Source organism: Cygnus atratus, chromosome 5, assembly GCF_013377495.2.
Source record: "Cygnus atratus isolate AKBS03 ecotype Queensland, Australia chromosome 5, CAtr_DNAZoo_HiC_assembly, whole genome shotgun sequence".
In the NCBI taxonomy this organism is placed as follows: domain Eukaryota; kingdom Metazoa; phylum Chordata; class Aves; order Anseriformes; family Anatidae; genus Cygnus; species Cygnus atratus.
In genome coordinates, this window is record NC_066366.1 from 10,060,376 (window position 1) to 10,131,736 (window position 71,361).

The 71,361-nt window shown below is 38.7% G+C and overlaps 1 protein-coding gene across 1 annotated transcript; it reads right to left on the reverse strand.

Annotated features, from left to right (window-relative positions):
* Nucleotides 1-25,023: 25,023 nt before the first annotated feature.
* Nucleotides 25,024-57,795, reverse strand: SLC17A6 (solute carrier family 17 member 6). The gene is made up of 12 exons (XM_050711146.1): nucleotides 57,433-57,795; nucleotides 54,258-54,510; nucleotides 53,441-53,559; nucleotides 37,513-37,627; nucleotides 35,561-35,648; nucleotides 35,372-35,458; nucleotides 34,321-34,463; nucleotides 32,511-32,660; nucleotides 29,853-29,985; nucleotides 29,062-29,172; nucleotides 27,522-27,649; nucleotides 25,024-27,157 (listed from the first exon to the last, which is right to left on the reverse strand). The coding sequence occupies exons 1-12, from the start codon at nucleotides 57,516-57,518 to the stop codon at nucleotides 26,825-26,827; spliced, it is 1,746 nt and encodes a 581-aa protein (XP_050567103.1). The 5' UTR covers nucleotides 57,519-57,795; the 3' UTR covers nucleotides 25,024-26,824.
* Nucleotides 57,796-71,361: the final 13,566 nt, after the last annotated feature.

Here is a 71,361-nt window from a genome sequence, read left to right on the forward strand (position 1 = left end):
GCAGTATTGAGATAACTACCTTTAATTCAACTGTCATCGTTTTAGCAGAAGTGTAACCACACTTAGAGGTTTTGTTCAAGAACTGGCCTCCAATTCAGCCATTTTCATGAGAACCACAAGCTTCCATTTTCTTGAAAAAGCCAATTTCTAGTCCTCCTACATATGGAAGAAAACCGGGCAGTGCAGTGTGATGACATTGTTATTATACAGAGAGCTAAAAGCAAAAAAACAAACAAACAAAAAACAAACAAACAAACAAACAAAAAAAAACCACACACAGCACCAGAGAACAGCTAAGGAACTAAATTTTAACTCATTAAAATTCCATTTGTTTTCCCCCTAAACCCTTATGTTTTACGGCCTGATTAAAGATCAGGTATTAAGTTCTGGATCCTCAGATTCCATATGCTCAGTTGATGGACTAAAATGTAGCGATCCCTTAATTTGGTGGGGAATGTGCTCCGATGTAGTAATTCCTCAGTTAGCAGAACTGCCTGGGGCACTGCCAGGAGGCCTCTCCACCTTTGGAGGCAGAGGTAGACTTGGTCCAAGTGAAAACTCTGCTGTATTGCACAGAATATGCTAATACCATGCATCCCAATACAGTAATGTTACAGCCAAAATTTTTTTACAATAACTTTCTTTCTGTTTTGAACACTTTAAGTCTTGTTAAATCCAACAGGAACACATGCAAGGGCATATTTTGGCCATGTATTATGCAGCGTACACATGGAATTGTACAATTTTGTGATGTAAAATAATACTGTAAGCTATTAGGGTACTGTTTTCTTTTTATAATCCACATCAGATTTCTGCTCTGCAGAAACATACTTAAAAGCCCCAGAAGCCCCTAAAGAATTGATTATTTGGAGGGTTTGTGCCCTTTAAATCCAGCCATGTTTTTTTAGCTAAACTTGGCTGCATGTAACTGTTAGTAATAATAAACTATTTACATACCCAATAGAAGCTTTTGACTTGTATTATAACTTAGCAGAGAATGCGTAGTACATAGCTGAACACAAGTAATTTTGCTACTAATGAAAACAATTCTGTATTGTATTAAAAAATAAAATTGGTAGGCTTACCAATGTTTTCTTCTTTACTGGAGAATGAAAATACAACTAAATATGGACATCAATAATATATTTGCTTGCTGAAGAAAGAATTGTCTTTTTAGCTTTTTAGACATTGCCATAAATCTTAAGATACGGTTTTCAGAGCTGCACAGGGTATTTGACTATTTACTTTTTATTTCAATGGGAAATAAACACATAAATCCCATAGGCCTGGATTTTCAAAGGACTTTAAAGGACTGCCGATTTTATTCAGGTTTCTTCTTCACATATTGGGAACCAAATATTTTAAATGAGTATGCTGGCAGTGGTGTCCACAAATACCACTGCTTTAAAAGTTTTTGTTTTTGTTTTTGTTTTTTCTTTCCATAAGAGAGACATCATAAAAGTAGATAGTGGTGACAAAAACGGGTCATATATAACTGAAATAGATGATCACTATATTGCCAGTTCCCAGAGCCCATAACTGTGATTAGGACCCCACTAGACTAATTGCTGTACGTACAGTATAAAATAATCCATATCCCCCCAAAAGCATAGAATCCACATAGAAGTGAGGCATGAATGAAAACATTGCCATAATAGCTTTATTTGTGGGAAACTGAATGAACTGATGAAGAGGCTCTAAAGATCCTGTCTGTCAACAATACCTTATTATGGCTTCATCCTTTGTTTCAGTATCTAGTTCTTTTAGCAATTTAATTGTCATTTAAAGAATTACTTACACCGAAATCTTCAGATATAATTAGCAGTTTTATTTTTATTTAACAGAAGTCTAATGACTTTCAAGATCACACTTCAGACTCTGTTGATCCGAAACCCATTTGGTTTTCAGTCAGACTTAAAGACTCCAGCAGCAAGGGGGCGGCTTTGCCACCACATGGAATCCTCTGGCAAAGTCCCTCAGGCCCGGCTCAACCTGTGAAGAGTCAGACTTAGCAATAATGTGCTGTGCAAAAATGAGAATATGGGCTGAGGAACCACAAAATGCCAACAGGAAACCACTGAGAAGGCCATAGCTTGTGCTCATTTCCTATCCTCATCTCCAGGAATTAAAAGGCATCTATGTTCTGATCAGAGTTACTTTTCTCAGTTTGATCCTGAAGTCTCCCTTGGAGTAAAGCAGTTCATTTTTTTGGTTTGTTTGTTTGTTTTTTTTTCCTGAGGCGAGGCCAATTTTCTTTCAAGAGGTAGCAGAAACTGGTACCCCACAAGTTATCCACTACCTCAGTAGTACAAGGACTGAGATAGCCTATGAGTTCAGCTCCCTATACTGTCTAACAAACGTTAACTTCTTTCTTCCCTCCTTTCTCTCTCCTTTCTCTTGCTCTTCCCTCTCTCCCTCATTCCCCTTTTATTCTCCCCTCTATCTTCTGTTTCTCCCTTCCTCCCTTCTTATTGGTTTTAGTCAGTGGAATAATGTGGTGTCTGTCCCTTCTGAAGCTGATCCACACTGAGTTGAGCAATTAAATATTTATGGAAGTCTGCAAGAGAGAATGCATGTTTGAAACACAGGGGAGAGCCTGCAGCCTAGTGCTAGCAATAAATTAGGAAGGGTGAGATATACTTCTGATTTCCTATCAATAAGTAATATAAAAAATTAATTATTTAGCTGAGTGGGTGTTGGGAATCTGTTCTCCATTTTCCATGTAACACTGATTGTGTTACTACTCCTGGTTCTCATTTCTGGACTAAATTATTTATATATAAACTATGTATTAGAATTTGGATGTATTTGTCTGTAAAGTTTTGTACATCAGAAAATTTGTCCTACCTTCATGTAATACATATCCTAAGTGATATGTTGGCTCTGAGATGACCATTAGCATTTAAGAATAAAACGTTGGAGTGATAATATAGAGAGCCATGCTGTGCTCAGTGCTTAGCAAAGGTCAGAAAGAAAATCAAACACTAGGAATGGCTAGAGTAGGAAAAGAGAAGGCAGTAAGCCATTGAACAAATCCATGGCTTGTTGACACCATAAATACTGTGGACAGTTTTGGTCTTCTGACCTCAGAATATACTAGAACTGGAGAAGTTTATGAGAGGGAATTCAAAAGAATGGAATGGCTTCCACACAGAGAATGACTGCATAGGCTAGCAATCTTCAACGTGGAAATGGAGACAACTCAATCAAGGCAGAAGTCTTTAAAGTCATGAGTAGCACCGTGAGGTTTCCCTTGTCATTTTCAACAACAACAAAAAATCAGGAACAAAAATCAGGAACATCACTTTAGGGAAGTGATGGCCAAGGAAAAGAAAAAAAATCAAGAAGGAAATTGTATTAGACCTGCTTTAGGACATTTTAGATGACAAAATACATTTTGTGAAGAGGAGATGAGATAACAATGTGGAAGAGAGATTCAAAGAGGATTACTAAGTGGACACATAGCAGTGGGCTTTGGAAATTTTCCAGCTGGAGGCTGAGAGAGTATTAACAGGGGAGATATCACATATGCCTGCCTTGTTTGTACTCCTCCATAGGTACACACTTTTGTTTAATGTGGGAGTCAAAGCAGTAGGCTATGGGGGCTGAACAAGTACGGCTGTTCTCGGCTTCTTTAATCCTTCCTTGCAATATGGAAGTGATTCAGCAGCAAAGATAGGTCAAAAGATTGTTGCCAACCCAAACCATTATTCCTTGATTACTGGACAACTGTTCAGAGAGAACTGGAAACAAATCCCCTTGTACAAGGGAGAGAACATAGATTTTCTGCATCCTGTTTGAATGACCTTAGGAGCATGCACCAGACCACACAGGAAACCTACATCCTACACGGAGCTGAATCTAAATCTTCCAAAGCTCAGGCTAATTCTTTAGTCATCACCTGACAAATTTTGTTAGTGAAGGATCTGTGGAATCAATGACATAAATTTGATACAGGAGTGTAGCCTGAAATTTAATAGCAATAAGGGTAAAACATTTTGGCATCCACCCACATGCTCACTGAAATATGCATGTGTCAAGTGATTCATCTTGATCCTCACAGACTTTCTGATATTCTTGAAAGTTAGAGGACTTTTTTGGTTATTCAGAGAATAATTTATTTATTTATTTATTTATTTTTCACAACCAGAAAACATATCAAAAAAGAAGAGAACAGATAATGTTGTACCTATCAGTCTGAAGCAGCAGTTATGGAAAACTGAGTGGTACAGCCACACGTGGGAGGTGTAAACCTAAAAGCCAAATAGAGACATACATGTTAGCTCCAAAGTAATAGTAGGTACAGTTAATAGTGTTATAATAACCACTTAGTCAGTAACATGGGGAGCAACATTTATGCAGCCCAATGATTAGTTCATAGCAATTCTGCCTCAGGAATTCACTGTAAAACAAAACCAAAGAATCCAGCTCACTTAAAAAAAAATAATAATAATAAAGTCACATCATGTTTTCTGAAGACTAGACATTTATTAATTTGCCACGAGTGGATGTGATGTTTAGATGCCTGCCTTAGTAATATTTTACATGGCTACTTTTTGGTCCTTTAAAAATAATCCTATATGTTGCAGGGACTAGAGATAAATTTGTGAGTCCTCATATGTAACCACATCAGATACACCTTCTATAAAATGATCGAGTTTCATCTTAAAAGTGCTTAGTGTTCTTGTCCACAACATCCTTGCAGAAAGCTCTTCCAGGATCTCATTGGTCAGATGGTTAGATGATTGATATCTGATTTCTATAATCTATAAATGGGCTTGTACTTTGGTCCTTACCTTACATTGTTCCACGTTTCACCACTCCCCCTATTCCTGTTCCAGCTGAGGGATACTGAGATAGCTCAGATTTACAGATTTCTACGACTATACAATATATTCATAAACACCAGTAAGTGATGGACTCTTGTTTTTAACAGAAGTCTTTCATCACTTTCTCCCCGCAGTTATTAGTATGTTCACTTAGGTTATGTTGTGTATGAGTATGTTCTTCATGTTCCCTGTGGAACATTTTAAGGTCTTAGTAAAATAGTTATTATCTAAGGTGTCTTTGGAGTCTCGATGGGGATTTTCAGATATCTGTGTAGGGGTCTGGTTGATAGGTGATTTTTCCATTCTTCTAAGAATGAGTTTCACTTATAGGTATATATATATAGGTATATATAGGTATAAATATATATGCTGTCGACATAAAGAATCAACAGGAAACTTAAAAAATATTGTAAATATTCTGACATACCTTCTGGTTTTTTTGTGTTGTTTATTTTTTATCACTTGCTCACTAGCTCCTAGTTTAATCTCAATCTTCATTCTTGTTCTTGTAAATTGTGCATGTCTTTATCTGTCCAAGAGCTAGAACAAAGATCATTGTGCTGATTATATCAGACTGACAAACCAGTGCCATTTCCTCTTTCTTCGTGGTTCCCAGTGTTGGATTTCCCAGTACAGGACCTCAAAACCTTCTTTTCTAGATTCTGCTGAGGTTTTGGATCCATTGTATGTTCTATTAATGCTCAAAATGATTCTTGAATGTCACATTACAGTAATAAATAGTTTATTCTTTCTTCATCTGCGTCATTATACTCTTTTGTTTCTTTCAGAGTCTGCTTCATGGTAAAGAAAGAAAAGAGGCAAACTCCCAGTGGTTCATTTTTGGTGTTTTTAAAGAGTAAAGCTGTTTTTCCACCTTGTCAACCACCACTGACATTATGCAGTGCTTTAGGACGTGTTCTTTTTATGGACAATACCCTGGTGACAAAAACCAGAGCAGCAATGGCAGCAGCAGAACAGCTGAGGTGGTAGCAGGTTTTTTAGTGAATGAAACAGAACTTGCAGAACCTGTGAGAATGTGACCCACAGGAGAACTTGTTGCCAACTTTCTCTCCCTTTTATAACTTTTCCTCTTTCTTTTTCATTATATTTGACATTTTCCTGAGACTAAGTTTTGTTAACTGTAAGTAGCTTATGGCAATGAACAGGGGAAATGGGTTCTGCTCTGATATGGCAAATAGACAAAGAAAACATGGGGGTAAAAAAACAAGCTTTCTAAAGTTGGAAAAATCATTTCTAAGTGCTTATAACCCCTCCTTCTCTTTGCATGCTGGTACAAGATGAACTACTCAATTTCTTCCAGAGTTCCTTATATGCAGAATCGAAGGTTACTAATTTCTGTCCCTGATTAGAGCTATGTTTCATTTTTCCTCTCTCTACCTTCACTTGAGAAAGAAAGCCAGGCTTGGCTTTCAAGGTAAAATTACCCTTTCTCAGCTGAACTTCAGCACTCCCTCTACAATGCATTTTGCATGTACTTTTTTTTTTTTCCTTAAAAATCACTAGAAAATGGAGAAAACTGAAAAAAGTGTCACTTTTTTGAAAACTCAGCAATGTTTTCACATTAAATCTGTTACACCTGTGCTCATCATGCACACTGGCTTAAATCCAGACACTAGTTTTCATTTACGTGGCCACGAACAGTCAAAAGCAGGGTGTCTAATAGACCACTTACGTAATACAGGTTCCACTTGGAGCAAAAAAATAAAGTTTTTGTAAGCTTTTATGGTGATAGAATGTCATCACTATTGCTCTACACTAGGTGGTGTGGGATAAGTACAGCCAATAGCACTAGATCCACTTAGGATGCACGAATGCAGTGTATGGCATGTAACTGACTGCAGAAGTGTAGTATCTGTTTTAATATTGTAATGATTTTACCTTTTAAAATACATTCAAAATTTCTGGTAGACCTAAAGAGGTCTAAGATGGAGATTTCAGAGATGGATTGAAACATCCGATATAGAGACATGAGGTATATTTAGTTAATTTGGCTGAGGAGACAGTGTTTTGGGGATTAAAAGGCAGCCACTGGATCACCAGGAGAAGTCCACCAGATTAATTTGATTTTTAGTACTTTCAAATTTGTGACAAATCCTGATGGCAGACAGGCAATATCACCTCCCTTTTTTGTGCTGAATTGTTTCCATTTTGTTGGTAAGGGAAAAGAGGCCAGGTGTTTGTAGCAACAAGTCTTTCTACTCTTTTTAGTGTGCCTGGCCCAATGTGCAGAAAGATTCTGTGAAAAATCAGTGTGGCAGTTTGTAAGCGATGTTTGTAAGTGATGTGAAATTGGAAAAGAAAAATTCTTGTTTGCCTTATTGTGCAGAGAAGAGCAGCAAGGCTGCCTTATGGGCTTTGTGTTGCGAGCCACATAAAAACTTGGTGGTTGCATCAGAGAAACAGGAAAAGTGATGGGACAGGTACACTACCTCCTCTTTTTTCTAACCCACATATGTAAGCAAACATCCTTTACTGAAGTGTTTTTATATTTCTTCCATTCTTTCATGTCCTTCCCTAGTCACATACTAGCCATTGCTTTAGATCAACCTAAATGAGAACGTTAGTGAAGAGTTTTCTGCTGAGATTGCTTTGCAGTTAAAGACAAGCTGCTTCAAAACCAAAAGAAAAGAAAAGAAAAAAAAAAAAAAAAAAAAAAGCTCTGTTTGTTCTCAGATTCTCAGATGCAGAAGCTAAGCCAAGGTCATACTCGTAAGCTTGAAATGCTTTTTTTCTGTTTGAGCAAACTGGGATACTCTCTTCAGGCATTGTGTTTAGGTTGTGACCAAAAGGGACTAAAACCCATGCCTTGCCAATGAAAGTTGTTATTTCCATTTTTGAAAAAGCCCCAGAATTTCAAAATCAGAATAATTCTGTTGTTTACATGTGACTGTATGAGTTTACTTAATGCAGACAGACACCTTCTTAGCCTATCTAACAAGTGCTTCCAGGGCCCTGTTACAGAGGAAACAATCAGTTATTGTTGTTACAGCTAGTTGCAAAGTATATGTGGTAGTGTTTGCACCGTACAAGAAATTAATACAACTTCTGTCTCAGAGCTTTAAAATCTGATCAATCATTTGTGCCCACTGAGCTAGTTACAAGCAAATGTGTTTTCACTGTTACAGTTGCCCAGCTGGGGAGATCTAGACATGGTCTTTTCTGCACTAATGTTGTCAAACCTGATCTAATTTAAAATGTACTCAACAAGGAAGTTTGTCTAAAACATATCAGCTGTAATCTCTCTGCATTTGCACATGCTTCCTTAAGAAGATGCTCTATATCTCTCCAGCAGCCTAAGATTACCATGTGATGAGGGAATTACCATGGTAACTACCTGTGTGCATCTTTCTGAGCAGCACAACAAGAGGGTAAGAAAAGCTGCACAAGGTGTTTGCAAGGCAAGTTGCAGCTCCCCTTGATTTGCGTAGCTCCATCACTCACTGTTATAAAAGCATGGTCAGTGCCTTAGATAGAATGCTTATATGGTAGACATTAGATCCAAAGGAGGCATATTTTATTAACTAATTGGCTGCACTTCTTACATATTTGTGATTTATGGCACGGAGAAATATACTTGCTGACACTTAGGAATGAGAAAGAAGAGAGATCTTCTGCTCATTTATCTCAATGATAAACTATTAGGCATTCTGTATTCATCTGTAAAATTTGTGCAGAAACGGGACGTATTTCTCAAGGAAAGGAATTCACAGAATGATATTCCTTGAAAAAAATTATAAACAGCGTTTAAGCTTCTTCAGAAATATGAATGAATAAGATGCAGTAAAATGTCATTTCCTCTCATAGGATTACCGTGCTTGCTCATGCATTTTTCTTTGTGGTGTTACATATCAAGCGGTGTAGAGCCTGAAACGCACATGTTGTTTATTAGCAGATCATAGTTGTATTTAGAATTGTTTATGCCCCAGTAATATTCCTCCAACGTTTACAATATTTCCAATATCTTTCCCTAGAGCTCGTATGTGTGAGTGGAGTTCAGGCCAGCAGCAGCAGGATGTGGCATGTAATCTCATTCACTGGCAATTGCTCTGATTCTTCAAGGAGCACTTTTTACTCATTCACTGCATGTCAGTAAAGCCAAGCAGCTCAAACGGGTTTATTGGAGTGCCCAGTAATATTTTGTTTCTAGTAATTCATCACTTAAAGGAGAACAATATAATTTTTATAAGAAAAACACGCCTGTGCCCTTGAAGGCAGCCTCCAAAAGGAGACAGAGCAATATTTTTCCCCATCAAATTATTTAGATCTTGGTGTGATGGCTTAGTTCTCAGTTCTGTGGGATGCTGAATGTCTTCAGTGCCCACAGCCTGATGTTACCAAGTCCTGTTTATGCAAATGAAAGAAGAATCATTAGGTGACATTCCCAGCCATTCAGCCACAGTGTTCAGACTCTGATGAGTCAGTGCTCTGCTGGGATCAAGAATGATATTGTGCTTAATTAATCCAAGTCTAATCCAATTAATCCAGTTATGCATATAGTTTTTTCTCTTTCACCAGAAAGGTAGCTGACTTCAATGGTACATTAGAGCTGGAAACTCGGTGCTGTCCCTAGCTCTGCCAGTAGCCTACTGGCCAGGTGTGTCCTGGTTCTTTCAGTTTGCTGTACTTGGATTTTCCTACCTGTAAGAGAGCATAATGCCTTCGTTTCTCTGTGAAGATCTCTTTGAGATCACTCAGGGAGCATTTAAACAATCAGGAGCTTTGTTACCCTCTTCACAAACCAAAATATCAGTTTGGTCGTAGAGTGTCCACACCTTTCTCCTTTGCTGGCTGCTCCTTTCCCACGATGCTGGGCCCAGATGAGTGAGTTGGCCACAGAAGTGAAACAGCACGATGAAATGCTGGACCAACACCTCTGCTGGACCGTCAGCCCGGCATACTCTGAGCCACGTCTCCATAGGGTGTGCCAAGCGGTGGCCAGTTCACATACTGGCACGACCTGCATAATGGGAAAGATCCCCAAGGAACAGTGATTTGTGCTTCTGTTAGTGTTTTCTATCGGGATAATCATGATGCAACTTGAACGAGATAAATGATAATAGGAAAAATTAAATGGCCCAGGCTCCAGTCCGTTAAGTTGCCACACTTTAACCTACAAAGTTGCCTCAGTGTAAATTCCAACTTGACGGAGGGCAAAGAAAAGGTAAAGGAATAAATATTAAATCTCTCCCTACTTTGAACGGGGAGTTCCGACTTAAAATTAAAATAGCTCTTGCTTCTAGTCTTTCTCCTTGTCAACATCACAGTCTGCCAGCTGCCAGATTTAAAACCCCCACAAGGCTACATTAGTTCCCAGCACAGAGACATGGGCTGGCGTCACTCCTTATATAAGATCACAATTAACTGAGTTTTTTCTTGAGTTAGTTCCAGTGATTAAATTAGTTACATCGACAGTGCCTGCTGTACACTCTAACCGGCTCCACTCACGTGTCTCTATTAGTTACCATCATATATTTCTTTTTTCAAACTTGAATTGCATTTTACTTAGAGAAAAAGATATTACTATTAATCTACTAATAGTTACCTTCTCCTCCTGCTCACGTGGCTTTTCGTGTAACTTTTGGAAGCTGCCAAGTATGACACTGGACTGGCAGGGGTCATGGCACGATGGGAAGTTTTTGAGCATCAAGTTACATATGGTATGTGCTTTAAGGAGAAAAAGGGACTTAAGTGTGTTTGATGTTTTCTGCTGATCATTTATTGACCATCCTCGGGTTCATGCTTCTCTGGATGGAAAAGCTTTTATTGAATATCAATATAAAATATTGCAAAAATGTATGCAAAAGCACATTACAAAATACTTTTTAAGTTGCAAATAATTTAGGACTTCAAATATTTGAAAGATGAAAGTTTAAAATAGCTTTAGAGCTCTTCCTGAAATTCTCCATCTGCACATTGTGTGTGCAGAGTAAGTGCAATATTTATCACGTGCTCCTTGAAGAATGGTATCATGCATGTACACAAAGATAGATAAATGGACATTTCAGAAGCAGCTATAACTATAGTGTGTCCTAGATGTCAGTGCTTAGTTAAGATATTCTTTTAAGAATATAAGCATTTTGTATATATTTACTCAGTATCAACTAACTTGAACAGGAAAAAGTGAAGCCGACTTCTATCATGAAAGGTTTTATCAGACCTCTCATCCTATGAGACTGGGGTGTGAGCCCTTAGGCAGGATGTAGGTGCCACTAAAAATTCCACGGTAGCCCATGTTGTCTGTCGCCATCCTGAAAGGCACTCAGCCTCACCAAAGCAGTGCTCAGCTCTCTTCTTCTCTTAGCAAAGGAGCTGAGGGTGTTCTGCTAGGCCAGGTGAAACTTGGGCTGCGCTGCAGGTGTGCTGCATCAGAGGCTGACACAATAGAAATGTTTCTTACTGATCTCATAGCATATCCTGTTTCCCAGTCTTTTTAGCTACTGCCAGCAGTTTCCACATGTTCTTTGTACAATTGCTGATGCTGCTGGGACTACAGAGTGTATCCATTCCTTGGCTGTCCATGTAGAGAAATGAGTTGGCTGATTATTACTGTTAGCAGGCAGTATTTGTTCCTGAATAGCAAGCTTTACAACAAAAATGGGAGGATTTGGTAACGGTGCATGCTTTGGGTAAATGTGAGGATAATTTACCTACAAAAGAAAAAAAAATGATCGAAGGGTATGTATGCATGTAATTAACACACTGCCCAATTAAAATACAGAATATTCATAAAGTTTTCTAGATTCCTCAGTGCTGTTTTGGATCTATTATGTGTATAATGGCTATGTAATCTATATTTTTACATATGTTCTGTTTTAAAGATCATGCATTCAAAACTAACAAGATGATGTAAATGCAGCAGCATAGCTACATGGCAAGGCTCTGAAGGATATGTTTTGGAGACACATGTCTCAGGCTAACAGCCCTCTACCTCTCCCCATCTCATCTGCATGCTGCCCCCTGTTCTGCCTCCACTGGGGCGAGGTTCATATTCCACACCACAGAGCAGCTGTCAGAAAGGTCCCATTATCATCATTTTACTCTTAAAAAGGCCACTTGCCATGAAACACACCAAGTAGTTTGGAATTCTCACGTGGAGAGAGTGATGAGTAACAGACACATGGATTTAAGGCACATTCCTTTGTGAGGAATCCTTTGCTCTCCCTTGCTGCTCCAGTGACTAACCCCTTCCCGTCCACCTGCCGAATTTGTCAGCAGAGCATATGACCGGGGAGGGGGAGGATGCCACATATGCGCATTTATTTTTGGTGATGCATAGCAAAAATCAAGTTGCCATGGATTTGCTTGATCCTTTATGCCAGAGTTCTGACAGTAGCATTTTGAAACAGAGAAAAGGCAAAAAGGTTTGGTTTAATAAGCTTTTTTTGGATATAGGGAAAAGTGTGCTGCTGAGAGAATGCAAGTAAAATTCAAGACATTTGCCATATCTGGTGTTCAACTGTGTAAAAGTTTTAGTTGAAGCATTATTTCTCTTCACAACTATCAGTCTATCTGAAAGTGTTGCTGAAAGGAACTCAGTTGTCACGTCAAACTCCTGTCTGTATTGTATATGATGCTGGATCTAATTGACTCAAAGAGGGAGTGGCCCAGTAGTGCCCAGGGATCAGAGCTGAATGGTACAAGACCCAGATCCCTATCTCAGCTCTAGGACTTGCTAAAGTAGGAGTAGCTAGAAATACAAAACAATGCTTAGAGTTTGACCTCTGACACATCAAATTGCCAGCTCTTTTGTGCTATGTTATGTAATATAATAGCCACACTGCTTTTTTATCTACTCAAAACGTGTAGCTAATGGCAGGTTTTTCTCTTTCAAAATAGCAGTTTAGAAAAACAGATAATAGTAACTAAAACACGGTGAGACAACTAAAAAATACCAGATACGGATAGATGACATAATTCCTGCCGCCAGCATTTCATTCTTTATGTAAAAAAAAAAGGACAACATCCTCAAAATGTATATTTTACCACTAGATTGGCAGCTTTGAGATAGACAAATGTTTTCATATTGCCAGTTACTGTTTATTTTATATTCAGTATTTTGCTCAGTATTTGGATGCCAAAATATTCTTTGTCAGCTGTACAGTATGTACAATTTCTCCCCTTTGCTGAGAACCATTCATAATTCATTGCCTGGATTTGACTAACTATATTTCTCATGAATTTACAAATAAGTGAAATTTCTTATACTCTAGTGGCTCCTTGTGGAGTTGCCTTTTTTAGACTGAATGCCTGCACATGTTTCACTGGTTGCTGAATGTTTTTTTTTCTACATATGGTTTTTGCAAATCTGCATACAGTTTTTGATTCTCAAGTAAATAGCTATGAAAAATAACCCAGATATCTGAAGACAGGATTCCTTTGTAGCGGAGTTCAGAATTTTGTTATATTCATTTTCAATTTCGAACTGATTTGTTTCTTGGAATTTTGCCTGACTTTTTTCAGTGTGCGTTAACTCATACAAAAATGCACATACTGAATTCCTCCAAAATTTAAATGGCAGATGGATGGGACACATCCTTATCCTTCTCAAACTGGCCTGAGTCATCTGAAGACAGGAGAGCTCTGCTACCAAAATTGAATGACTGTCTCTTTGCAAGCATATCACTTTGTTACTATACATAGCCAATCCACTTCTGTCCATTTCTGCAATACACGTGAAAAAAAATAAATAAATAAGAAGAAGTTTCACACAGCAAGAAGCAAACCTTCCAGAAACTGGTAATTACTTAGAAAATTAAAGTAAAAGCACTGCTTTCAGCTCTAGAGTGACATTTACGGTTATCATGTTTGTCCACTGAAATTTAGCAAAAGATGCACCACCTCATTGCACTCAAGTGCACAAATGTTTATCAGCTTGCACTGAGACGGACTCATCCAGCTCCAGCCAGTCGAGAAGTCCCCATGAAAAAGGTTCTTTGGGTGATGCAGTCTGTTATGGCTACTCTTACAGCTGTGTGAAAGGTTTGAATATGGATAGATGAGATCTTTGCTATGCAAATGAAACTGCCTTTGCTCCCATCCCACTAAGCTATCTTAAATACATAGATGCAGCCAATATCTGGGTAGTAAACTGTGAATCCCAGAAATACTACTGAAGGAGTGAGCTATTTTCTGTGGTGACCATGAAAATACCACTAATTTAAGGGAGAACTAAAAAAAAAGAAGCAGAGACAACAGCAATATGTCATGGATTTAAATTACTTGTCTATTTGAATTTTCTGACTCCAGCATTTTGGTTACTTTCCTTCTTTTCCCTGTGACTGGTGAAGAGGCTTGTACAATAGCCACTCATGCCAAGTTTCTCTTCAGTATTACAAGGGGTATTCAGGATCAGTAACTAGTGCCTATTTTAGAACCAGAAGGTCTGTCTCTTCTCTTTGCTTTCTCACCAAGATTGATTCATCCCGGGCATGAGAGAGCTGGTTTGGCAAAGAATATTGGGAAGCAAGGCAGAATGGGAGTTGGAGCCAGGAGAGATCTGGAGGCCGGGCTGGGGAAGGACAGCAGATGAGGAGGACAAACCTGGGGGCTGGAGAGGGGACAAGAAATCGAGATTATAGAAAGGGGCTGGGAACTGCAGTTTGCAGATTTGGACCAATGGAGAATGAGGCAAGGAACAGAGGCAGGGGATTGCACATAATAACCATCATCTCATATGATCAGCTAACTCATTGCACAGAAAACAGTTTCCATAGATGAAGAAAAGCAACTTGCTTAAGTTGAAAAATGCGTGGTGACTGAGTCAGAGGACTGAGAGCAAAAGTGGATGATGTTTTATTCAAGACTGCTGAATGCCATCCCAATAAACTGATTTCTTTTTTTTTTATTATTATTCCAAAAGTCCTAGATTGTTGCTAAACAGGTTATTAAACAAAACAAACAAAACTTCTCCTAGATATTCAATAATTGTATTTCTTATTTTGGGGGGGAGAGTGCATGATGATGCAGACTGATCTGCTGACATTAGAGCACTTTAAGTGCAGCTGATATAGGAGACTATGTTATAAACCTAGATAGTTTTATTTATTGCCAATTGTTCTGCAAAATTGAAATGAAAATGTCTCAAATCAGTACCCTAAAATAGTTATTTTCATTTTTTGACGGTTCTTTACCTAAGTATGCAGTCAATGCCCTCTTATTACATGTGTGCTGAAGAAATGTAAATCAACGTCTGAAGCACTAGGACATTGTAGTGATGAGTATTATTGGAGAGTAAATAAGGAAATTAATCATTCTGTCTTCACATCAGGATTTAAATGGAGCGATAGCATTGAACAAGGAAGATAAAACAATGCACCCGATAGCTACTCATTAGTGTGCTATTCATTTGTGTGCTGAGTGACACAGGGGTCTTGTAGAAAAATGCATTAGTTATCATGCATTGCTTCAGAATAGATGTGGAAAAGGAGGAGATTTGGGTTGTACATGCAAATTTAATTCTAATGCCTCCTAACAGTGAACGCTTGTCTTTGCAATCTTAAATCTTTATACACACACATAGATAAATATAGGCACATATACATGCAGTGTAGCAACCAGAATTTGTAGTGAGTGTCTGTTGCCCGTGCTGGGGGTGATGTCTGAGTATCATTCAGAAGGAACAGAAGATGGGAGGAAATGCAAGGACTGTATCTTCTTCTGTCTGTGGCCTTAAACCTGCTATTAAGCCTCAAGAGAAAACAGAGAGATGATTTTCTGATTTTCTGTTCTTTAAGGTATAATAAATCTAATAATACCTATTAGTGAGGCAATTGTAAACTGCTAATGCAAAAGTCATAACATGAATTTAATTAACATTAATAGAGTTTTAAAAGTAACGAAGATGAATGAATTAGAATTGTTATTTCATGCAGACTTTTTCATTTCTCCCAATCAACACATAAATTACATCACTTTTTTGTGCCATGTCAGAGTGTAGGATCAGCTAAAAACATTGACTTGAAAGGCAATACAGAAATCAGCGTGCTTTTGCCAACCTGGAGGTGTGGCACCACTATGGGCTACTCAAAACCTGAGATCAAATCCTAATGATCAAGCGTGATGTGAAATTTGTGCTGGCAGCAGGGGTGAACAGCTACTTGAAGGTGTATCATCCCCAAGTTGTTGTTTGAAGCTGCTGCCTCCGAAGCCGGAAAAGGGAGCCCCACGGCAGCAGTGCCCCGAGCCCAGCCCCGGCGCAGGGGCAGCTTCCCATGGAGTTTCACGTTTGTCTGAGCTCAGAGAAGGGAGGGAGAAGGAAGGAAAAGGAGACAGGCATTGTCAGTATGTAACCCCGTAATAAATGACCACTTTATAAAGTGTTATAAAGTGTTATAAAGTGTTTAATTTTTGCTCTATTTTCTTTGGGAAGAATTTTATCTGCTGCAAATCGTGTATTAGCATGTAGCAAAATTTACCACAAGTCCTGCTTTCTGTCGGAGTTAGTACAGACAATCTCTGTTGTTTCTACATGTATATGTGGAGAACAGTGTCCACAAACTGAATGTGCATTTGCAAATGGCTTGTTAGGCATATCACGTTGATTTGTTTTCATACATTCAATTAATCACAAGAACAACAGAGGACAAATTAAATTTGTTTTTATTTTTATTGCATACAAGATAAAGAGTGCTGCAGAGATGAACTGTAAACTTGTTCTAATTAGTGCCCCAGAGCAGATCAATAATTCATCTATATATATCTTCCTGTACTTTGCTAGTAATCACAAATTAAATTAATGGCCACACACAACAAATGAAAAGACTGACTCCAGCATTTTTCCCTGGGAGATCAACACCATTTCGCTACAGATGACAGAGTCTCAGTGGGTGCTACACTGTTTATTCAGGCAACAGAAACAAAATCACACTTAATGTGATGTCAGGTTTCAAGCAAATCCATAAACACTTTTTGTCCATATAAGCTCTGACATTTGCACATCAAAAAAGTTTTTAAAAGAAACTTTAACTCCTAATAAAAATTACCTAGACTTTTTTTATTTTGGAAGTGATTGAGATTTCCCAGCAGTGTTTGAATACATAACATTTCTATACCCTGTTGTTAAGAGACAATTTTGCAAATTGATTTTATTGACGTTTGGTTTGCATGTTTTGATGGTAACCTTTACATCCCCATCATTCAGTTGGAGGATCCTTTTCTGTCTCATTGTTTCTCACACTTTCATTTTCCTTTTTTTCTTTGCCTTTTTGATTATTTTTATGGGATTCTTCCAGGAGGAATCTCATGAATTTGTGATTTCATTGCAGAAAGAGAAAGCCAATATTACTTGAATCGAAAGACACAAGAAAAGAGATAGTAATCCCACAGAGAATGATTAAGTCGCACTACCAAGATGTTGGCATTAATCAACTTACATATGATTCATTACTTCATTTTTATAACACAATTGAAAGTGATAGATTGATGAGATTAAAGGAATCAATAACAAAACAAAACAAAACAAAAATAAGCATTTCCAAGCGGTGCCTCCAGGTTCACCTATTAATCAGATGTTTTTTCTGATGAGTTAATGTCTTTAGGTCATGTTTCATTTATTATTTTATGGGATTGTCTTTCATGTGTGACACCGTTATCACTGGCGACAGAAATTGAGGTGTGTTTTGAGATGTATTGCCTACCTGATACTAGAAGCAGAATGTCAGGAACATCCATTGTACAGACGCACTGCCTTGCAGCTACAGGTACACTGCGATTGGGGCCCTTCCCTTTCCAAGTTCTGCTCTGTGTCATAAAGATGTCATTTCTCTGTGCTTCAGATACTCTACCCAACTCACGCTAAGCAAACAGCAGAGATCAGGAGACTGCATAGGATCAATTCAGTGAGTGAAGGATTTGAACATTTGCCTAGGATACAAGAGGCTTACATTTGACACTGGTTCAACAGCAGCCATTGCCAAGAACTGCTCTAGAGCTGCTCTGCTTTTCTTGTGAAGTCCTGTGAAGATAAAGCTTTCATTCTGACAGAGGACTAAGAGATGCCAGAAACATGGATTCTGAGGGAAATACACATAGAGTTTTCTCTGTGTTTCAGTTCTTCCACTCTGTTAAACGGGGATATATGCTGAAATCTAGTGCAAGCAAGCACTGGAGATAACCTCCTGTCTGGAGATGGCGCTTCCAGAACAGAACGTCAGTGCTCAGTGGGTAGCAGAGTGGACATCTTAGGAAACCTGGTTTCTCTTCCTTGTGCCAAAGTCAGTGTCTTCAAATCCCATTGCCTCTGTAGGGAACCCAACTGGCTATTTTGACAGACAGTAGATCCAAGTTCCCTGAAGTTTCACGTTCTGTGCATCAAGGCGTCAGTTAGGGAATAGATCTTAAATAAGTGCTGATTGTTAAATGTTAATGGGATTTGGTGAATATCACTGGTATTCCAACTTCACAGCAATTATTTTAGATTGTATGTTTTCTGCTAAGCACTTTTTGTGTCCTCTCACATCAAATGAATGCACAAGAACAAATAAACCACTCATGGCCCAGAGGATTTTATTCTAAATAAAACATGGAGTAATTACATTTAGCAATGTAAACAGCTAATGACGGTTGCAATAAAGCTGTCATTATATGAATAAGTTTCTAGACTAATAAAGATATTCTAAGACATTAAAATACATGAATTAGAAAATGGTGTGTTTTTTTTTTTTCCAAGACATTCCCTTTGTTTTTGTGCTTTATTGATCCTATGGTCAGACATAACTGTATGGGAAAACACAGCAGAGGAAGAAGGTGAGGTTTGTTTGACCTTGTCAGTATTTGATACAATTTTAATTCCACAAAACATCTACAAAAAAGAAAATAGCATTGTCACTTTCCAGGTGAAAACTGAAAGCTCTTCTGTTGTTTGTTCCAATGCTTACGTTGAAGAAAATTGTCATGCCCTCCTCATAAATTTATTTAGTTCATGGCCATCTACAGCAATTATACAGCGTTGACACATTAAATTGATTATACAAGACAAACTGTAATTAAATGGCAGCCTTCCAGTTTTAACAATGCTATCCTTTATTGTTGGAATGCTTTCTTATGTGGTTCATCTCCTCCTTGCAAACATCATTTTTGCTTTTATTTCCATCTGTTTTTGGCACTATAGTGACCTTTCTCTTTAATTTGCTGGCCACCCCAGATGCTACAGAAGGGTGGAGAGAAATAAATAAGTAGGGCCATCGTGCATGTATCTGGATTCTTCTAGATGTGCCTTCTTGTATCACAAAGAAGTAGTTTTCAAGATATGAGGACTTTTTGTGTTCCTCTTGATCCTTGGATATCCAACTACCCACTTGGATTTTCTGAACATCAATTTAAACCAGACACAGTTTGTGTGGACCTTACCACACTTTTACAGTGCATATGCTATTTATCCTCATATCATGGAAATGCTGAGTCAAACACTGGAACAGGCTTCCTAGAGAGGTAGCTGATGCCCGAGTCCTGTCAGGGTTCAGGAGGCATTTGGATAACGCCCTCAGTAATATGCTTGAACTTCTGTTTAGCCCTGAAGTGCTCAGGCAGTTGGAATGGTGATCTTTGTAGGGCCCTTCCAGCTGAACTCTATTCTGTTCTGTTCTGTTCTGTTCTGTTCTGTTCTATTCTATTCTATTCTATTCTATTCTAATGTTCAGGAAGCTTGAAAACCCTGGCAGGATGGTTGCAACCATTTGGATAAGTAAAAGAAATTCCATTTTTCAGGGAAAGCTCTTCTTAACATTTCTGTTTCAACAAAGAACAATTATATAACCTCTGAAAAAGTATGTTAGTTCAAGGACGTCCCTGAAATTAGGGAATAGTTTTAGGCTATTCATACCTCTATAAATGTTATGAGCCTTAATTATATCAACTTAAGAAAATACCAAGGACCATGTTCCTGTTATGGCTTAAATAAATAACTGTTTCTTCTGCATTTGTGACCTGGAAAATGTAGCAGTGGAGGGTTCAAGGTTCAAGGAGGTTCAAGATAAGCAATACAACACAAACTGGTTCCTGTTAATGCCCCCATCCAGTTATACAGACCCTCAACAGTTAGATTGTTGTTCTGAATTTCCCACAAGCTAACAGACTTGAAAGTCTTCTCAGAGAGAACAAATACAACTAAGCTTCTCATGTATGACTCAATTTCTTGCCACTTGTTGCTGATGTCCTCATTCATGGCAAATTATAGGGGGGCTGAGTGGAGCCTTACTCAGTGCTGTTTGAATTTGCTGACGATATATTAGGATTTTGATCAAGTCAAAAGAGAACTAAAATCTTTGTGTGTACTTATATATATATATATACATATGTACACATATGTACATGCATGTGTATATAATGCTTCTGAGCCTAGAAGAATATTCTAAGGTGGTTCACATTACATTTTAGTTGAAGTTTTACAATCACAATTTATTTTATTTTATTGATTGCTGCTATCTTTCTCTTATAAAATATTTACTGTTTGAAGTAAATTTATTTCTGTTGCTGATTAGGATTGTAAATGAGATAGGTAATCTGTATTTTCTGAAAGAAAAGTGGTATAGGAAATAAATTTGCATGTATATGAATTATATATTGAGAGTTCACAGTGTCAGAGTCAGAGCAGATGTGAGTGAATTCATACTGCTTACTATGAAGTGGGATCTTGCTAAGCCAAATATATCTGTACTGCTTGCCCATGTCAAATACTCATCTCATTCGCTATTCCTTGTGCACAGAACCTGCCATTTGATCTTCAGGGTACAAACAACACCTCGTCATCAACTCCTTGTCAGTAGTACAAGGTAGCAGTTACTCTTTGTAATGCCTCAATTGCCAGTTTTGCAAACCACCAGTTTTAGTAGTGCAAAGATCAAGAGAATTATTTGCTTCCATAGATTTGTGAACAGACCCTATGCCCTTGTGCAATGATGCCCAGACAGAAGTAGTGTAAAGGCATACCAGTTTTGAAAAGCTAGTTTGGTACAAGTAAATGCTGATCCTCTCTAGCAGAAGGATTGAGGATAGTAATAGCAGCTTCCTGTACGCAGCTAAGGAAGCCTGCAGTGGGTTCGAGGATGATAACTTGATTCAGTCCCCTAAAGACTCACTGCCAAATGAAACACAGCTCCTCCTGGAAAAGGAATCTAATACCACGAGTATATCCATGATGGGAAAGTACATCTGTGAGAGAGATTTTAAGTAGGAATGCCAAACCCTCTACTTCTGAGGCAGTATGCTGTGGTATCTAACAAGTTACATCTCTTGCCTGACACATCAGTACATTTGGCGTATTTTAGGAAAATAATGGGATCGTTATCCACAATTCTACCTCTTCAGGGACTGGCAAAGGTGCTTAATTAGTGAACTGACCACACGCACTCTCCTAAGGTGAGGCTTAGCAGGTCTCCTCGGCTTAGGGCTGGCACGGCGTGGAAGGAGTCCAACAGGGAGCCCAGGGAGCAGGAAGGGAGCTTAGCAGGGCAGTGAGCCAGGTGCTGGCTGTGCCCTCACTGACTAGGGTGCAGTCCCACGGGACCTGAGCAGGGTGGCAGTAACAAGCTCCACTGACAGTCCCAGAGGCAGCAAGGAATGAATGAGTCAGGCCCAGGGTCCCTCTACAGGGCCCTCTCAACAGCAGCAGGAGGGGGGACCAGAGGCAGGACTGGAGACAGAAGCACAGCAGAGATCCAGCTCCCATGGAGGAGACAGACTAGCGACAGGGAAGTCCAGGCCTGAGCTCCTGGGTGCAGGTGGGGGTCCCAGAGGTGTTCGCTGAAGGCAATAAAGGCCTGTAAGTGCCCTCAAGGTCCTGCCATGTGTTAGAAACAATATTAGGACAAAGTAAGGTGCAGCCAGGACATGGTAATCAGCTTCTGAGCCAAATTTTGATCATATTTGTGATGAAGGTTAGTGTGGACTTACCTAGATATTTAGGACTTCAGGTTTTTCTTCTTATTATTGTCATAAGCAAAAGCTAGGAATTCTGGAAGCTCTTCTATAAGCCTTCCTTTAAGTTCCTAGAACACTTTATTTCCTTTAATTTTTAACTTATCTTTAAATTTCATGTCTGATATCACATTTGCCTTTCTTAATGTTTCTCTCATTGAAAAATAGAGACATGGTGTCTCTTTCGTACTTGCCTTCTATTTACTTATAGACAAAAGCCTGCCAGAGGTTGGACTGTTGCTTGAAATCTTATTTTTTGTTGTTCTCTAATGTCTCACTCACAGCAATTGAGAGAATGCAGCTTCATCTAAAGCAAAAATTGTGGAATTATGTGTTTCTAATGTTAAAAGCCTTACCAAAGATGCATTTCTCAACAACCATTTTGTAACATCAGTTCTCAAACACGGAAGATCCTGTCGAAGGGCTAGACCTCAATACAACTGATTGCATAGGCTTCAGTAGTTGTACATATGCACCCATATAACACATTTCATTCTTTGTCATGCTTTGGGTTACAGCGTGAAAAAGTGTTAAGCAAAGCTAGAATAGCAAAATCAGACACTTTAATGAGAACAGTGGAGATATACGTAGATATCCAACTAAAATTAAAATGTCTCATTTTAGTTCTAGGTCCTTTGATTATCTACTCTTAAATATCCCAGTGCAATGAAAATTATTCAGTCAAAAAATGTAGACAAAATCAAAATAAGAACAAAAGCATCTGCTGTTAAGTAGTTAAGACTTAGACTAGCCTTCAAACTCTTTCACAGCTTATCCTAAAAGGAACAAAACATTTTATCTTTCAGAGACAGCAACTAAGACTGTGATGTTATCTTTCGAACAGTACAGCTTTGAACTGTGACATTTATTCTGACTTCCACATTCATTCCTATTCCTAGCTTCATGCTGAAAGAGGACTTCATTCAAATTTGCAGATATTCTTTTGTCGCTGTTATTCAGCCTTTACCTTGAGGCTTTCTTTTTCCCCATAGAAAAGTGTTTTTATGAAATTGGGTCCATTGAATTTCATGATCATTTCTGAAAGCAAAGAGCACTTTATGATAGCTTTATCTCTGCGAGAGAGAGTATATGTTAACAGAAGGCATCTGACCAATGTGGATTCAGATATTTAAAATATTGTCACTAGTTAAGTGATAATATCTACTTGAAATGTTTTGAGGACATAAAGGTGAACATTTGAGGTGATATTCTAACCCATCTAAACTCAGATTTTTGAATGATTTTAATGGAGCCAGGATTCTGCCCTTCCTTTAAGTTACGGTTCTTCACTTAGAGAAGATAACTGACTGATAAATAAAAACGTGAGTAAAGATTACTTTGCCTTTTTTTTTTTTTTTCAACATAATGAGTACAGGGTACCAGAGAGCAGAACAGAACAGAAACAGATGACAGGATGAGACAAAAAAGTCATTGTGAACCCTGATCCTACACCCTGATTGATAAACATGGGTGATTTGACCTAGAAAGAGTTCCAAAAGAGGAACACTGCCTCATACAAGTGCAGTGCATCTGTAGAGCTAGTCTTTGAACCTGAGTGCAGAAGAGAAGCATCTGGGGGCACAGATCAGAAGAGGCTTAAGAGTTATTTTTTAGCAATGCTACTCTATAAATAGGAAGTAGTAAAGGAGACGCATAGGTGTATTTACTGAGAAGAAATACAGGAGTTAGATGAAGGATCATGTCTACTCAATTCTCCTTTTCCCTAACCCAGCTCCAACTGTTGGTCCTTGTCTTCATGTAATCATCCTTTGTGAGAAATAAAATAGTTTCTCCATTTCCCTCTTTCTTTCTCAGTTGTGTTCCTGATGATTGATTCCTGTATTTTTCTGTGAGTGGAAATCTGTGAAGTAAAAACCTTAAAATCTGGCATGCTCCTCATCCTTTCTTCCCTTTATAGAGGAAGTAAAGGAGTCAGAGCAGAAGCAGAGAGCTAGAAAGAAAGTGGAGAATCTTAGAAGTGGTGTAGCATTTAAAATAAAGGGAAGAAGAAAACAAACCATGAGAGAGGATGCATTTTCAGAAGACAGAAGAGCCAAGTAGCTACACTTCAAGTAGCATCACAAATATTTTTCATGAAAACTCGCTAAAAAAGATTACAAAACACTTTCTGTCATTAATATAAAAAAATTCTGAGCATTTCAGTCAATATTTGTCCTCACCCTCTTGGTTCTATTGTAAATTGTTTGATTGTATTGTTCTTGGTAAAGCAGTTGTTGAGTTCCCACAGAAGTGTGCATGGCAGAACTGTGCAGGGTGTAGTGCCTGACTAAAGTCTTTCCTTGGCTTGAGGTAATTAAAAGGTTTCAAGCTAATAAGAAGAAAAATTGCCTGTCCTTAATGAAAAGAAACTGTTGAGACAGTTCCAAAAGATAGCGAACCTGTAACATTAGACCAAAAATTAAGACAAATTTATTTTAATTTTGTTAATTAGTTTTCATTTTCTGAGCTGTCTGCTTGGTGCGATAAGCACAAGAGTACTTCTGCAGCCCCTATTTATCCTACTTTGGACTCTTTCGGGATGTTGCCACGACAATGTCACAGCAGTCCATCCAAACAATTAGCAATAACGTTGGGATTACCTGGTCTGTGTCTCATGACAACTAGCCTACTGGTGCAGAGCACTGGGCCCACCTCTGCTCTAGCTGGTGTTTGCAGGCTTCTGTGCAGATTGATGCTTCTACATTCTTCTGCTGGGTGCGGGAGAATTGCTGAACAGTGAAAATGTTGTTAGAAGAAGTTTTATTTTTAATGTGGCATTTGTTGAATTTCACCGAGTTCTGTGAGGTGGACAGAAAGCAACGTTACGTTTCAGTTAAGGAGCCTTGTTGCAGGAGCAGGAGAGGAAGCAAACTCCAAATCAGCAGTCCGTGTTAGCCCCCCATTTGCTTCAGAGAGTGCTGATCCACGGCAGCCTTCCAGCTAACATGGAGCTGTCTGTTTTTCCCAGTTGTGTGGCATTGGCTGGCTCCCTGATCCTCCTGCTCCTTTCTCCTTCACACCTGCTGCAGCCATCCTTAGGGGAGGAGGAACGGGAGCCAGCAGCAGGTGCCTCTCCCACCATGTATCTGTGCGCAGGTGGAGGAAAGAGCAGGCAGTGCAGGACGCTGGGTATCCAGCATCATGCCTAGCTGAGGTGTAAGGTAGTGTCTCCGTGTTGATAACAGAATTTGTTCTGTAGGGAGTATAGTTTTAGTCATTGGTGTTAGAGAACCTCTAAAAAAATCACAAGGAACTACAATGGTCCTTTTTATATAAAAGGATAAATAGAGCATTTTATTAACACTTTTTGCAGCAACAAAAGTGACACAGTCCACATCTTTTTCATTAAACACAGCAAAAGCTATGATCACATTTTACATCACTTTGAGGCACAAAGCAAAATATTTTTTTCTTAAGGTCAAGGTATGATTTGCATTTAAAAAAAAAAAAAAAAGAAGAAGGAGAAGAAACAATCCTCAAGTTGTATATTGCGGTAGCAGGGTTTCCAATCACTAGCACGATACAATGAACAGACCAAGAATCCAGAATGGATTATTACATACAATAATAATCATTTGATTGAATTAAGAAATGGATCATCGTTGTCATTTTAGAGTATTAAGAAGTGGTCTGGTGTTGCTAACTTCAGTTTGGTTCGGTTTGGTTTAATCCCAACAACCCCAAATATATACAACAAGCTAAATGAAGGTTAATATATAGACTAGAAGATTATGCACTTCATAATGCATTGCACTTATTGCTTGGTACACTAATGTTGCAGTCACCGTTGAGTTATGCTAAAAAGACAAGCGTGATGCTTGTTGGCTTCTTTCAACCCAACACTAGTTATTTGCCACTTTGGTTTGTGAGTTTATATTCAGTGTCCATTATTATTAGGTTTAATTGAAAGACAAATACATTTTTTTATTTATTTCAGGGATTTCTAAAATAGCAACATTTTCTATAATTACAGTATCTTCAATAAACTTATATCTATGTATATAACTGTGGCACGATGTGTAAAAATATGAATGCTATTAGGGGAAGAATAAGGGTTAAATTATTCTCTGTTTCTTCTATTGGCTTCAAAATATTCTGCAAAACAAATACATCCTTTTTCATAGGGCTACTTGCTCATAGTACATTTCTCTTTGGAATTTTCTATAAGACTATATCTTTTTCTAGTTTATATTGTGTTATTTTTTCTCTCCCTAAAGACACCAGTACAAAGTTGGAATATACTGCAAAGAAAAGAATAATAAAGCTTATTTTTGATAAAGGGATTTGACAGTCTGCATGAAAATTCAGACTTAACGTTGTTTTTTTTTTATTAGTTGATAAATGCAGGGAAGAACATGACAAGGCCTATAATTTCATAAGAATCTGTGCAGAATAGAAATAAGAACTTGTGCCCGAACATTCAGTATAAAACTCCTAAATAATTCCATTATTCATCACAGAGTAGCCTGCAGCATGTAATCACAATAAACATACAATATGCCCTATTTGTTCTGTTAGGCTTGATACAATTACACTTAAAGGAACTGGATCAAGCCTCTGTAAACGACTAGGACTCAGCCTTTCTCCTTTAAGAAAGCTCTTGTCTTAGACTAAACACACAATTCCTACATTGCACTTAGTAAACGTGTATTTAACACAATCTCTTTCAATACAGTGTAACAAATATATAAGTGCATTTTTAACGATCAAGTAATTTTGGCTTTCTAAAAAGAGCATTAGATGTGCCAACTTGGTTGCTTAGTTGTGCTTTAATCCTTAGTTATGAGTTTTAGCTCTTGTATACTGTAAGTATCTAATTGCCCCTATAGTTTTGACCAGTAAACCCTTAAAACTCTAATGTTTATCGAACAAATATAACCTAATGAAAGTGATGACATGTCACAACTCATACAGATTGCACTTTAATGGATTTTTTTTTTTACAGTAAGACCTTCCTGTTTGATATGTGTTTACATGTTTATACCACATTTTATTTCTGTGTGCAAACAATCACAATGAATTTAATCACAAACACTATAAAATATACCCAATATTTAGGGTTGTTATGAATAATCTCCTTCCTTGTAGTTGTATGAGTCTTGTACTTCCTGTTGTACAAATTCTTCTTTTTTCTCCCAACCATTAGGCCAGCCACCGTTGACCTGGGTTGTAGCACCATAGGACTTGGTGGTACCATAATTTACATAATTCTGAGTAATGTCCCCTGTCTCTTCAGCTAGTTCATCTTCATGAATAAAGCCACATTTCTCTTCACTTGTCTGTTCGGGGTCTGCCCAGGGTTGTTTCTCTCCTGAAGCAAATATGCCATAGAATATAACACCTCCATAATGAACTAAAGCAGCAATGAGGAAGACATACTGCCACTCTTCACGTGTCTGTAAAGAAGAAAGTTGCTAAATCAGACCACTGCCTATGCTTACCCAACTCTTCTGAGCTGAGAGACTTAAATTAGGCATTGAGGTTGTGATTGTCAGCAAAACTAAAACATATAAGTGTCCAATTTCCAATTACTTACATCCGTCTCCCTCTGAAAATCACTACTCATCAGCCTACAAAAGCACTGACCTTGTGAGCATATAGTGAGTGCAGCATGTTTCAAATTTGCAAGTTCCAGGATGTTATCCCCTAGAGGTCCCAGACTGCAATTCACTTATTCTGGCAAGTTGTATTGTGGAAAGGTCTTTTTATTGAAGCTAACAGTATTGAACTGGAAGATTTGAAAACCGTATTGCCACTTACCTTGTTCTTTGTCATTGCTCCAACAATTATAGGGCATACCATTCCAGACAAGGTCCCGACTCCATTAGAAATCCCCATTAATATGCTGGCATACCTTGGGGCAATGTCTAAATGGTTGACATTGAATCCTGCAAAGCAAAAGTCAGCAAACATTCGTACCATAACCAGAGCTATACTTTGGTTCTGAAAAGTAATGCTCTCACACGAAAATTTTAATATGACATATTTGAGCTCTTTAATTGCATTTATTTTTTTTCTAAAAGCTTTACAATGCTTAAACATCTATTTTTTTTTCTTTGAAAATAATATATTACAGAAGGATACTAAATGTATTTTGTTCCCCAAACTGGAGTTTTTAAAAATATCCTAGTAGTGATTGTTTAGAGAACCCAGAATATATTTAGACAAGGGTAAGGTTCGTATTGTCACAGTGTCATTCATGACCTTTTCATGGTGTAAATAACACGTTATTTCTTCTTCTAGCTTGTGCCACTTTCATTTCCTGTTGCCCAAATTTTTCTTTCACAGACTAGCAGAAGGGAGTTAGTTCCCTTCTGTTCTTGAGTGGTAAGATGAGAGGAGAAAAAAAGGGCTTATCTATAAATGATTTATTAATTATTCTCATAATATTTTTTTCCTTGCATTTCCAACAGCTTAATCCCCTTCGGATTTATGCAGTAATGATTTAAATTATCTTAGGAAAAATATCTGGTTCTATATGAAGTGTCCGAACTGATTATCTCCCAAATAAGCACTTAAGTAAGCGAAAGCAAAAGCCAGATCTCTGGATATCAGAACATAATTAAAAGAGAAAAGGCAAGTGCTTAGACATGGATAGCTGTTAGAAAATACCACACTTGTAAAGTTCTATGAAAAAGTCATGATACCTTGCAGATCTGGTATGTGGTATTAGGGACAGATTTGGAAGGAGAGTTTAGATGTTTGGCACAAAAGAAAAGAGAGTCTGCTTTAGACATAAGGAACCAGCATGGGAGAGGATACTAAGATCACAGCAGGAAAACACAGGAAGGCCAGCTCACTTGCATTTGGGAAAGGCAAAGGCAAAAGGGTGAGATAGCAGCAAGAAATGGGAGTAACTGATTTTAACATCAGAAAAAAAATTTTGAATAATTAGTCCCCAAAGTAGTAAAAAAAATACAGTACTAACAAAGCATTAAATAATACACAGTGAAAAAATGGTAAAGGTCTATATCTAAACAAAGACATATATTTAGGTATTGGCATACAATATCAATCCATTTGTGGTACACATTTAATTTTAAGAAAAACCTGTGGTGTACATTAGCACCTCACTGAAAAGGAAGTTTAATTTGCTGCATTGAATATGAAAAAGATTGAGTATTTGAACAAAGATAACCAATCTAAAAGATGTGATATTGATCCTACTTTTCTTTGTAATGTTCCTAAGTAACATCTGGAATTCTGAGGTTTGTTTTAAATTATTGTCAGTGAATAAAAAACAAATGAGGTGTTTTATATCTTAAAATAATCTAATTCATTAGTAGCAGTAGTATCTTACCAGATATGGCAAATCCACTAAAGCCTACGGCAAGTACTAAGAATGAAATAGCCACTCCTTTACTGTGAGAATATCCCACCACAAGAAGAAGAGTTGCTTCCATGCCAAAACCTTGAGAAATTGTAAAGAAAAACAGGCATCAGTTTTAATTCCCCCTCAGATACTGCAGACTTTAGGATATCATAACATTTCAGAGGAAGACAGAGGCAAAACGTTGCCCTAGAGTGCAATATAATCAGGCATTTCTTTCCTCCCTAAAAGACACGTGTTCTTGCTATGTCAGGTAATCCATATTTTATTATTTGTTTGCTTATCATTGCTTCCTGCCAGTTTTAAGCTCAAATCAAATACCATAATTGGGCTGGCACTAATGGGAGTATACACTCAACCTGCTTATGAACGTTTAAGTTCTCATCAGAGGCACAATTCATCTCCTGTAAGGTTAACCTCTGAGAAGTCAGATGGGTGATCCCAGCTCATTGTCAGAGGGTGTCCAGATGAGGAGTTAAGACACTGTAAGAAGCTGCTTGTAAGCAAATTACCCCAAAAGAGCTCATCTGCTCCTTTAAGAGTCAGAACGCTTTTTTAAGTATCAAACATCTCTTTTGAAATTAGACAGAGGAACAAATGTGTTTGTTTTTATTTAGTAACCCTGTCTATAACACACAAAAACTGTACAAAGGATTATGTCGTATGTGTATAAAACCATGCAGTTTGTTTACTGTATACAGCATTCTGTATGGATATTACATCTGTACAATAAACTTTTCTAATAAATTAGGAAAGCTTACCTCCGCAGTTCATTATCTTTCTCACAGTAGTGGTTGAAAGAATCTGTTTGCTTCTTAAGAAGTCTGCAATTTGTCCCCCAATGGGAACAATAATTGTCATCACTAAATGCGGCACAGCAGATAAGATACCCACCTAAAATAATAATTGGAAACAGCAGAGTAAAAGCTGCAAGAAAATACCGATTTTTCATTTTCGGAAACACTCAGCAATTAGCTAATTGTTTCTCTTCAATTTCACACAATGTATTCAAACTAAGAATCTTGGCTTGGTTTATGAAGTGAATAAAACTGTTGATCTTACGTTGCCTCTGTATTTTCTGAAGGGCAGTCGGACTTTTTAAGAATCTCCGGTGCCATGACACTTCACATTTATAGATTGTTTTCATAGTTCAGATTTAAACTAATAGCTTTATTTATTTTTTCCCCTAACTTATAGCTCATCTGCCCTCCCTTTTCAGGAAATTTATGATCAAATGTGTCTCGCTGAATTGCTACATTTCAGTTGGTGATGGGTTTGGCACAGCAATTGCCCAGCAAATCTAACACGTCCAGACATGTGAGGTCTGCAAAAGATTCCCTGTGGATCACCCTCACACATGCAGTGCCCATTTGCCTTTGATTTCTGAGCAGCCCACAAGCTGCAAATTTCACACAAGCACAGGACATGTCTGAGAAACTCTGAATATAGCAAACGATAATACACTAAATATCCATTGGCAATATACAAAATGCTATGCTTATTAGCAAATTAAGACACAGTAATTCTGCGATGACTGTCCCAAGCTGTAAGAATATATTTGAAGACCATTCCTTCCAAGTAGTGCCTAGCTCAAGCTGCCACCTGCTATCTCCTGCCAACAGAACTGCCTTGCAGATGGTTTGCTTCTGGGAGGCGTGACATTTTGTTCTACTGGTGAATTCTGATTACTGTCTATATCTGGAAATGTGCTTACACCCAGTGCTTTTGCGTATTTCCTTTCTGAACAGTGTGTCAGTCAGGCCCGATGGCTGACTTGAGTTACGTCAGTGTGCAGAGCAGACAGACTTCACAAGAACACGGAGAGTACAATTGGTCTTTGCTTTCCCACTGAAGTGGTGAAATAGCGTATTTCGGTGCAGTTTACATACGTGGCGACTGTGTGGTGGTAGCTAGCTTCATGTTAATAGGTGTTTCCCCCAATAAGCCAAATAATAACTACAAGGCAACTATGGTATTGTAATTACTGCAGTGGGGTGTTCCTTAAATTATAATTGTTCATTTATCAGCATCCATGTCCACAGCAGATGGAAAGATGAAAATTGGCTTTCCTGCTGTTGTTTACAAAGCTCCACATTTCTTTGAATACACTCTAAGAAAAATCTTCTGGAACAAAATGACCAGATTAATTAAGCATGTGACCATTCTTACTGCATGCATAACAGATAAAGTTATGTTTATCATTCAACATAAGAACATAACAATTTTAGACTGAAAATCCAAATACTTTATTGCCCATCATAATGGAATTATCATGAAGCATTTACACTCTCTTTTTGATGTTCAGGTGCCATGCTATATATAGAAAATGGTCTTAAAGCAGCACACCTGTTCAGTCCAGTTCTGGTTTTTGAAGATGGGGTATTACCAAATCTGAGCCTCATTTTAAAGGGTTGGGTTTTTTGTTTGATTTTTGTTTTTGTTTTTGTTTGTGTGTTTTAATATACTAGAATGGGCTCATACACTTAGCTCTGAGAGCTGGATTTCCAAAAATTAATTTTGTATCTGTAGCCCATCTTTAAATGCAGGATGGCATTACATAATTTTGACAATGCCCCGTATTACTGCAATATTTTGGTTGCTACTAGAATGCTCTAAATGCTCTAAAATCACTCATATCACAATTTAGAGTGGCTCAATACCTCCTAGAACAGTATGAAAAGAATATGGATGTCTCAAAAGCACAAGCTGCCATCACTTTCAGAAGAGGGAAATCAGCATTTGCAGAAAGCTTACTGGATCCTCTGAGGCTTGCTTGCATGTGTCCATATTCATGGTAAGGGGCTGATTGAAAATTCATATGAATTATGGGGAACGTTGCACCATATTTAGGTCTCATATTTGGCATCATCTATTTCTCTTCTTAATTAGAAAAAAAAAAAAACACAGGTGTGGCTCTCACCACATTAAAGGGGGGCATTGAACAGTGATAGAGTGCATTGTTCTTCCTAAAACTAAGTGGCCCTGCTTTGCAAAGTGCACTTGGAAAAATGTAAACACTTGGGCAGATTTCTGTACAGCCTTCCTGCAAACCCTGGGGTGTCAGAGACAGAAGTGCACTGGGTCTTACTATACGTTCGAACACCTTGCATGATCTGGCTGCAAGAACCCAACTGAAGGGCTTATTACAAGGATAAGGACCCCAAGGAGGGGCTATCACTAAATAACACCATCCTGCCTTCACCTGCTGCTATCCAGTCCTTTGCCATTGCTGTTACTTCACTCATAGGTGCTGGTAAGGGGAACAGTAACTTGGAGTGATCATTTTTGAGGCCTATAAACGTGTGGTAAAGATGCAGAACACTTATTTTTCCATCTTCCAAAAAATAGCACAAATATTGCTCAGATACTTGCTTAGCTAAGATAAAACATTATTATTTTTTTACATTATTCTTACATACCTTGCTTATTTCAAATCCAAACACTTCCTCAAAGTAGGCAGGCTGACTAATAAGCAGCAAGTAAAAAGTCCAGCTCCTACAGAAGTTTGCAACAATTATTGCATAGACTGGCATAGATGTAAAAAATTTTCTCCAAGGCGTTTTGTATTTCTGAAACATAAAAAGGGGATCCAGTCAGCATTTGGATCATTACCAAATATCTATCTTCCCTTTTCCTCTTTGTTATTTTTCCCTATACTCCAACAAGTTAATATATGCATGACTTCATGTACTCATTGAATTCCAGTGACTTTGTCTTAAAGTACATGCATCCACATTATTAATATAAAAACATAAACAAGGAAAAATTACTGTGAAATACACAAGTGGAGAAACTCAGTGATACTTAGCTCTATCATAAAATGAATGTACAAATGCTGTTAGATTAGTCATGTAATATAAAGATATAAAGATATGAAGTCCAAAATTGTCTCTAAAAGAGAATGTTGCTGAATATAAGTCAACAGTCAGTTTTACACTGTCGGTACACAATTTCATCCACATTTATTTTAAGCATGCATTTTAGCATCTAGATCTTAACCCCAAAATTCTGATTTTTTTGATTATGTTTTTTTTGGCAGGTCTCAGCTGAAGCTGTTTCGTCAATATATTTTTGCTATGTTTTATTATATGTTTAAATGAATTGGGTAATGAAAAAAGATGACAGATGGGCAGAACTACAATCCTGCTGAGTCCCAGCACTTCTCTGTGAGCCCGTGGTTCTGTCCATCTGTGTTGATACAAATGCAGAATCCAGACACTGATGAGTGTCTGAAAACTGCTTGAATACTGCTTTTTATTCAAAGAAATCTGACCTGGTAGATAGATATGTCACACTTTGTATGCCTATCAAATTGCACTCAAGTGAAAGCTGGGGAAGAATTTCAGTTTATGTATTTTAGAAGCAACTATTGACACAAACTAATCACTTCCAGAAATATTTAATTAAAAGCAAGAATAAAAAATAAACAGAAATATCCAAGCCCTGCTAAAATTACACCAACATTCATTGAAATACCTTGTTTCACATAAGATTTTCAAAAGCATTTATGGGTGTACGAAACCATGAACACTGTTGAATCCAGCTATCAAGAAAAAGAAAAGACTGTAATATTTCCAGTTCCCTATTCAGTCTGGATCAAAGGTTTTGACTAAGAAGATGGAGGTATATTCCTGCAGCTTGACAGCATGCTTCCAGCACTGTAATGGGGGGTGTATTTATGGCTCTACTAGCATGCTGTAATGCAACTTGCAGTCTTTCTTGCAAATGAAACGTACGGTAGAAAGGGTTTGCTTTTTCTGGTGTTCTGAAGACCTCGGTAGACACCAAGTACTGCTATTCCTCTAGTTTACTTTTAGGAAGATGAAAACGCTTTAGAAGGGATAAATAGGAAGGAAATGAACCATTTGAACTCAGGGTAGTGTAAAAGTCTAATAAACCTGCAATTCCAGATGTAGTTCTAGCTTTAGCTCTAGCTCTTTTTTATATTTTGGAGTAGAAAAAGACCAGGCATAAATTCTATGAGCAATCCTCTGAAACCTGTATTCTCTTCACAAGGAAGCAATATCCACCCAGAAATCCATCAGCATATTTTAGATCTCCCCTTCTCCCCGCCCCAAAAAAGTTCAATTGTTCAACATGTGCTGTTCTGTCTAAAAGAAGTAGCACATTGAATTTTTTTTTGTTTTTGTTTCTTTTTGGCTTTTTGTTTGATTTTTATTTTCATTGTTCCTAACTCATAGGAAATAAGTGTATGAGTAATATTCTTACTTCCATTGCACCTAGGAGGTTGGCACTCTCTCCAATGCTTTCTTCTATGTATCTTCTTTCTTCGTCTGTGATCGTAGGATGCTTTGCAGGGCTCTCATATGAAACCAAAAGCCAGAACATATACCAGACTATACCAAAGCTCCCTTTGGAACGGAAAGAAAAACTTTAAAAAGAAATGCACAGTAAAGGAGCAAACAAGAAAAAAATACGTGGATAATTGTAATCAATTTAAATGGCAAATGTTGTTACTGACAGCCTGATCCTGCAAACAATATTTGTGCAGAATACACGAAGAGCTGTACCACCGTGAAGTCTTGGTTTCACTTACAGAGTGCCTTCACTCTAAGTGAATGGTCACTGATATTCAACATCGATTTGTACAATGCAGTGCAATGAAATAGCTCCCATTTTGTTCTACCAGGTTGTAAACGATGTTCCATTCTGCTTTAAGCCATCGTTGTTTGATTACTGCACTAAATTTTTTACCTGCAAAACACAAGATTGTGGCGCTGTTTTCAACATAACAACAGAATTCTTGAGTAGTTTATTAAGTTTCTGAAAGGGTTCCCCTTCATTCACATCAATTTTACACTGCAGAATGTGTAAAATTTGCCTTTGGGTCTTTGGGCCATTTTTCTTCCAGCAGTGTATTCACACAACTAGTGTGAATAGAGTTATGTAGCTCTTCAGATAAAAATCAAGACGTCTTATTCAGGAGAGGTACTCTTGACTTACAGTTGTATAAATGAAAGAGCGATGTTACCTCTGAGAATCTGAGATTCTATGGATTTGCATAGCAGGTTGCACTGCTTATACTAAAAGTGATGAAGGTTTTGCCATTATTGTTTAATAATGTTGCTTTCCATTAAATTCTATTCTTTTATTTTATTTTCTATTTCTCAAGACCGTATGTTTGGCTTTATGGAAACATTATTTTTTTTTGGGGGGGGGAGGCGGGGGGGGAGGCAGGCTCTTAAGCATAGTTTTTACATCTTTAGATGGGGTAGATTAAGGTGATACGATATTGGAGTGAGATGAGAGAAGCGCGTACCGTACACATAGAACACCGAAGACCACCCTGTATATTGCACTAGGATCCCAGCTAAAGGCATTGCAATAACTGCTCCTGCATAGGAACCTGCAAAACAAGACGTGTGTAGATGAAAAAAGGAGAAAAATTCAGTCTCAGAATGCTTTTACATTACAAATGAAAGAAAGACCAAAATGGAAATTTACTTACCACAAAAGGAAGTGGTTGCTAACCTACTTCTCTCTAATGGGGGGGCCCACTTGCTCCAGATGCCGTGGCAGGCAGGGTAGGTGACTCCCTGGGGAACGAGTGTGCCACAGGTCAGCTAATGCTGAGCAGTTGGTCAGGTCATTGTGCATGAATTTCTGTTTTAACACTGCTACAAACAGGAAGCTGAGAACACTTTACATTTCTATAGCAAAGTCTGAGCACAGCTGTAGAAAAACTTCTATTTCTGGTAAATCAGTCTGGTAAAAGTTTGGGTTTTGTTCATCACTACCAATCTTTTCAGAGGACTTACAGAGCAGATACAAAACATGATTATTCCTTTTTGCTCTGCCTCCCTCCTTCCAGGAGAGAACAGTGAAGAATTAAAAAGAAAGAATCTTAATGCACGAGTATCGGAGTCAAAGGAGGGATGAAAACATGGATCCTTCGGGGTCTTTCTAATGCTGGGCTCATTTCTGCAACCCACAGTTTTGGTGGCCTTCTAACATTTTTTATGACCTTCTAGCATTTCAAATATAATTTAGCAAATACAGTTTCCTTTTCCATTGCTCTAAAACTATAAAACAAGATCAATAAGAGCTTAAAAATATAATCTTATATAATCTATAAATAAATAAATAAATAAATAAATAAATAAAATATTATCTTATATCTTAGTCTTTAATGAACCTTTTTGAGCACTTAAGCAAAGAATTGGATGATCTTAGTTGGTTTGATTTTAAACCAGTTACATTTTAGGTTGAGTCTCTCTTCAAAACCAGCCTTAACTCATGATAGAAATACCACAAATAAATCACAACGTCTTGTAGTGTTGAAATTTTAGAAAAAGTAATATGAAATGTACTGTACTTTTTCACAAAATTAAAGTGTAAGAATTGCTATGATGTATGTGTAGTTATATATAGCCACTTTTCCCTTAATTTGATGTTATATTTCCTCTGCAAAAATTAGAAGAATTAATAGCTTCTTGCAAATGTTGTGATTATCCCTTTGAATACGCAAAAAGCTTGTAAAATACATTGTTTTGTATTCAAAGGGATTTTATAACCAATTTAATGTTCATTTTAGTCTTTTTTGTTAACTTTATTAACTTCCCCCCCCAAATAATCTGATGCAATCTTAAGATTGCCATGATTTATTGTAAACCTTCTTCAAACAGTAATGCTTGAGATATTTTGTATTTGCCATCCCTTAAAACAGTATCACAGAAATGAGTGATGAAAGAGCTATTTTAGTTTGTAATTAACCACTTGCTTCTGTTCCTCTCCTCTTTGTGGTCATGCACACCTGTGTCCATGCAAAGCACTCTTCAGGAGTGGATCTATGTTTACACATGTATACTTCAAGTACTTAATTGCCAGTTACCTAACTTTCTACATCTTCTTTTTGAGCCTTTGTAAATAATAAAGTGCATGAAATAAATTCAGCTCACACAACAGAAGTGCACAACGCTTGGGAAGAAGGAGCAGTGATCACATGTCTAAAATCTGAAACAAACAATTTTAGAAGGCAGGCTCAGTATTTTTCTCTCTTCAGTCACTGTAAACCTCTCATTCATTCACATGGCTGGGGAAGCTGTGAGAGAAGCTTAATTCATTAAGAGAAGCTTAATTCATTATTGTAGATTTAGTCTGTGATACTGGACAGTAAATAACTGTTGAGAATTGCACCAATATAAGCCCTGTGCTGGACAGGATTTCAGTAAAACTGCACTGTTAAATGTTTATATTACTGGCTTCTCAGCAAGGGAAAACTTCACTACATAATTTCATAGGTGAAAGAAAATCCATAATTCTTACAGTGTAACCCATTACACTAAAAATCAGGAGTAAATTAAAAGCAATTTTTATTTTTTATCAAAAAAGTGGCAGTTGCTGCTTAAAAGCTAATAAACATGCATCAATTTTACTGGTTATGTTATGATTTTTCCATACCTCCACAAGGCCCTGCAAGATCCTAACAAAGATGACACACCCGTAATGCACCCTGGCTGCAGATGGTATTAGCATGTTGAGGGAGGATGTCAGCAGGATAGCAGCACCAAACACTCTGCAAGGGTGGAAAAAACAAGTAAAGGAAGCAACTTCAGTATTGTTCCAGTGGACATATTCCACATATGTTCACGTACCCATATCAATAAATTTCAGTGTATGATATTTATGTAGGGGATTTACTAACTGCTGGACTGGGTTAGTGTCTGCTTTTATCTAGTGTAATAACCTGTGTGATAAGACCCACATGGACATATACATCTATTTAGCATTGTTTCCTAAGGAAATACATCTTGTGCAATCACGTCTATATCTTACTGTCTTTATATATCCCCGCTCTTTCCTTTCCTTAATTTTTGCCTTTATTTCAACCAACTCTGAATCTATTCTCCAACATCTAGTGAAGTTAGAAATTAAATCTCCAAATATTTTGCTAAACTGGGTGGCTGGGCAAAAAAGAAATTTGTATTAATGCTTTCATCGTAAAAAAGTGGCAACGTACATTCACTACTTTTAAAGCAGAAGAGAATCCACATTTATAAATGCCAAAGCAGAAGGAAGAATTTCAAACAGAGACAGCATTTTCTTAGCTACAAAAGCAAGTCAATGTGTGTCAAGTCAAGCACACGCCCAAAGCAAAGAGAGCATTCTTTCTGCTGTTTTTTTTTCAGGGGCTGCTCATTGAATATTGATAATTTTGCCTCCAACAACATCCTAGCAATTGCTTTAAATCAAGTACATTACAAGGTCTAAATACATGTGTGAAATAATAATTCATATTCAAAATTACACTGTTTCGACTAAATTTTAATTTAATTTAATGAATGTGAACCCCTTGTGGTAGCAAGCCTTTTCGCCGGTATTATTATTTTTTTTTCTGTTCATTCAGCTATGCAAAGTGATGTACCCAGTGGCATTGATTGGCCTCTTTCTTTATACAAAATTATGTAATGCTAAAATAAATCCTGGAGATATCTTAACATATGACATCATGGTATCTGATGTGGAACTGATTTGACAGAAACCTTTAACCTTAGCATGTGTTCTTTAGAAATTGGTACAGTGCCATAAGTTAGTGAGAAACAGACCTTAGGCTAAGGAAGGAAGAAGCTGTGATAAATTTCAAGAGGAAATTTCTTCCTGAATACATCTATTTTTCAGATCATCTATTTAGAGTTACATCCTGATAAAAATACTTAAATAGCAAATTAAACATATTCCACTGCTAAAGTTTGACAAATATTAAGTGGCAGCTGTACAGAAAAAAAAATAAATAAATAGCTCTAACCCTGGTCTCTTCACTGTACTCCTGGTGTCCCCATCTTGTGTCAGAGAACATCTGGCTCGCTGTGCAGCACGATTCTGCCGTTGCTTGGCAGCATGTTCAGTACATTCACCGGGACTGACTGGTGCGTGTGTTTGTGTCTCATTGAGTGAACTGTCTTGGCCTGAATTCTGTCTTTACTCCTAATTTCTATATGTGTAAGTTTCTTTTTCATATCTTTGTGAATCACATCAAAAGTGAGTGCAGTTCATTTCCTTACATTTTAATATCCCTGATATGTTCACATAAAATATTATGGTGTCTTGGTTTTCATTTGATTTTTTTCTATATTTATTAATGAGAATAGTGTGGGACTCAGGGGAGCTTTGCTTGTGATTTTTATGAATTCTTTTCAAAAGTAAGATGCTCCTGTTACCAATTTCTGAAGAAAAATGGACTGTAACTGTTTTAAAGATTCATTGAGAATATCGTTTTTTTTTTTGTGAGCAAGAAGAAAGCACTTCTTGGTTTGTAGCTTTTTCTATTTCTTTTCTGAATAGATATTTAACTAGGTTTCTAATGCAGCAATATATTTTTAAGTTTGTGGATCAGTGCATAGACTTGCTGGAGCAGATTCTTAGCTAGTGTGAATCAGCACAACACTTTCTAAATTACAGTTCCTGTTCAAGTCCTGCAGAGATATTAGGAATTTGCCATCTCTTTATAGGGATGAGATCTACAAAATAGTTGTGGTATATAGCTATTTCATCAAGGAAATTTAGTCTGATTTTTCAATTCTGCATCTGAAATCAGCTTCTGTTTGCCAAAATTGAAGGCTGTGTTTCCCAGAATTGCCTTGTTCTCATGTTCACTAAAGAGAAGCTGTTTTTTTTGAATTTGTTCTTTCTAGAAAAGAAAGTAAAATGTGTTTTAGAGAATGATCCAAGACATGCATCTTTGAAATGAAAATCTTGCCTGTATTCAGACACACAACTGCTAGTGAATGTTCAGTTATGTTGAGGACCGTGTGATGAAACAATTCCACAATGTCACTTGTAAGTCAGAGTTCTCAGGGCTATGCTTTATCAAAGCAGCTTTCTCAAAAACAAACTCATTTTTTTCCAAATATCTATGGATTTAAGAGCAGAATACATTAGAGTTAAATTATGATTCATGACAGAAATGTCCTTTCTGTTCTTTTTTTTTTTTTTTTTTTTCTGGAATCCAAATTAAATGCAGTGCCATGATTTTAGTGTATGGCTATTGTAGTGACCTAGTTTCCTCTATAACTCTCAGTCAAGAGCAAATACAGCTTCTTACATTTGCTTTGCATTTCTCAAGACATATTGATAAATATAATTGGTATTTCTCTTTCATGCTCTTTTATCTTGGTATATTTATTTCATCCCCACTATCACTAAAGTCTTGTTCCTAATGAATTATTGTGGTATAGTTCTGGTTTTTGTAGACAATTCCTGTTCTATTGTTCGAAATATCTCAGCTAACTACATTTATAATAATTTAGATCTAAATACAGTGCATTTCTGAGGTATTTTACTGACCCACATATCAAACCCCCAAATTATGTTGTATTTTTTTTAGTGCTTAGCATTTTGTTACATGTATTAAGCTACTGATTTTATGAACTCTTGAGTTTCAGTTCTTATTTGCCCAATTTGGCTACAACATTAACTGAACATTTATTTCATGGTGGGTGCATTCCAAACACCACAAAACATCTTAATTCCATGGTACAAACTGAAGGGCTTTAGCAGACTGAAGGTAGACTCTGGGAAAAAAAACAGTATGCCACAGAGACAGAAGAGGAGAAGCCAATGACAATGCCATCATTCTCAGCCTTGGCATTAGGAGGGAATTTAAATACTATGATATACCTTAAGCAGTCCCTACATGTGGGGGAAAATTCCTTTCTGACCCAGAAACAGCAACCGGTGTACCCATATATAGACATATATGACATGTATGGGTATATAGATATATAGATGTATTTTCTATATACCCATATATAGAAAATAACCATATACAGAAGAAGACACATGAATAACAACAGTAGTAGTTTGTCAAGGAGGGAAAAAAAAAAAAAAAAGGTAAATCCTAAACCTCAGAAGTGACCAGAAGCCCTGAAACAAAGAATTATGCTTTGCTTATCTATTTCTATTTCTAGACTCAGTAGACTCAGTCCCAGAAGACAGAATCTAACATTGATCCTCAGTGTTTTACTGACATTGGCATTATATGAAGGTCATCAGTTGTGCCTTAGTCCTCCTGTAATACAAGTAGTAATAATAGCAAAATCATATTTGACTAAGACACATTTGGGATGGGAACAGAGGAAGGAAATGACTCTGACATGTCAGGAAAAATGCTTAGAATGGAATGAAGTTGCAGGAAGAATTAATCTTTTTGGTTTTCAAGCTAGTTGGCTCATTTTTCTCTTTGGGGACCAACTGAAGAGAAAGAAATGTATTTATTTTCATCTCTGGATTTCTAATTTCTACATATCTGTGCATCCCCACCATTCTCATCTACCTTTTCCAGGCAATTCGTATTACATGAGCATTCTGCCTGGAAGTGCATTACAGATTTTGTTACTTTGTTGGAAAAAGTGCCAGCTCAAAAGTGAACTGAGAACAGTGGGAATACAGATGCGTGCCAAATGCTGAATGCCAGATGGGTGACATATTGGGTTACACATATGATATCTGAAAATAAGAAGTCCTGCCTGGAAGCATCCTCTTACCCCAAGGACTGGGAATGAAAATTGCTAAAATGACTGCATAAAGCTAAAACTCCTTTCATATGTGCATGGTAGGACTCAATTCCCCAGTTGTCAAAATCCAGGGCATTTTTATTGATGTCATTCTTTAATATCATTCGCAATGTCCACAATTATGTGTTTCTTCACTGTCTGATAATAGCGGTCCATTTTTATTAAAAAGAAACTGTTATGGAAATTAAATAATATGTCAAACCAAAAGCATATGAATTACCTTAACTGAAGTTTGTCCTTAAAAAAAAGGTAACGTTTATGTTGAAAATGGCAATTTTAGCTATTTATTTCAAAGAGAAAATGCTTTATTAATGAACTATGGATGCCACTTCATTAAAATCCAAAATGATTTAAAAATAGTAAATGTTGTTCACTGACAACTACAAAACAAGACTATGTATATTTTAATGGAGTTACATTGAGAGCTATGAAGGCATAAAAGGGTTCACATCACTTTTCATGATAACCTAAACAAGTTTTAAGTTACTTCAGCAGGAAATTCATTCAGGACTGTAACTGAATATTTTTCACCTCCAAAAAGCCACCTATCGTCATTTCATTGAAGACCTATCTGTGGAATAAGAAAGCTTCATAATTTTGTTTTGTCATGATTTCCACGAGAATCATGAGGAAAAAGCACAGCATTCCACACTCTTATAGCAAATTAAATCAAAATACTAATGGGAGTATTATTCTGACTGTAAACAGGAACCTGAAACATGAATTTTCCTTGCAAAGCTTTCCCAACCTAGGCTGAAGATGAAAATTCTAAAAAAAATAAAATAAAATTATTTGGATTCAAGTTGGCAAGCAGGAGAAACAGCTGGCATGTTATTGACATTTCTCTTCCTTAGAGAAAATACATAAAATATGTTAAAGAACAAAGACTTATTTTATGAAACATATGTAAAAATAAACTAGGTCTTGACTAGCCTTAGATATTCTTTCTTGAACCATGCTTGTTTGGGAGAGTCCCAGAGCAGGAGCAGCTCTGGGCAGCTGCAGGGGTGTCATGCAGAGTGACTTTGTGGACTATTCTATCAGCTCAAGATTGCTAAAATTTGTTATCTTCTGCTCTGACTCCACTGCTTATCATTTATCTTTGACACACCTCCTCCTGCAAAAGGCCAGCAACACAACATAGAATCAATTATGCTGCTTTTTTTTTCCACAACCCAAAGAATTTCTTGTCTGAGAGGAACTGCAAAGCTGAATGCTGGATTAAAATGCTTATTTTTTTTGAGTAAAGCATAAAGTCTAAGCAGAAACAGGACAGAAGCTAGCTTGAATGCCTGTAGGCATGCAGAGTTTTTTCAGAATCCTTTCTTCTGCAGATGTTGCTAGCAATGCCAATTTGTGACCATTTTTTTTAACTTCATTTTTTTCTTTTACCTGTGCAATGTCTGAATGTATAGAAATTTCAGGATGTTAGCTGCTAATTAACACTTTCCTTCTTACAAATTTGTCTCTCCACCTGGACTAGGAGTGATGAGAGTCTTCTAAGACTTTGATAAAGAACATGAACATTTTGAGGACCTGAGTTTTGATCTGCCAGCTTTGAAGACAAATAAATCCCCAAATATTCCCAAGCCTTTTAGTAGAATAGACCTTTCTAGGATGGGTCCAAGCACCAGAGCAAAATGCCATGCAGAGGTTAAGTCAATGTGTACCAGTAACAAAGTCCCTTTCACCTTCTGCCTTCTTTGAGCCCCATTAATACCACTGACTTATACAGGTCAAACCAAGCCCCAAACAGTTCTCAGGCTGTGCCTTCCATTTGCTGTTCACAGACTTATTTTTAATACAGTGTGTGCTTTTTGAAGAACTTTGGCATTGTTAGGTGAGAGCATCACAGCAAATGATGCTGAATGTAAAAGACTCCTGGGTCATTAAATTCTGATCATTGCTCTTACCAGCAAGTGCATTGCATCATCCTTTCATAAGCAGACTTGGTTCCATCTCAGAAGTAATTAGCATTTGCCCTACTTATTTTGGAAGCCTTTCCAGCTTATGACTTCCTACATCCAGTAGATATATTGCACCCATGCTGTCTATTTTAACAGTTTTAATATTTGCATTTTACCCCAGCAGCAATCCTGTCTTCTTTCTTTTGCATCACTAGGCAAGCTGGGCCCTCTCCATCTCATCTTCCTTATTCTTCATTCATTTGATCACCCTACTAACCCTCTCTCTCCCCTGTTTGAATTCTACTGGGGAATCTCTCAAACCTGTGGTTTCATTTTACAGCTCATTATATCCATAGATGTCTGGATAAAACACAGACTCATTCCTTCTAGCTCATTAGCTTTGGGTTGGCTTGCTCTTTAAATATGTAATCTGCTAGATCGTGTTTCAAACCAAGACCAACTCATTCAAATTACCTAACCGAGTTCCAGGTCTTAGGCTGTGATTCATAACTGTCTCTGTTGATTTTGAGATATATAATACACCTATAAAATAAATCAGCTTTAAAATATTTTGTGGATCTGCTGGGATGATAATTGCTATGTACTGGACTCAGAGGCTTTATCTGTACTGCTTTGTGAAGTGTTTTGTGACATACAGACTACACGTTACGGATATCTGCATCCCTACTGCTCAGGTTAAATGTGGATTCCTTCAGAGCAAAGTGATGGTGACGTCAATATTTTTTATGCAGACAACCTAAATAACATTTTGTAGCTTGAAATCCAGTGTATGTAGTGTATTGGAGTGGAGTACCAAAGCAGGTAGAGGTGATTAAGGATGTCTGTTGCAATAAGTGTCTGGAATTAACTCTGCCAGAAACGCACATGGATTTTGTTTCAGAGGGGATTAGATATTCCCCAGTGAACAGGACCCTGATTTTGAGGTATCATACATGCAGTAGGGATTCTGGAGGCCCAAGACCTGGGAGGGAACTGGGAGCAAAGTTCTTTAACAGTATTGACATATCTGGATGATATTATCTCAATAAATAAGCTTTCTTTATAAGCTTGTTCTGAATTCATCTGTTGTAATTGTATCTAAACTGTGTGGCAACTTTCCTACAGATGGCAAATTTTCAGATTTCATCAGAAACATGACATCAAAGGATTTAGATCAATGGAGGAGGGAATGCAAAAATAAGTCCCAATTTCAGATGTAACCCTTCTCTTGTTAGCTGTATCTGAATAAGCAGAGTCAAATTCTGAAATTGTTATGTTTAGTCCCAAAATTACTCCTGGATTTAGTATCTTGAGGATATTATCATCTACGATCACTACCATCCTATATCCTAATAGTTCCAAAAATCCACCTTGTATAACACAGGTGCTTCTCAGCACCAGAGAACGTAGTATTTTAGCCTACAATGTTACTGCTTGAGTTTTGCTTGGACCCTCCATAGTTAACATCATTAATGGTGGTTTACTTGCTTTCAATTTATGCAAATGTAAACAGTGCTCTTACTGACTTCTGAAAAGATCATTTTTCCTCTGTAATATATTGTGACAACTGTTTATATTTTTCCAGCTGTTTCCCCATGCTTCAGTGGTTGCCTTCTTGACTGCAAACTGTAAGTAGCCACTCATTTGGAATATTTACGTTACTTAAACTCATGTTTATTAAGTATGTCCCTTTCATGTCACTCATTCATGTCCTTTGTGAGCTAAATAATCCTGATAATGTTTCTCTTACTCTTGTTGTCTTTTCACTTTGTAATCATGCTGATTACCCTTCTTGGGATATTTTCTGTTTCTGTTTGCTTATTTGAAATGGATTAGGAGAAATTGAACCCACCATGAGGAGACAATATTTAGCTATTCTGTGACACTACATCATCACTCTAACATTTCTATAGTATAGACTAATTTTCTGATGACTCTGTTGACCCCCATACAGTAGACATATTCATCTGAAATGCCCACCCTGACAGCTTATGGCTTCTTGAATGATAGACAGGATGTAGTGTTTTGTTTTGTTTTGTTTTGTTTTGTTTTGTTTTCTGAATCGGGCCCTCAATTTGCATAAAATGGCACAGAGCTAACAAAGCTGGGACTATGCCATGAATATTAGAGTCGTTGATGAACTCAGCTGCCCAGCAAAACAGATAGAATAAGATACCTTTGACATTAGAGAGGTACACTTATTCCCAAGTGCCAGTCTTAGGCTGAATGTGCTTTATGAGAGAATCGCTTAAAACCAATCCTCTTTCATAACAGTCTGTGGCCAGAAGCCATAGCATAGCAGCTTTATTTGTCTATTTAGAAATGTGATAAAACAGGTTATTTTCATTCATATGTGTACAAGGGAGGAGGGGGATGTGTCTATGTGCCCTTCATACTAAATCCTATTATAAGCCCTTCATGAAGCATTAATATGTAAAAGCTGACCTCCCGCCATCTAATCTAGTATAATAAGGGCTTGGATACATTATTAATTTTTGTCACACATCTGAGGCCCCCTTTCATCAACCAAAACCCCCATCCAAATCCCTTGTTGCATCATTAAATTGTGAAAACAGCTTCATCATTCATGACAGAAAAATGGAAAGACCCCAAGCCATATGGCAGAGGGAGCAGCAGGACCCATAGATGTCTCCCCAGTCCCCTCCTTGCAGTGACTGGTGCTTACAACACCCTGCAATGCAGCTAGGTGACAAAATCGTCTTGCTTTTTTGCGCAATATTGGCTCCTTTGGCTGGAAACAGACGAACCCAACAGCAGTGCCTGGGTTCATAGCCCAGTTTAATCTGCAGGGTTTTGAACTGGATGTGAAAGGTGGAACTGGCAAGTACAACAGCAGGGGTTCTTTCATAAAGTGCAAGGTCAGCTTCTATCATCAGAGGTTCAGAAGCTGGCTCCTGTCTAATCATTCCCTGGTTATGCTGTGAGCTATATATAGTTTGCAAAAGAAATAAACTTCACACAGTATCTCTACCTACAGGAAAATGTAAAGATGTAAAGATCCAGGAAATCTTTGTACTTCTATTTCTAAACCAATACTTAGCTTATGTATTTCATGCTTGCTGTCATTAGGACTGAGTGAATTAAGGAGAAAGGTGTTATAATTTCACTGATACACAAATGACCCACTTTCTGTGAAAATCTTTGGGACTCTGAGATGAAATGCTCTGACATATAGTTGTCTGAAATATCATTCAGGTTATTCATGGAAATAATCCTATCAGATTACTTGCTGGGCACAAGGATTTAGCCCTTAATAACAAGATGAATGGCACTTTAAAAACAAAAAAGAATTTGAAGTGAAAGGTTGATTTATATATTTTCATTCAGGTTAGAATGTGACAATGATGAAGAGTTAACAGAGATGAGAGATAATTAGGTTGCAGAGAAATTCAGAGTAATTCTGTAAGGATGATCCTTAATGTGAATAGTACAAGGATTTGTGGTTTAATAGATAATGGGAAATATAAGTCATTATCATAGAATTAGGATGTGACTTACGCTTTTTAAAAATTTTCATTCTATTCCGTTTTCTGTAGGTCTTTATGTATGAGAGTTCTAATGCTTAAGGATACACAGATGACCTAAAATAGCCAGTTTTGTTTTACCAAAAAGAGTCTGTGATTATTACAGATCTATTTTTGAAACAGTGTTTGGCATGTACAGTCAAAAACTGCATTCGTATTTTAAATATGTTTTCTTGGGAATGAATTCCCCAGTCTGTATGACCCATTAACAGTGACCCATTAATTTCAGAGAATCTTTGCTGATTTATGGTAAGTATTTAACCTGTTAACTTCCTAACTGTGATCAGTGAGGAAATCCTGCCATGGCATTTTGGTGCTGCTTTTGATAGGACAATGGTTTTATTACAGATCTCCAGTGTGTTTTTTAAAGAATTTTAAAAAGGATGAGTCAAAAGTTAAAATATAACTGTATTTAAATTATCCTGAGGTGAGGTGGTGAAAAACAGTATAGCTTGGTACCTTTCCATATGCATGTGACAGCACAACAGGAGGTTTATTCAGACAGTTGCAGCTTTTCATTGCACAAATGTGGAATAGGAAATATTAATTTAAATAAAATTGTTGTTTTTCTAGGTTAATGACAGAACAAATTAATAATGCTAAGCCCAAGAAAATGTTAGTTCATCTAGCCTGACATTCTCTGTGACATTAGACCTTATATTTTGCTTAATTATCTCTTATATTTCACCTAACTATCCCTGTACTGAAAGCATTTATTTGTAGTAGCTAAAATACAATTTTCAAAATAGTAATCTAACACCCAAAAGAGAAGAATTCAGGATATAATTTTCCAGTGCTAGCTGTTATTACTAACATTTATGCTTTTTTTTTTTTTTTTTAATCTGGCTTTTGCTTACTGATTCTTGTTATATCTTTCTACATTCTATGTCTTTCTAAAACACACATTTATGCCTAGGATTTTTTTCCAGAGGAGTTAATTGTATATTTTAGAATCAAATTACCTCCAAGTATTCTTTTTGATATACTGATATACTGAATACATAGTTCTTGCTATTTCTTTCACTATATGACATTATATTCTATCTTTCATGTAATTTTGTGACCCTTCCACATCCCATCTCTGATTTTTAATCTTAATATACATGTACTCAAATTACCTGCAACAATCCATGGTCATTTCCATTGACCTAAATACACTGACCACTCTAAATACAGAAATATACATATCCCAGGATTATATCGGCTTCCCTAATAGAGCATCTTGTTGGAAGCTCATGACAGGTTTCTGGAACTGAATGGCTTAGGAACCCACTCAGTGTCATAGCTTCCCAGGGTGGTTTCCCATTCCCCGATGTTACTTGCACTTAAGCCTCATGTGTATTATTTTTAACATAACCCAGCTTACCAAGTGATCTTTAATATATCTTCTGATTACCTGGTCCATTTTGCACCCATAAGTTTATCAGCATTTATACGTATTTCTGAAATGGTTGAAGAAATGTCAACATCTCCGTAGATCTTGCTTAAGGACTACTCAGCACTATCATAATAGTGTCTAAATGTTTGAAGTGTTCATAAACACTAGCACATTAATCTTTATAGTCTACCAGCATGAAATATATCACTTTTCCAATTACAGGCACCCACTTGGTTGTGCAAAACACAAAGAGAAGGGGCTCCATCACACCACGTGATGACTTAGGCAAACACCCCGAGTAATCTGGGGTCCCTATACAGTATACAGGCGGAGAAAAGCATGTTTTGGGAGTGATAAAATACACCTGAGGTTTTAAGTGCTTCCTAACTCACTTGCTTTGTTAAACAGTATGTATAGATCCTCTTGGAGGAGCCAAAGGCAAGAAGATCTGCACCAGTTTCCAGACTGTATGCTGACAGTGATTTCAAAGCATCAAAACATCCAAACCTGCTTACAATACAGTCATTAAGAGACTATAAAATAATGTATTTTTTAAATGTTGTTTCTGAATTTCATATCAGAATTTTGTATTCCTTGAATTGTTTTAAAACATTTGAATATCTTGGCCTTCACATTCCACTTAAATCAAATTTGGAAAGACAGTTGAAGAACTACCAAACCACAAATTTCTTTTTCTTTTTTTTAGTGGAATTTCAGCATATGAGAATGATTGTTGTTAGTGTTTAGTTTGTATGTTTGTTCTGAATTTGTCAAGATAAGGTGATGTCCGATTAGCTCCAGCTAAAGTTCTTTTCATGACCTAAGTAGAAATTAAGACTCGGCGGGGTTAGAAGACTGTCAGCATTTCATACTGTTTCTGTTCACATCTCATGGTAATTGTATAATGATAGCCCCTCTGGTGGGAACCACTCTAAGGCTGACATTCAAACCTGTAGTTTAAAAGCATTCAAATGAGATGTTCTTTGTGCTCTTAAATGGCATTAACTGCCATTATGAGTAATAGCTCAGCTGATTAAATAGTCTGGACACATGATATTAGTACATCACACTTGAGTTTTCAAGTTTTCTTGATTTTTTTTTCAAGGAAAAATACTTATAAAAAATGCAAAAGCAACTCAGTTCCCTCTTCATGAAAATCCCACTCACAGTAGTGAAAATCCATTGTAACTTTAGTGAAAAACATTACACTGAATCCCCAGAAATCTCAAAAAAATAGTCTCACTGTTTATTCACTCTTCTGTGAGAAAGCTCTACTATTACTAACCAGAATGGGTTGTAACCAATAAACATTTATATAATTTTGGACTTGTATCTGGAATCTGCCCATATGTTCTTGCCCCTGTGGTCTCAAAACCTCTGAATCATGGCTAATTTTCTCCTGATAAAGATATTTAGAGAAACATCTCTGCAGGAGCCATTATTTCCACTCCCAGTGTATTGCTGCTCCCTGCACAGGAGAGAAGGCCATTGTTTTTAGTATAAAGTCCTACATAAGTTCAGGTATGAGAAATAACCTAAATCAGCTGCAAACTTGGATGTCCATGTGACAAAATGCCTTCTCTAAACTATTAGAAAATGCCTCAGTACTCTGCTCATTGTATAATGTTTTATCGTTGACAAAATTGATTGTTCATTGAGAACTTAACCCTGAGAAATAGTATAGCTGTAATAAACCCTACCCATGGGACGCCACGTTGGGCTTCCTTTGTTCCTCCAGCCTACTGTGGTTGCCTGTGTAGTGATTTTGTACCAGCACCTTCCAGAGGCAGGTCCTCCTCTGGGAGGAGAGGTCTCCAGCCTTGTAGCAACAGGAAATTCTCTGCTATTTTCATGCACTGCTCAAAGGAGGCAAGTTTAAAGTTTCACTAATTGCAAATGAGGGGGCACCTGAAGCCCAACCCATATCTTTTGAAAAATTATGTTGTCTTGCAATGTGCTGAATGTCCCCTATTGCTATAGAAGTTAACAGAGGTTGAAACTGTTCAGGAGCACCAGCCTTTGCAATGCACTAGCCCAACTTCTCCTGATCACCTGAGAGGTAAGAGTACAGGAGAGGTATTTCTGAATGTTCTCTGCAATTTTGAAAGACATTTTTGTTTGATCTTGTTGGTACTATTGCAGTGTAAATATATCTCTTTTAAATAAAGCATTTTTCCTAGAGTTGGGCTGAAAAGACTATAACAAAATTATCAGTTACACAAAATGAGATAAAGTGAGACCAAAGCTAGCAAGCACAAATTCCTGAGAAAGTCCATTTACTACTTGTAAATCTGTAAATCACTAAATCTGATCTGCTAGAAGTAATGGAGAGCTGTGTGTGACAAGAGCAGTGGGTCAAGGCAGAGCAGAATAACTATGCAGCAGAAGCCTTGAGTTGTACAATTAGCAAAGGATGTCAGTAAAATGCTACCCATTGAGAGACTCAATTATTGGGGAAAAAAAATAAAATGTTAGAGAGTTCCCAGCAATGCAGTGTTGCTAATTCTTTATAGGCAATAAACGTTTTAGAACAGGGGCAGGATCAAGCCCAGCTTGGAATTAATGCATTGTGTGTAGAAAGGTTTACTTGATACCACAGGAGGGTTGTTTCTTCCAAGTGTTATACCTTAGTGACACATTCAAGCTATGTCAACCCAATCTCTATAATTGGTTGCTAGACTGAATCTTTATGTCAAGCAAACTCTGTCTTGTACATTCTGCAACTCCCTGTCAACAGCAAATTAAGCTCACAAAACAGACCTTGACCCTCTTCCCAGTTTCCTTCCATGACACTCTTGGCAGTCGGGAGGCAATTTTTCTTTCATTCATCCTATTTTTCCAATGTAATCATTATCTCCTTCACTCCCCGGGAATGAATCATTCTCCCTGTTGAAAATCTCCATTTTTCTTCAGCTCAAGGCTGTTTCTCATGGATTGTCTTGAATCTGGTTATGCTAGTCTAGAGACTATTATTTTTTTTTTTTTATGTGAAGGACACCTGCAGTTAGTTTTTCTGTATGAATTCAGACTTGCTCTGAATGTAAAGGAAAGCACTGATAGCACAAAGATATTCAGTGAGGATTAAAACAAACAAACAAAATGTTACTTGGCTGTTGTCCATCACAGTGTGAAGGGACCATCTGAGGCTGGAGCATGTGTAAACCAACAGAGGCTTTTATAGTAGCTCATATTCTAATGGTACTGTAGGCCTCTAAGCCTATGTACCCACTGCTCGGACTTGTTCTGTTGCAGGATTTCTTGGGAAAGGTATGGACATCAAGCTTTCCACCCTATTTTGTGTGCCGCTTAACCTTCCCGTCATTCTGTTCATTTCGAGTTGACCATGTAGATGTCAAAATCTGTTTGTAGCATTCAGGAACTAACTTGGGGTTTGGCCTCCTCAGTGCCCTGTTATTCCAACCACAACTCAGCTCTCCATTCTATGCCATTTTTTTATCTGCAGACTAAATATAAATCACAGCCGCTATCCATATTTGACTATTTGCATTTACTGGCTGGCATGTAACAGGTAGTTCCATATTTAAATCTGTGGTTTACATGGTCATTTGCCTTGTGTGGGAGATGTCTCTTAGGCTTCCACAGTGCTAATAACTAACCACTCATCTATAAAATTGCTGAGTTAAAGTACATCCAAGTTAACAACTGGAACTGGTCTGCATTCACTGGTGTAAATGTTCATGAAGAGGAGTTTGATTCACCTGGGCCAGGTAGTGTGTTTGTACTACCGAGTTTTCCTGGGGATGTCCAAGCCATTGTCTTGCAAATCGTTGTAGTTACACCACTTTACATTTGGATTGATGTAAATTAAGGACATTGCTAGGGCAAATGAGGACAGACTTTTGTTTCTCTGAGTAAAATCCTGCAGTTTTAAGCAAAATTCCTGAACTCTTCAAGAGTTACAGACTGTGCAAAGATGCAAAAACGCTCAAAGGAGGAGCCTTCTAGCGAGCTGTTAATTGTTGTTTGCAGTAGCCTTTTACGTTTGCGAACCGTTGTCAAAAAGCTGGCACTCGTAAACTGACAGACAATGGACGCGCCAGCTTAATAAATGTTGTGTTCTGGTTTTATTTGCCAAGGGAGGGACGTTAGGGTTGTCCCAGTTCTGGAGGATCTGCCCATTAGTAAATGCTCGTTATTGTTAATGTAGGCATCTGTCTAAAAGGTATTTCCTTTGGAGAGTCTTTTGCCATAACTCCCCTCTTTCTCCAGCAAATACAAGCCAGCTTTCTCCCCAGGCAATCTATTCTACCTTTGATGTTGCACACTCCTGAGAAGAGTTAAAGGTATATATTGCTGATTTTAGTATCCATTTGCACTTAGTTTATAATCGTTTTGAAGAGTGGCACTAGGACCTTTGCTGTTTCTCCGAACGAGGAGCCTATGGCATTAAGTGTGGATGTGAAAGCCTCATGTGTCTTGAATACTCAGCGGATTTAATTAACAGGTAGAATCGCACCCTGGGTGCTTGAAAAATCGCCAGACACCATAGAAACGAGTCCTTAAGTCCCCGCACCATCTGCACTTTCCTTTCATTGTGTAGGTCTCATTGAAACATGTTTTTCGACCATTCGAAATTCATTTGCGTTAATGGAAAATTCCTGCCGATGCTTTTCCTTTTCATAGGAAAAAAAATAATCATAAAATTCTTTCGTTCGGTAATGGAAAAAAAAATCTCTCAAGCTTTGAAGCAATAACGAACCTCCGGGCTTGCCTCTGAATGCGGGTCTTTGACTGGCGTCGCCACAACCTCCCCAGCCAACTTTTTTTACGGGGAGAGGGAACTCCGCGCCCCCCCAGCCCGCTCCGGCAGGTAGCTCAGAGGCACCCCATGCCCGAGCAGAGCACCCCGCCAGCACACACACACCCCCCCGCCCCGGGCACCCCTGCTCCTGCACAGCGCCTGTCACTGGGACGGGGCCGGATGCCCGCGGGGGGAAACGCGGGGAGGTTTGGGGCTGCCGTTACCTGTTCGCTGCCAGTCGGGACGAGATATACCCGCCGGGGATTTGGGTGATTATGTATCCCCAGAAAAAAGAGCCGTGGATCATGCCAACTGTTTCGGGATCCCAATTGAACTTCGCTTTCTTCCAGCGCAAGGGACCGGGAGAGAAGAGAAACAGCAGAGGAAGGCTGTCATCGGGCCGGGATAACGCGCGCACCCGCGGCAGCTTCGGCCCGGGGTGCGACCCTCTCCCCATCGCAAACACTCCTCCTGCCCCCCAAATTCCCTGCGCCTCCTCCTGCCCCCCCAGGCTCCCAGCGCCTCCTCCTGTCCCCCTTGCTCCGAGCCGCTTCAAAGCGAGCCTCGGCATTTGACACCTTTTCCACGCAAATCCTTCCATCCCGGTGTTTTCAAACATTCCTGCACAACCTCCCCGGCTCCGTTACATCCGCTTGCGGTCGGTTGTTCGCTGTCCTCCTTCCCCCTTCCCTACAGTTATTTTACGAGATATCTGCGTTTTTCGAGGTTGTGTGCGACAAAGGAAAAAAAAATAAAAATATCCGCCCGTAAATTGTACCGCAAAAGGGCTTTGGGCTGGGAAATGAAAGGGAAAAATAGGAAGTCGGTGAAAAGCACTTCCCCTTCTGCAGCGGGATGCGAAGGGCGGCGGCGGGGCCGGTCAGAGCTGCGGGGGGGGCCGGGGAGCGCCGCGGGGCCGGGCCCGAGGCGGGGAAAGCGCCCCGAGAGCGGCGGAGCCCGGCTCGGCTGCGCTCGAGTGCCTGACCTGGGGCTGGGAATTGTACCGAGAGGCCAGAGGAGTTACGGGGGAAGGGTTCCCACCTCTTTAATAATTTTTCCTCCTCGGTGTATGGTGCTGTTATTGACCATGTCCACGATGGCCACTCCCAAGTTACATCGGATCCCGAAGGAAATGCAGAATCCCAGTCCACTCATGATGGCAATGATGTACCTCCGGGGCAGCCCGAAGCAGGTACAGTCGCAGAGCGGGGCTTTCTTCTCTGGCATTTCCATGGGCTTCCCATCTTCTGTCAGCTCGATGGTGTCCCCGGGCTTCTGCCTCTTCTCTAGGACTCTGCCCGACACAAGAAGGGAAAGTCAAACCCCGGCGCCAGCCCTGCCGCCCTGGCTGAATGCACGGCTACCTCGGGCAGCCGGAGGCTTAAGTTCACCGCTCCCCCCGCCCCTTTGGCTGGCTTTGGCTCGATTTGAGTGTTTACTCCTTGTTTTCCGTTCACCTTCAGCCGTTCTTCAGCTGTGACCTGTGGGAGTCACGATTAGTCATCCCCAGCTCCCCCCGCCGCCCCGCCGCAGAAACCCAGGGAGGAGCTCTAGCTGAGAATTGCTCATCTATCATTAAAGACTTCTGCTTAAATATGTAGGGCGCATTAAGAAGACATCATCTGTAACCACTGCAGAGGCGCCATGTTGGGTAGCCCAAGAGGCATAGGCTGGAAACTAAAGCAGTCTTCTGGAGAAGGTTTTATTCTCTCGTTGCTGTACCAGAAACACCAAGGGGAACGGGCTTGGTGTGCATTTTGCTTCTGGTCTCGGAACAAAAGAAATAGTAACAGAAGGGGTGGGGGTGGGGGGGCGATATTGCTACTTATTTTAGATTTGCAAAATGGCTGTCACACGCAGTGAAAGAAAACATGACTGTCTTTGGAGAACTGACATCTACGAAGAAGTCTTTGCAAAAGATCGCATCTGCTCAGCGACATGTTGCGGTGCGTGATCACTGGGCAGGTTTCACCTTTCCCGCTCAGCTCTAACCTCGACCTCATCGCTCCCATTTCCTTGTTTTTACACGGAATCCTATCTCCGAGAAACCAGTGTACAGGAATCTGAAGGGAACCGGTTGTTTGCAGCCATTTCCGATCAACAGAAAAATGCCGGAAAAAAAAGAAATTAAATAAACCACCAACCCTGTCATTCACAAAAGGTGACTTAGAACATTGCGTCTCTTCTTTGGTGGAAAAGCTTTAAAAACATCGTGTGGATAATACGAAAGATCGGGTTTATCAAGCAGGTGCCCCATGCTGAATCTCTTAACCTTCTTTTGCAGTCACTGAGATGTTTAAAGGATAGAAACACTAACCGCTTCCATCCCAGCTCCATCCTCTTGAGGAGCGAGTACGTGATCATTTCCTGACACTCGGCACTCTCCTGGCACTGCCCTAACCCCGCTGTAGGAGTGTTTTCTCACCTCAGAAGTTCTCCTCCGAGGAGCTTCTTTTTGAGGTTAACTCATCTGGCTAATGGGGCAGCAAGAATTAGCAGAATCAGGCTCAAAATGTTCTCTGTGTTTTGGAGCAAATGCAGAGATATTCGCTAATAGTTACTCATTTGAAATCGTGACGATTTTTTCTTTGCTGGGAGAATTATTTCCATGCTTTAAGACCGCATATTTTTTTTACTGTCTTAAAGTTGTAAATAAAATGCAGCACAGTGTTTTTAAGTTAAAAAATTCGTTTGTGTGAATAAAGAATGATGTAGAAGTGTCTTCTCACCGAATGGACTTACCTGCGGCAAGATGCTAAGGTGTAAGGGACGTGAAAACTATTTTAATTCTTAGAATAGGAAAAAAAAATAGTTCAGTCCTGTGCCTTGAAAAAAAAAAATAGTAAATGGTGTATTTGTTTATTAACGGGGGAGTTCAAACGGAATTTTGCTGCAAAATACAAACCCTTTCTCCATTACTCACTGTACGATATAAAAAACAGTGCCCATGTTCGTTTGTTTCATTTATATTTTGAAAAGTCTTTTAGGGAAAAAAAAAAAGAGTTTGTTTCCTTAATGATATTTTTAAGCAGCTTCTCTGATTATCTGTTATTCCTTTTTGTTTTTCTGATTACTGAAGATGGTTTAAATAGGATGATGAAATGTAGGGTTTTCACTATGTTGTAGTTGGGTTTAGTTGTTCTTTCGGCTTTTCAAAATTGTACCTTTCCTGCTAAAATGAAAATTTTAATTTTGTCTTATCACTTCGCTGATATTTCCCGTTCCCCGAAAATGGCAGCAGAAGTTGTGACTCATGCTGTGGACCAGCCTTGTGCTTGTGCCCAATACTGCCGCATAGGTATGGAAAAAAGACTTTTATGTGACCTACAATAGGCAGATAAATCCGCAGTTAGCTTTAATCTGCAATTCGGGGAAACTTCGGGCTAATTTCTGGCACAGGGGGCGATCGAAAATACATTGGATTTTCACAGGCTATTCTCAAACGTCCTGGAGGTCACTGAAGTCACTAGATTGGATGGGGTACGATGTGTCAACTTTAGTACATACCCCTTTTAGGGATGCGCGGATTTGTGTCTGTTTATCTGTGCGTACAGAGCTTAAAGATGGTAGAAACGTGTACACACAGAAACATACTGTGATGCCGATGAGTTTAGCAATTGCAGTTGTGCATTACTTGTAAGACAAGTGGATGCTTCTCAATGCAGATGGATAAATAATTAAACACATCCATCTATACGTTTCAGCTTCAGAAGAAAAAAATCGTTTGGGTATCAATTATTTATACATCTCCGTGTTTATCTTCCTCTGACGACAAATTACACAAGGGACAAGACTAATCGAAACTCGGAAAGATTATTATTATTATTTTTTAATGATTCGTAAGGGCAGCGATAAAGATCCTGCGACTACATTTCAAAATTAACACAAAACAAAAAATACAGGGAGCTGCTGTCTGCTGATCATGATTTGAAATAGGGTCCTGTTTTTGTGCGAGAAAGATGGGGTAATCTTTGGCTACATATTTACTGACACCATCTACGAATCAGATAGACAAGTTACGAGGGTGCCATATTGAGAAGCTTCAGCACTAGTTTCCAGGATCCAGATTATTTCAGCGATATCTAAACAGCTCCCAGCCCCTCCGCCACTAACCTCCCCAAAGCATACCTCTTCGTCCTCCTTCAGCAGCTGACGGTTAAGAAAAGCTTCCGATTATTTCTAGCAAATAGGCTCCTATAATAGATCTCAGTCTTACCTGTAGAGTTGACCAAGAGATTTTCCAGCAAAATTCTTCAATCCCTCCTTGCCAGGGTTCAAAATCCTTTGTTTTACCGACTCCATTCCTGCAGGGGTGCTCGCTGGATTCTGCTCTGCTCTGGATAGGGCACCGCTACGAGCAACGGTGGTTCATATTGGTTTAATCTCGTAACTTTCCCCCCCTCATGAAATGGCTATCAGTGCACCTCCGGGTACAGGGAGAGGGAAAGAAAGCGTGCGCGCGTGTGTGAGAGAGAGAGGGAGAGGGAGAGACGGCGTGCGGAGCCGGGGGGGGAGAGGGCGAGGGCGAGGGAGCGCGCGTGTGTGCGGCAGCGAGCGGGAGGCTGAGAGCGCCACAGGCAGTCCCCGGCTCTCCGGGCAGCGCGGAGTTGCGAGGCACGGTCAGAAAGTCTCCTCGGCCCCGCGGGCTTCAGAGGTGACGGGCTCGCGGCGTGCCATGCCCGGCTGGGAGGGGACGGAGCCCCCCTCGCGGGAGCGTTTCCAAGAAATCTCCGTTTGGCGCTGGCGCTTTCCCCGGCTGTAAAGCCAGAGGGGGAGGGGTGCTGTTGGCCGCGGTAGGCAGGCAGCCCGAAATTCCCCCTTGGCTACAGCCGCCGGAGGGCGCGGAGCGCCGGCCTGTGCGCTTCTCCCGCCCCACCGCCCCACCGCCCACCAGCGGTTCGAGCCCCGAGGCGGCGGCGGCGCCGAGCGGCACCCCCAGGGCGCTGCGCCCCGTCCTTCAGCACCGCGGACAGCGCCCGTTAGCACCGCGGACAGCGCCGCGCCCACTCCGCGCCGCGGGCGCCCCGGGGCCGCGCCCCCGCCTCCGCCCGGCCCCCGAGCACGGGGGGCCCCGGACGGGCCTTGTGGGGACCCCCCCTTCGCCCCGGGACTTGGGGCGAGACAGGGCGAGCATCGCTGCTCCGCCGGGCGCGCGAAGGACATGGCCTTGGTGCAGTCCGCCGCGCTTCTGGGGAGCAGGGCGTTAGCTGCAAGTAGTACTGCTCTTGCTATAAATGGGTAACGTCCATTTGGAAGGTGTATTTATCTCTATATCCATATTCGCTTGCGCAGCTTATTTTATATCACATTAGGCATTCCTTAGCGACTGCTTTCTCTTAAGCGCTTACTATTTTCACATCTTTTGTGTCCTCTGCGTTCCTGCATTGGAATAGGCCAGTGCAACATCTAGACTTGATATGCGGTATTTTCAGCACTGGTATGAGCGTGGCATATTCTGATAACACAGTTAGTTTTCTTCCCAGAATCAAGCGGTAATTTTCTGACTGTAATCATTTTGCAGTAGATTGTAGAAGCAAAGCATGTTATTTCTTTCTAAGTCATATCCATTATATTTCATACTAATCTTAAGGTTTCTGTACATTTGTTAATTACAAAAAAAAAAAAAGAGTATAACTTGTGTTCTAAACAATTTTTTTCCTAAAATTATTAAGCTCCTTCACTTGCCTAGTTGGTGACAAATTGTAAACAGCGTATATTAAAAGTAAGACTCCCCGAGGAAAATGCATGTTGTAGCTGCAGTATCCTAAAAGCAACTGCTCTTTGGATTTATATAAATATTTTTTTCTAATGTTGCCCTCTGGTGGAGGGTTAATGAAATTTTACAGCAGCAAAGCACGTTTATACATAAAAGGCCAATTATTTTAATACTGAAATTTCCATAATGACTAATCTCTGTAGAATTTCAGTATTTCAGAGTTGTAAAAGAACAACAAAATAGTACAGCAGCAAATATATTAAAACTATATGTAATTGAAACGCTGCTAATTAGCATCATAACATAGTGCTATTTTCTACACCATGGTAGTTACTGAATGTGGTTTTCAGCATAGTTTTCCATATGGAATCGTTATTACCATTGCACTGCTGAAAGGATTTTTTTCCCAGTAAATGCAAACCTAGACAGTTATATAAGCAAGTCTTCCCAGTGTTTGTGGCTCCAGTGTGCCATTGCAGATGCTCAAAGGAAACCTGTGTACATAGTTGTTGTTTTTTTTTTCTGAGGGGCACCAGGAACAAGAAATAATTTAGTAGGGGTGAGGCGGGTTTGGATTCCATAAAGCAAGCCTTTCAGAATACTACTGAGCACTTTTTTTTCAGCTGGAATTTGAGATTGTAAAGTCTGCAGGGCAAGGGTGTTTCATTTCTTTACACACTACATCCAAGAAGGAGCTCTGGCACTCTTTTAGAAAGCTCAGCTCTGACATTGGTGCCATGGCTCAATGTAGCAGCAGTAATTATAATTAAAATAATAACATTTAATAGGTAAATTATGACTGATTTGGAAAAGAGAAATAATCTATCATACCAAATGCAAATGGATTTAAAGGCCAGATAAGACATTCCTGGTTACAGATGCTTAACAGAGGAGAATGAGTCTTTAATTGTATGAAACATGCAGAATAGCAAATAACCTTGGGATAGTAAAATGCTATAGTGAATAGGCTGCTGCTGTAGCCATTCGAAGCAGGAATTTTATGACTATTACATACTATATGCAGATATTACTGAGTCACATCCTGATCCAAGTCAGCTGTTCTGGTTTCAGATGAGGAACTAATAACAATAGTAGAAAGTGAATGTCAGTAGCGTTGTAAAAGATGTCCAGACATGTCAACTTTTTAATCATTATTTACTAATTATTTAATTTTGGTAGAGTAAGCTATTTCTAGATGAAACAACACATAACAATACGTTATCAATATTGTTAGCAATAATTATTTCTATAATGAATAACTGTCACATACACACTCCTCTCACAAAAGGCCTAATTCAAACTCAATTGAAATCATTGTGAGTTCTTTCCACTGGCATCAGGGGCAGGTAAAATGGAAGAAAATTCATCATGCAGAAAATTCTAGTCTCGCTGTCACTGCTAAATGGTCACCTATTGCCCAGAAGCAAAGAAATTCAGTCAAAAGCCACCCAGTAAAAAAACACACTTTCCTAAGAAGACACTAAGACTGTCTGAGGGATATTAATATAACATATAACATAACATAACATAACATAACATAACATAACATAACATAACATAGTAGATCCAGCAGAATGCAGCAGATGCCTGCAGTTTTTCACATGGGGGTAGAAAGCTGATTGTTTAATCGTGAAATCTTGTAATTAGATAAAATTCTCTTTGTCTGATAAGATTTTCTTTTTCTTTTGCTTGTTTGAAGGCTAAAGGACTGAGTCCTTACCTGTCCTTTTGTTTCTAGAAATAGTCCCTTTATACAAGTTTCTGACTGGGCTATTTCAACAAATTAAGCAAAAAGAGATGAAAAATTATAACTGTGGTTGTTTGCTCAGTTTTTTATATTACTCCATATCTAATCTCAATTTTTTTCTATAATAACCCTCTGAATAGGTTCTAAATATAGCATAATCCATTTAGAAGACTACAAAATCTACACAGAAATATACATTTCTCTTCCCTAAGATTTAGTTTTGTTGAAGCAAACTACACCCAAAACTAAAATTTTCATCGGTTATACATTCCAGTAATTTAAAAATGCAATTTTCAATTTCATTTTTGACCTTACCTTTGCTGCTGATACACTACAGTATGGATTTGCTCTTTCCTAGGTGTCAGGCACACAGAGGTTCCAAATGAATATATATTTTGTGATCCATTTTTTAAAATAATCATATGCTCATCACTTTAAACTCTTATGATCACATACATTCAAGCTAAGAGATTGTGTCTTCCCTATCTACTAAAAGGCGACACTACAGTACTGTTCTTATTGATATAGTCTTGACTTTGGAAATAAATTATGATTGAGAAACCTTAGTTATGTCGTTTAATGTATGTCTGTAATGTTGAGTCACTGTGGACTGAGGTAGCATAAACATCCCTCAAAAGTCATGATTTAACTCCTGCTTATGTTTATGGCAGTTGTTCATTGAATCTGATGGAATTTGATGTCACCTTCAAATAAATTTGTTACTTTCTTTGGGACCATGGAACTGCAAAAGCCCAAAGCAATGCCAAAATAACGATCTTGCTTGTCAGGCCACAAGGAACAGCTTCTTCATTTGTTGTTGTTGTTGTTGGTGGTGTTTGTTTGTTTCTTTTTTTTTTTCTTTTTCTTTTTCCCATGAACCTTTTTTCCATAAACTATTTCTTGAAAATAAATATTCAGTCAAGATATTCATTGTTTTAAGCATATAAAATATTAGTGTTAACTCTAATGGCAATACCTACATTTCACATAATCCAGGGTGTGTTCGGCTCGTGTGTAGCAAAGGCAGCTTTCATTGTCATATTGAGGCTGTTGCTTCAGCCCTCTAGTGGTAAAAGCCTCTAAAGCACTAGGTGATATTAAGTTCTCATGTATAACTGTTGCATGGTAGGAAATTTTCCAGTTACTTTGCATCAAGATTTATTTATTTCCTCTCTTCTCCTATTCCTGTTTAAAACCTCCTTTGTTTTTTAATATAGCAACGAGATTTAAAATAAAAAATCTAATAAGCATTCATCCGGTAGTAAATCCCCTTTAAATTGCCAAAGCAATGGTATTGGTATTATTTTTTTAATGTTTACTTATTTATTTATTTTTGATACGTCTGTGGAGAAATTTGAAAGTGTAGGATATAACTAATCTTAAAAGTAGATGTAGATGCTTATCTTTTTACCTGATATTACAGGAACATCTGTTCCTTTGAATTCCTGTACTGCTCCATGAGTTAAATGCAAAGGATCCCTAAGGACATCAAGCCATCTGTCATGTTACGCAGACAGAAAGGCACCTACCTCAGGGGGTGAAACAGACTAACAATACTCTCAGTACTCAGGAAAGCTATGCAACACTTGGTGAGTGGGATGCAATTACCCACAATGAAACCAAGCCAAGCATTGAAGCATATTATCCTATCTTTTATTAATATGATGCTTAATGATCTTTTAGATCATTAATCTATCATTATTTTATTGTTCTGTCTTGTCCACCATTGGACTGTTTAACAGCATAGGCAAGGCTTTTACACAGGAGTTATAGTCAGGTCTGTTTTCACTATTTTAAAACCTTGGGGCAAATGTACAAACTGAAGAATGGATTATGGGGCCTTTTATTGCTAGAACTAGAAAATAAGAACCATGTTTTCTAAGGCTGCAGTAGTCCTCTCTTTTCTGTTGACTTGTCTCTTAACATTATTTTAAAATGTATTAAGAGAAGTTTGGGGAGGAATTGCTGTTGATTCAGATCACAGGGTACACAAATGTGAACAGGGCTCAAATCTATTACAGACAGTCATTCAATAGGCTAACCATTTAAAGAGATACCAAAAGGAACTTCACATACATCATTTGATCAGGAAACTATTCCTAGTGGAAGAACAAACAAACAGACAAAACAAACAAACAAACAAACAAACAAAACAGCTCTTAGTGGATATTGGAAAAAGAGTTGTGGTTAGTATAACAGGGAACTGACATCTGAGTTTGTGGTCAGACTCATGGACTAAAGTGCTGGGTCAGGGACTGATCTCACTGCCTGAATTTGCCAGTCAGTTTTTCCATGCCTCAGTTTCTTGCATGTGAAGGATGGTGAACAATCCCTCTTTGGGACAAATATTGATTTATCCATAGACCTAATTAAACCAATGTATATGAAATGCTGCATGGGAAAAATGTATGGAATTTCTATTACATGTAAAGATGTTTCTCCATGGAGAAACTCATATGTAAAACTTTAATTAGTAAACTACATCCACAAAGCATAATTTGCTGGCGATACAGACAGGCAACACATTTCATCATCACCACTAGGCTCTGCCAGAAGAGGTTCACTTGTGTATTTTCAGCTGCTATGTCATCACTTTTCTATGTAGAAGGATATTGAAACAGTGCATAACTGTAGCAATAATAATAATAATAAGGAGGAAGCATATGTTTTTAGTTGATATTTGGGGTCAGTGGAGTCTTGTGGAAAGGTATCAGTAATTCTCATGCCTTCTCAGGAACCAGGTTTTTCACAGAGAGAGACTTCCATTTGTCCTGTATTTCCTTCATGTTTCATTTCTTGACAAGCTGACAACTATCACATGAATTCAAGACTGAATGTGATCATATTTCATCTCTTTAGTTTACGTGGAATCAGCCCCGTATAGTCATCTCTAATCTGGATCCAAAAGAGGAAAATAAGGAATCTGATGGGGTTCTTATGTCTTACATTCACATCTGCATCAAATCACACTAATCCAAGATAGCAATGCCAGCATATCCTCAAATAACTAGTATTTTAGTCAAAAGACTCTCGTAATTTTATTTATAATATAAAATCAAATATGAACATCAGAGTGAATGTGTCTGACTTTCTGAGGCACCATTTACCTGTCTTCAGCAATCCTAGCTTTATCCTACTTCCTCCTCACAGCAGGACCTATTCAGGACATATGTGAACTCCAGTTCTCCCCTGCATGTTCCTTAATGCTTTCCTGTCAGCACCCTTAGTTCCTGTCATGTCATCGGCATGCCCTTTTCCTCTCCCTTATTGTGTTTCATTTATTTTTCTATAAAAAAATGCTTTGGGTAAACTATTTTTTTATGGCACTTGTAGGGAACTCTTAACTCTGGGACTTCAATGTTTCTGGCCAATTTGACTGAAATAGGTTCAAAGTGTTGACAAAGGGAAACTGACATAATGAATCGTGCAAGTCTCATTTCACTAGAAAGCTAAACTGAAACAATCCACTTGTTGTTGCTTTTGTTGATCTCAGGTCTCATTGAGAGTGGAAGGTGTTCTTGATAATACTTTTGAGAAACAGATCCTTTGCTTTGTATAAATCACAAAGGTCTCACCTGTTTTATACAATAAATATTTTAAAAGATAAATACTAGATACCTTCTTAGGACAATATGCCCATGCATCTAAAAGCATAAAAGTCCAAGTGTTCTTCTTCTTACCACAAGATACAAAGGAAAACCAAAGACTGTAAAAACTGTTGAGGTAATGTGAGCACAGAGAGGCTATTCCTGTTGCTGTACTGAGTACCTAAGATGTTCCTCCTCCCTCCGAAACATTAGAACAGTACATAATTCAAGATGACAGGAAAACCTCTGCTTTATTTTAGGGCACTGTTAATGAGCTCAATGGTGATTACACCGTGTTCCACGGGATGCGGGGAAGATCAGGGTATCACATAGCTAGCTTTATGCCAAAGCACTCTACCAATCCATTTCAAAACATCTGTGATCTCTAAATGTAACTAAAATATCAATTTCTCAATTCAGATCCCTTTTCTAAATGTCAGAGGGAACACCTTCAAGTTTAGACTTCATATGTATTTCATTTCATTTCATTTTATAATCTGCCATTTCAGTGTAAATATTTCATATCTATTTTTTTCTTATTGTTTGTTATAAATAAGTCATCACACGTCTGATGGATTAACTACTTGATGCCACTGGAGGAAGCTGTGGCTCCAAGTGTGCTGCATAATGCCATGGGATGATTCTAGCTTTGACAGCTATATTACAGTGGCATAGCTCTGGCAGGAGGAGGCTCTACACGTGCAAGCTGAAATGAGCATTGTGCTTCTGGACCCTTATTTTACATCTTACTTTATATATATATAAACCTTCTGCCCTTTGCAGTCCCAAGATTTGCTTATCTGTCTCTTAAGTTGGCATTTTAATTCTGAAAGCCAGAACACACTTCTCTGCCATTTGGTTTTCAGCTCAGCAGTCCTCGCCTGAGCAGCTGACACATATGGGCCCATCACCATGGACTTTTGCTGCATCACATCTGATTATTCCGACTCACGTTCTGTAGCTGAGGAGCTTCCTGGCTACTCCTGTGACAAAGACTTTCTGGCTGCTTTCCTTTTTTACCTAAAGGGCACCGTCCAATGGGCAGATTTTTAAATGGCCTATTTTCTCACAGCTGGAGAATTGATCGGTTTTACCATAATGCTGCCTTTCTATGCTATGGTGTATGAGCTATGAACCCCACTCTGTTTGTCAAAGCTGATACTGGAGTGTAGATAGAAAGATCTTATGAGACAGTGCTAGCTATTTTGTTTTAGTGCTACAGATACTTCTCAATACATTAGAAAATAACAATTGAAAGGAGAAAAGACAAATGTCAAAGTCTCTGCTTGGGCTATAACCCTCCGTAAGTCAGCAGAAGGCATGTCTCTGTGGAGTATCAAGAAGGGAATTCAGGATTTGGCTTTCTGCATGGAACTATCTTTAAAGTGCATGTTGCATTTTACCAGCAGGCTATCTTTAGCTAACAACCCCCCCAGACACTTTCACATCCTCTACAGTTTCCTTGTAGAAGTGATGCTAGTTCCTCAAAAGTCCTCTCACCATTTGGTTGTTCTAAAGCCCTGCCGAGGAATGCGTATTTCTTAGGTACTAAGCCTGCTTTGCTAATGAAAAATGTGCATTACACTACAGCCAAGCAAAGATCAAGACTGAGTTGTGTATAAATATGAAAGAATATGAGCACAGTTCTATTGCTGTTTGCCAGATGTCCTGAGATCACACCCTGGGGGCTGCAGCTAGGTAATTAATTTCTGCAACACATAACTTGTTAAATTTAGCTGTTTGTTTTCATGTTCTCTCTCACTTAATATTTTCCTCCAGTTCCAAACTGTAGGTCTTGCTTCATATACAAACTCCAATAAAATAACCAGGGCTATTTCCAGAAAAAAAAATCTAAATTCTCTTGCACTGATCTGAATCATGGCATATGTTTTCTACACAGATGAATTTTTTCCCCTTATCATGATAGACTTTTAACTCTTTTGGTAAGGAAGGTGCAAGCTGTACAGAACTGGAGGCTCTATCTATTATGTCTATCTTTCTGTAGATACAAATGAAAGGAACCGGACAGTCAGCCGTACCATGCTCAGGACAATGCTTCTCCCACCCCATCTCCCCACCGTCTTCAGGTCCAATGCAGAAAGTCACCTTTAGGACTAGATTTCGGCCAGGTTTTGTGTACCTTCAGTCTTCAGCTTCTCTATTGCAGATTCAGCTTCCCAAACTGGAATCAGGAGTATCAGCTAGAGTAGTTGATGATTTCCTTTGCGCAGAATGCTGGTGGTTTAATTTTAGTTTGGTTTTGTTTTGTTTTATGCATTTATTTATTTTGGAGTGATGTATACATCCATTCAAAGTTGGTCTGAGACTGCCAATTCATTCACACCTATATGTTGGTAGGTACTCCTTTCTTTTTCAGTGTTTTCTGCTTTCTGAAGGGCTGAACGCGTCAGAATCATTACCGTGTCTACCTTTTGTGGCCTACGGAATGACAGGGTTCATGGGTTTTGGACTTTCTATTAGAAATAATAATATAATAATCAAAGCTCTAAAATAACTGCAGATCCCCAAACAGAATGGCTGGGAAATGAGTAGTCTCTGAAATCCATTCTGTCAGTCACATCTTTTTCTCTTCCACATTCCCGTTTGCTGTGAGGCCCCATGGCTCATGGAAACACCTTTCCCTGGAGGTGCTTATCTTTAATAAAAATCTCCACTGAATCCATGAGTTCAATCAGTCTCATATTACTGCATCACTCTTGGCCAATCGCGCTGGTCTGCTTGCACAGACAAATTTTCTTGGCTAGCTGCCACCTTCTTTCCATTTATGACAAGCATATTAATCACCCTCTGAATGGTGCGTGCTTCATCATCAGTGCACATCATAAATCACTGAGAGGTACTTTTGCATCTGGTTAACATTACACCTAAGGGCTTCACGCAGCACATTGCTGTCCCAGTCTACTTGGGCATCTTTCCTTCACTCACATCTTGTACCTTGACTGTGTTTTCCAAAAGGCTTCATAAATCAATTGTTTGTCTTTCAAAAGCTGCCCTATACTCTGCAGCACTTTTAATAGACTTCAAAATGATTCTCATTAATCCGGCTTCACTAAAAGGTTGGGTGACCAGTTATACAGCCTGAAGGAAATGGGAAAATATGACCAGTGAGGGAAAGAGAGGGCAGGATTCTCTCTTGAGCCCATGTGGGGTACAGAGAAGGTCAGACAGCTTAAAAAAGAGACCAGGTTTCTCTACTAAAACTCACTTTCAAGGAACATGATCTTAAATACAGTAGGACTTTCTCAAGAGTTCTAGCATATTTGCAGGAAATCTCTACAATGACGCAAGTTCTGGAATTGCTTTCCCACACCACAGGCTGGTTATCAGCCTGAAAACATACTATGACTAGGTCTGTTGTGGGGGGCAAAGGGGGTGTCTGTTTCACATATATTTCCTCTTTTTCCAAAATGCTCTATGCCTCATTTTCCCATCTAGTCCCCATTTCCCTGTAGTAGGGTGATGAGCAGTTTACAGACCCGGGGGTTCCCAGAATACGCATGAATGTTTGTTCAGCAGGAGGAGTGGGATGGCTGATGAGCAGGACAGCTGAATCACCTTCTTCTCCAAGTTTTTTATTAATTTAATCCTCGTTATTTTGCCAAAGACCAGAGGGACATGAATAGGAAAAGATCACTTTCAAAACTGAAATAATTATGAACACTTGATCATGTTGCTAAACATTTAGGCCCAATTCTGATATTCATAACAAATGCTTAAACAAAGTTTAACTTCATCAGTTTTCCTGCTATTCACTACTCCAAGAGGAATCAGGCTCAGAACTTCTTTGTTCCCTGTGCATCAGGAGGGAGGACTGAGTAAACTGAGCACGCACAACCTGAGTGTTGGGACTGGTGACTCAGTCTTGCAGAACAAGACAGAAGATTGAGAGTCTCAAGAAGCAGAAAACTTTTTGCCTTTGATGATATCAAAAATAGTGAAAACTTCTGTTCTTATTATTTTAAAATACTCCCCAAAGCACACTTAATCATGCATATAGAAAATCTTGTGTGATTTAAAGCTTTTTTAGCTTAAAAACTGTCAACATAGAAGGTTTTTTTTGTTTGTTTTTTTTTGAAATATCCTTCCTATTTTAGAAAAATTGGGTTAATAATCTGGAAAGAAAGCCAAAGGAATCATTTCATTTGTCAAAAATGGGGGTTTCAAAATGTGCTAATTCATTTCACTGTCATTTTAAATAGTACATGTAATGTATGAAAACAGTAACAGAAAATAAATAAACAAATCTTGATGAAGAAATCAGTTGAGAGTCTTCAAAAGAAAACTGTGAAAGCATGATATTTTTCAAGGGTTTAATTTTTCTGCTAGCTCTGTTCATTGCCTATTCCACATTATTCAACATTAAAGTACATTCAGGGTTGGAGATGGATGGTTTTATCACCTGAAGTCATTTTGTATGATCCTTCGGATTGCCTGAATCAATAGACTTTAGAATATAAGCATTGGTGTCAGTATATGGTGTAATCCCATCTCGGAAAGGCAATCAGGTTTTGCCATTGATTTCAATGGCAGAAAAGTTCTTCTCTCTTCAGCTAATGCTGCAGGAGGATGGAGTTATAATGAATCTACGTATGTCCTCAGTATCTGGCTTTTCTGAATTGTGCTCTTCCAGAAAGAGGAGGCTACGCTGATGGCAACATGTTCTCCAAATTCCCCCCCCAGCTAAGAAGCAGAAGGAAGGATTGAGGCAAGCATTTAGGCTGCACGCTGCCATCCCCGGAAAACATCCACCCCCTCAGTGAGTGCCACCATGCTCTCAAATGGAAGCACGTCTTTCTGCACAAGTGTTAAAGGAAATAAGGGAAGACAAAAACGATCAGAGTGGAGAACCGGAGCCTGGTGAGTTTTTCCTCTTAAGAAAAGGAAAGGAGGGCTCCGTTTGTCAGCGTACTGATGCTGCTGCAGTTAACAGTAGCAAATGCCAACAAAGAGCAGTAGGCAGCCAGAAACTGTGCAGGAAAGGAGGAGTGTGAGAGAGGAGAAGCTGGAAACTGTGTAGATGGAGCAAATATTTCTGCTGTTCGGAGATGTCTGAGCGACTAGTGCACTGGTCGGCATGGCTAGCCGTTGTCCATATGGAGAGGCAAACCCTATGGAGATGAGTCCTGTGAACAGTATCCAAGATGGCATCTGCATTTCAACAAAACCTGTCTCTTTTTCTGTCCAAATGCAGAGACATAAAGCATGCTGATTCCACTTTACCTGACAGAAGTCTGCTCTCTGCATTGCAGCTAGCATGTACATCCTATGGGTGGTCATATCTGTATTGCCAGTTTTGAGAAGAGACTTATGGTAGGACTGGCTTCATTTTTTTTTATTTTTTTGACATTTCACTGGCAAATCACGATTTTCTGATTAAAATTAACATTAAAATTAGCATTAAAATTAACAGAAAAATTCCTATCTGCTTCTTTGGATTGGCCTTGCCTTTGGATTGGCCCTGCCACAGCAACTCTGGGACCATTTCAGCACTCTTTAAAAAGCAACAAAGAATGTGTTCTTTGAAGACATCGATCCTGTAGCATTTGCTTTTCCTGTGCTAAATAATGTCAACCCTTTTCCAGGATACAGGCTTAATTATAAAGCTTCTGAATGACTGAGAATTTTGTGTAGTTGTGCACAAATAACTGGCATTTATTTTTAATTAAGAAACTCACCACGACAGTTTTCTAGGAAGTTGCAATTGTTCCTTCCACAAATGAAACTGACAGTACCTAGCCCAGCATTTGCCCCATCCTCATCATACACACTAAGCTTTTTCACAAAAGTGCTTACTCCTGCGACTGTCCTTGTGCCCAGGAATGAGTTAGGTCCCTGGAAACAAGGGATGCATGAGTAAATCACTGGTGGTATGTGCAGGAGAAGGGAGGCTGCTCTGTGCACAGGGAGGTGTGGGGTTATGCTGGATGGACGTGTGAAGCAGAGTTTACCCTTGCACTGGAAGTGAAGCAAATGCTCCGAACGCTTTCTTTGCATTTAATTTCTTCCAGCTGCAAAAGTAGAAGGAAGCCTGCTTTTCCCTCCTCCTCAGAATCAACCTCTTGGATGCCCCATTTCAGTTCCTGTCTTAACTGCTAATAAAATTGGCTCCTCTCTCCTAGGCATGGGAGACTTGCTGACAGACTAGCACTTACACTTAAAGGCTTATACACATCTGAGTATTAACAAGTGTCCATGTTTCTTTACATGGCCTGGCTTCAAGCCTGTCTCTTGCCTCAGTTTTCTGTCTTCTCCAGTTCCTGAGCCATTACACCTCCATTTATTCACCCTCCCCCTTTTGAAAATAAGGTTGTTAATAAGGACTTCATAGTTCCTTGCTAAAATCAGTTCCCTGTAAAGTTCAGCAGATAACTTTAGCACTTGGAACTTACAGAAAAAGTACAAAGCAGGTTTCTTTCTGTGTTGACCCTCTATGCGTGTCACCTCTTTGAACTCCAGTCACAGTAGTGACCACATTAACTGTATCATTTTACCAGGGAGAGTACGTTCATTTGATGAAGAAGTTGAATGTTGTTCATTGATACATGGCAGCTTGGCACATTATGGCATCCTCTAATTAAAACATGAGTCATCATGACAGGCTCGTTGTAGCCACAGAACAATTTGATATTTTGACGAGTGCCCAACAACAATGTAATGAAAAAGCATTGAGCAGCTTATTGCTGAACCATGAAACACACAGGATCTCATTGTTCTCTCTCTCAGAGCAGGAGATTTTTCTATTCATAAATCTTTGTGAAAATCCCTTTATGATGGTATAACAGACTGTTCCATTAAAAAATGGAAGAAGAAAAAAAAAAAGAGTGCTGGAAGGTTTGCTTTTTCCTAAGAGAACACCCCAGACACACCCCACGGGATCATCTGTCATTGTTCCTTTGGCATGAACCTACACACACCAGCTTCAGTGGCATTGAAGTGGCAGGAAACATCATTAACAAAGGGTGCTTTGAGTTCTTGGCCAAGATACAAGGAATATTTCTTGCAATGTTCATGCAGTTTGGGGTCTGGGCACGTGCACCTCACACTCTGCAGCATCTTGGGAGGATGCTCTGGAGG

Coding starts and splice junctions, on each gene's coding strand:
- SLC17A6 (XM_050711146.1), bottom strand. CDS start 57,518: ATGGAGTCGGTAAAACAAAGGATTTTGAACCCTGGCAAGGAGGGATTG. Junction 54,511..57,432: donor TCTCTTGGTCAACTCTACAG/GTAAGACTGAGA, acceptor TGTGTCGGGCAG/AGTCCTAGAGAAGAGGCAGA. Junction 32,661..34,320: donor ACCTCCTAGGTGCAATGGAA/GTAAGAATATTA, acceptor TTTATGTTTCAG/AAATACAAAACGCCTTGGAG.